The sequence below is a fragment of the Vidua macroura genome, chromosome 1, assembly GCF_024509145.1.
Source record: "Vidua macroura isolate BioBank_ID:100142 chromosome 1, ASM2450914v1, whole genome shotgun sequence".
NCBI lineage: Eukaryota > Metazoa > Chordata > Aves > Passeriformes > Viduidae > Vidua > Vidua macroura.
Genome location: NC_071571.1, coordinates 68051093 through 68123181, shown reverse-complemented (window position 1 = coordinate 68123181; position 72089 = coordinate 68051093). Strand labels below are relative to the sequence as shown.

The window sequence follows — 72089 nt, the reverse complement described above, 5'->3', positions numbered from 1 at the left end:
AAATACGATAACAGAGATATTAAATCTTTTGAAACTGGCAGCTAGTGTTTCTGCTTTAGCCAGCTAGCTCTCATTGTGACTAATGTCTTCCTTTATAAATAAGTTATTTTTCCCCTCATATTTTCCTACTGCTTGGCTTCTGCTAAGTCTAATTCCATTCACTATCTTATCTTGAAAAAAAAAAAAGTCTAGATAGCTAGAAAAAGAGATCATACACACATCCAATGCACATAACAAAACACAGTGTAATTCTGTGGATTGCTTGCAAACTGTATTGACAGTCTGGCCCCCTCATATTACAAGTGTAGAAGCCAAAATAAATCTAGGCAGTTGTTCTTCCATTTGCTCCATCTCCCAGCAAAACAGAGGATTAATCCTTCTTTTTTTAGCCCCTCTCCTTTTCAGAGTATCAACAATGACTATTTCTTATGTGTGGTATTTTTGTCAACTAAAGGCACTGGGAATCCATTTATATATTCTTACACACTCTCTCCGCTGTTCTTCAAGATCACACAGCACAGGCTAAATACCCGACTTTTTTCAGTGCAGCCTTTGATACACTTTAACAACATTATGCCAAGATCCATTTTATTTGCACCCAATACAGTAACATTTCCTGGCAAGATACACTAGTGCACACTAACAGTTTGATACACTACTTTGTATTCAACAGGTTTTGAAACATTGGTGTTTCAAACACTTATTGAGGTAATTACACATCACCTAACCAAGCCTGATGCTACATTCTGCCAAAATCTCATTATTTTTTCAGAACACATAATTTCAGAAAAGTAAGGAAAAGGTATTTCTCCTCAAGTGGCTGCACTACAATGACAACTTTTACCTTTATTTTTTAAAAATTTACCTACACGTTACTACTCCCATTTGGAAAGTTTCAAGCCAGAAAGTTGTACTATGAAAACTTTAAGAAATGCTACGAATCCTGGACACCTGTAACTACTCTTCCACTACATATTAAAAGAAAAAAAAGAGTGGAAACATACAGCTAATATTTTTTAAAAAGAACAGTCACCATTCTTACTGACTGTTCATTTTCTAAGTTATAAATTTCTTATTAAAGTTTTACTTCAAACAAACAGTAACAGAACTGTAAGAATTTCCTACCTCTCTATGAGTATCTACTCTAGTGTCAGACACAAGCAAATTCTGTCAGTGCTCAGACGTGTGTGTTGCCCAGTACCATATTCAATTGCAACTGCCCATCTTCATCAGTTGCAAAAAAGGAAAGAAAAACATGACTATCAGCTTACATCCATGAATGCACAGCCTGTTTTGCTTGATGGCCATGGAAATGTCTTTGGTTTTTCCTGAATTAAATTATAATCAACAGCATTTTGCAAGTAAAGAGATAACACAGGAATACAATAAAGAAGTAGTAATTGGAATACATGAAACTAATTTCTTGTATAATTTTCCAGGTTTTGGATTCAGAGCACATGTATTTCAAATAAGCAAAGTGTAGCCAACTGAAAAGGTTCCAATGATTCGCATGTTCCTATAATATACCTCTTCATTAAATAACCCATCCACAAGTGAAAAAAACACTTCCTTTTCAACAAGCAATATATATAATATGGTCAATGTTCTCAGCTAACTAGGAAAGATTTACATTTCCATTCTGGTAGGTTAGTAGATGTTTTTTGTTCCACAGAAAATAAGCATTTTTTATATTTAAGCTTTCCCTGTATGCGACAAATGTTATAGTCTGAGCTAGGAGGAAAAATAAACCAAAGGAAATAAAAAAAATAGTTTCCATATATCAGGAGATTGTAGAAAGAGTTAGCTAGATCCATTAACTTTGCAGTGAGCATTTTGTAAGTGCAGAAATCACCCCAAAAGAAGTTTTACTGCCAGTATAGAAAAATATGTTTTTAAGTTTTGCTATACTTAAGGCAGACAAACTTGCTGTGAAGCACAAGACTCTTGGATCACAAAAATCTATCCATCCATACTTTACCTTTCTTGCTTCACACTCCCTCTCTTGGAGTCTACGGACCATAGCATTGGCAGCTTGCACTGAAACAACAAATTGCAGTACATCAGCTGGAAATCAAAGGGATCGCATGAAAGGGATTTAGAAGATGCAAGGCTGTTGCAAGGTGAAGATTATATTCCACTGTGTCACTTAACTATGCCCAAGAGTCACCTGTACTTGCAGAAAATGCTTTACACTTACAACTTTAACACTTGTAAAAGTAAGCAGGCTTATTGCAGTGTTCAACCTTGGTATGTTTTAGAAGCCAAAAGCAGGAAGGCAGTGAGGTCCTCTTGTGCCCACACCCTTAGTGCTGCTGATGAGCTGGAGTGCAGTCCTCAGCACCTCAGAAGGACATCAAATACCACTCTCAAGTCAGTAAGTAGAAACAGGTGATCAAACTCTAACTCTTAAGTTAGCTGTTTTTTTTTTTTTTTCTTTATTTTTTCCCCATCAGCTGTGTATAGACTCCAAATATACAACATCTTTATGCTGGTAGTTGACACACCAAAAGGATTGCAGGAAAACATTGAAACTTAAAATTTAGTCATGCAAATAAGGCATCCTAATACCATCTAACTGGGGTGAACCTTCAATGCTGCTCCCTGACTTTCTCATGGCCAGCTGTGCAGTACATCTTCAGTAATAGAATCCTAGAATAGTTGAGGTGTTAAAGGACCTCTGGAGGTCATGTCCAACCTCCCTGTTCAAGCAGCAGCAGCTTGAGCCAGTTGTCCAGGACTGCATCCAGTTGCTGCTTGGGAAATTAGTGTGTTTAATTCTGCGTTAAAATTAAGTGTTAAATAAGTTATGGGGGGGGGGTGGAAAGTGTGTGGCAATACAGTTCCTATTTCCATTGACAGGTTTTCCCAGGCTTAGTCTGGGAGAGAAGAGATGGACTGAAATTTTGCCCATGGCTTTAGTCAATGTGGAGCACTATTTCCAAGTGAATAGGAAAAGAATGAGCTGAAACAGCTTCTACTTAAACAACAAAAAACTTTAATGTAACCTTAGCAAGAGCTGATTGGCTGGACTACTATGTATCAGAAAACATCCCTGTTGTTTTCCTTTTAAAGTTGTACAGAAGTGAGAACAATGCACATAAAGAATAGAAAATTACCCAAGTGTGGTAATTTTTTAACAAATCATACTTTAAATCCAAACTATCTAAATTTTGATGCCTCAAAATGATGCATCAAGAGCAATAAGAAGCAACCTTACATCTCTTGAAGGTTTCACTCAAATTGTCCTGCATTGCCTGCTCACACTTCGGAAGAACATGCTCATTTGTTTCAAAGATCGTATTTTTGAGATTTTCAAGTACTCGCAGTTCTCGGAGGCCACGTTTTTCCTGCCACAAAAATGAAAGAAAGTGAGTGGCTAGCAAGGAATTCCACTTCACAAATTAGAGATGGCTTCCTAGTTGATAAACCAATAGCTTTATCTCAAAAACTAGACCATTGTCTACTGAAGTGTTACTCTACTTACTTAACAACATAGATAAAATTGCCAAAAACAGAGAGCAATGTCCCATTCTTCACATTAAATTACAAAAATCCTTTGAATGACTCTTCTGGCCCTTGTGAGAAAAGACAGTATTAACTATTTACATACCATGGCGAAAAATGTCCTGTTTTTTATAGATAATTTACAGCATCTCTAAAACAACAGAGAGGAATACAGCATTTTAATTTTTATAATTCAAAAATGAAGTTACTGAGAAATAACATAGTAGTGATTCTACTTGCTTGATGTCTGACCTGCCACATTTAGTATGGCAGGAGGTGAAAACAATGCAAGTAAAATTGTTTTAACTGAAATAAAAGCAATGAAGTTGATTAAAAAATAATATAACACAATTGAATAAAGAGGCAGCTCTTCTAGATCACTACTGATCATGATTAATTACAAGTACACTAATTATAATCTTGTTTTATTGTCTAAATTTACAAAATAATCTATTTTTCTGAAGCCACAGCACTATCCCCACTCTGAATTTCACCAGCATTTTACTTTAGATAAAAACTCTACATAAACAAAAAATACTCTATCACATGAAGTGGGACAGGGATCACCACACCCATTTTAAAACTTCAGAAACAGAGACACAGACAAGCAAAACTCCTTAATTAAACAGGCTCCAGATTTCCAGAGTGCAAATCTCCATTCCTTGCACACTAGGTGCCAATCATTGAAAAAATAAGACCATATCTCAAATTAGAAACAAGTGGAATTTTTGGGTGCTGTTGGTCCTAAGCTCACTTAAAAGAAATTCTAAGTTGCAAAAATTCAAACAATTCTCTACTTTGCTATTTTCCCCCCATAAAAGTATAAACCAGTAACTAAATTTCAATAAAAGATCTAAGAATGTATTAAATTTGTCTAAGAAACAGAACAAGACTTCAAGTGAAATGAGACAAATACATGAATTATCAACCTAAAGATATAAATTCTAATTTTGTCCAGGAGTTTAATGCTTTCCTTCCTGTGGAATGACATTTAAAACTACTTACTGTATCCTACAGCTTAGTTAGGGAAAGCAGAGAAAAGAAGTAACTTCTCATGACTCTCGAGCCCATATGACACAGATCTGATGAGACTTTATTTCATCTCCATATTTTGCTACACCAGCAGAGACAAAATAGACCTGCTTGAAATATAAGCTGCAATCTAGGTTGTGAGGGGTGAGAGGGAAAGACATTTTAATGTCATTCAAATCAGGTCTGCATACTGGTATTTTGAGGTGTAGCTGCATTTTCAGTTAAATTTTTAAATTCCACATTCTGTAAGAAAGAAAATCCATACAGAAACAGCCTTTTGCTGGCATAGGATTAACATTTTCTAAACTTTTGCTGCCATCTTGTGGAAACCAAATTATACTTTCCAGGCAAATCTGTACATAAACACTTCTACACATTCAGTACTTAAGCCTTATTTGCAGCCAATCAAATAACAGCTATTCATTTTTTAATGATTTTATTACTTTGCACAAAGTGTTCCTCTTCTCTTCCAATAGTATAATCTTCCCTTGTGTAACGAAAATCAAAGAAAATAAAAATACAACTGTGCTAGCTGAATCCAGCTGAGGCATAAAGTAGCTTCTCAAAAAGATGTAAACCTACACTGGCCAATAATACTTTCCTTGAACCAACCAGACTTCTCTAAGATGTTAGGACAACATTTATTCTCCTACATCAAAATTCTTGCCAGTCTTCTGCAGGAAAAAAAAAAAACCCTCAAAAATCCACATTTATTTTCAAAAGTTTTAAAAGAAAAACACCTAAATTACTGCCTTGTTTGCTAAAGATGTAGATGTATACTACAGGTGTATTATTTTGGGGGAAAAAAAAATCCACGTCAAGCCCTTTTGAAGACAGTTCTGTACCTACTATGATATCTAAAAAGATGCTAAAGCTGTCAAAGTTTCAGACCCTGCCAGCATCCAATAAGATACAAATACTTACTTCAAATTCTTTAACAAAGTAACGTATTTCTCCCTGAATTACTGGTCGGTGATCCAGCAGTCTTGAGTACACTTCCCCAACATCTAGAAGATTAATGAAAGCCAGAATTTTAGTTTTTCTCTCACTCTCACACCAGGCGACACAACACAGGCAGCACACTATACCTCAGTGTGAGGAAGGACTATTACTCATCAAGCTCATACAAAACCAAAAGAGCACCAGAACAGAATTTGTAGGGTGACCTGTGTATCCAGCAAACTGCCAGCTTAGATAAAACACAATGAACCAGTATTCCAGATGCCAAAGACACCTTTCTGGAAAGGCAAATGCTCTCCTCTGCGGCTCAGCATCTTTTGTCTCAATCCTCTTCTCTTCAGTACAGCTTCCATATCCGATTGTTAATGCTGGTAAAAGACCTGAGCTAAATGCTGCAGCTTAACAGAGATCCACAGAGTAAGTGTGGGAGACTTCTGCAGCAAGAGACAGGAGGAATCCTCACTACAAAGGAAAACTGTCAGCATTTTCATGTATTCTAGGGCCAGACTTGAAATTTAGTCTTGGAAAAGAGTATTTACTATTTAAGTATATGTGGAGAAACAGGCTCGCCTGTCACAAAGAAAAAGGCTGCTAAGTTAAAAAGAACTGTGAGGGCATAGCAAATACTGTTTCAAGAAACAGAAAATGCAGTCCCAAAAAAAGACTTTCAGGTGGCACTGCCATCTAAAGGATGCGTTCTCCTGCCCCAGCTGATGGACCTGCTCTGTGGCTCTACTGTATCCACCTGTGTTTGTTCAACACCCTGAACCCCACCACGTTCAAAATGGTACAGAGCGATTATTTAGAAATTCGGGAAGGTCATGATTGCAATAAATAATGCATTGGCTAAGCAACTTCGCAGTCCAAAGGCTTCTGAGCACAGATTAACCACGACAAAACTTGGGTGAACAAGACCGAAAGTAAGAACTTCCCAGGAAACTCCATGCCCGTGGCAAGGTCCTCGGCGGCCGACTCGGCCCCCCGAGAAAACGCCACAGAGACACCCTGGTATCCAGTTCTGACAGACGAAAGCCAGTTAAGCCTCCCAGGCGTCCAGCTTTAAACCTCAGCACACGCCGCCGGACTGGGCGGAGAGCTGGAGGGCGCTGCAATCCCGGAGATCTGGCCCGGTCCTGGGGGGTCCCGGGACACTGCGGCTGCTCCCGGGGCCCCTGGGCCGTCTCTCCGCCGCTGCCGCGGGGTTACACAGCGGGCTCGGCACCTCTGGGCGCCCGCACCGCTCCCTCCTTACCCTTTATGATGGGCTGGATCGGGGACCCGGCGGCAGGAGAGTCCCGTCTCCTGTCGGCGGGCGGCGGGGCCGCCGCGCCGCCGCGGCCGGGGGACGCGGGGCCAGCCCCGCTCATGGCGCTCGGCGGCCCCCGGGCAGCGCAGCCCGGGCCGCGCCGGCCCTGCCCCGGCCTCCCTCCCGCAGAGCTTCCGCCGGGCCCGCTGCCGCGCCGTGAGGTCATCGCGGCGCGCCGGCCGCGGCTGCGGGAACCGCCCCCAGGAGGCGCGAGCCATCCCGAACCTGCGGGCGTGGGGACGGCTCTTGCCGGGGGAGAGACGCGCACGGGTCCGGAGAAGGGCGGCGGCGCTGGGGAAGGAGCTGGAGGGCATGTCCTGTGAGGAGCGGCTTGAGGGAGCTGCGGGTGTTTGGCCTGAGGCAGAGGAGGCTCAGGAGAGACCTTACTGCTCTCTACAAACGCCTTGAAAGGAGGCTCTAGCCAGGTGGGGTCGGTCTCTTCTCCCAGGTAACCAGCGACAGGACAGGAGGACATGGCCTCCAGGTGTGTCTGGCGATGTTCAGGTTAGACATCAGGAGGAATTTCTCCACAGAAAGGGTGACTAGACACTGCAATGGGCTGCCCAGGGACGTGGTGGAGTCACCATTCCTGGAGGTGTTTAAAGAAAGATTGGACGTGGTGGTCTAGTTGGCATGGTGGTGTTTAGTCATAGGCAGGATTTGCTGATCTCAGAGGTTTTTTCCAATCTAATTGATTCTCGGATTCAGTAATTATAGTAGGAGACATATATTAACACAGTTTGCTTCTAGGTGCAGCAAACGTGAATAACAACTGCTGGACACGCAGGCTACAAATAAACAAACAAAAACCAACAAAACAAATAAAAAAGAGTCTCTTTTTACAACTATTAAAAAAACCAAAAATGATGCAAAATCCCTGTACATTTCTTTTAAAACCATTTCAGAGCACAAGAGAGGCTCTCAGTATGAGAAAGACATGGAGCTCCTGGAGGGGCTCCAGTGGAGAGCTACAAAATTGATTAGGGGACTGGAGCATTTCTTGCAATGAAAGGCTGAGGGAACTGGGCTTGTGCAGCCCTAAGAAGAAACATTTGAGAGGGAACCTTATCAATGTTTATCTGAAGGGAGGGTAACAAGAGGATGGAGCCAGGCTTTTCTTGGTGGTCCCAAGCAATAGGACAAGAGGCAGCGGGCAGAAACTGATACACAGGAAATTCCACCTGAATATGAGGAAGAACTTCCTTACTGTACAGGTGACTGAGCACTGGAACAGATTGTCCAGAGAGGTTGTGGAGTCTCCCTCCCTGGAGATACTTAAGTTCCTTCTGGATGAAATCTTGTGCCAAGTGCTCTGGAATGACCCTGCTAGAGCAGGGAGGTTGGACCAGATGAGCCACTAGTGGTCCCTTCCAACCTGACCCCCCCTGTGATTCCGTGAGAGCATTAGGATATTTTCAGTATACTTCCCCTCCCTCTTGGCCACTTATAAATTACAGTATATTAACTTCTGTTTGTGACTTTTTTCTTCTTGCTACTCAAGAAACTCAATAATTTCTAGAACAGGTTGATTGTATTTAGGCCATTGCATCTAAATTTGTTTCCTTTTTTACATATTTTTTTTTAAATCTGCAATACATGCCACACTTCTCAGTGTCACTGTATGGTCAATGAAGAATAAACTGGACCAAAAATTTTGCTACAGGTACTGCAGCCTTCAGTGTCCTGAAGGCTTCCTTCCTACCTGGAATACCAGAAAGGGTGCCAGTTTAGCTGGAACAGTTACTAGTTTATTAGCAGAAAACAGAAGTAGTACGTATTCTTCATTAGAAATTAGTTCTGCCCATGTTCTACTCTGCATAGCTTTTATAAGTGGGAGCAGTGGTGTGGATCAGGAAAAAGGGGGACTTTTTTAAAGCTATTTGAACTGACACAAAAAATGATTATATTATTAAATCCTGTGCCACATTATAAAAGCTTGGAAACTGCTACTATACTTTTTTTTTTTTTTTTTTGGACAATATCTATAATCTTCTAAACTCAGGCTTAAAAATTAGTTAATTGGTTTTGTTGTAACAATCTCCTCCAAAATCAGGCAAAATATAGCTGGAACCTGTCTAAATAATAAAATGAATCTTACATTGGGAAGTGGTCAACACTTCAACTAACATTATTCTTAAATTTAGTGCAAGTATATAATGTAAAATAGTTTTCTACTCCTTCACTGTTACATAGTCTGTATTATATTAATTAAACAATAAGTAAATATAAGAATTACTTTAAAAATAGTTCCCTTCTACATGAACTATTTCCTGAAAGTGATCAGCTGTTACAACCTGTAAATTAGTATTTATATTTTTCCACTTGAACCCAAAACATGTAACCATTTGACAATCACCAGTAAATTACATTCATGCTCATATATTGATAATACCTGAAGAATATTTCAGCTGGCTTAATCATCACTACTAATTTGGGTAGAATTGTTCAAATCTTAATTTTACCCATTCCAGCTTAGCTGCCTTCCTTTCATAGCCTCTCAGACAAGTTATTTGCCCCTCTAAGCCCCATGCTCCAGCTTTTTATTTGTTAAGAAGCAAATCCTGTAGTTAAGGAGCCTTGTAACTACTGCATTTCTAGGAAAGAAATGACTAATTGCATCATGACTAATGTCAGGTTCAGAGTTATGGGACTGCAACAAGAGCAAATCCTGTGACAGATAGTTGCATTGGTTTCTAGGACTACTGTTCTGAAACCATTCCTCCTTTGTTTGAATAAAAATTTTTGTTCCTTTTTTTTTTCTTTACTTTTTTTTTTTTTTTTAAAGAATATGCTATTTGTTGTATTTATGCCTGGTTTTGTTTTTTGTTCCCCTGCTTACTCTCATTGCCCAGTCAAGCTTATTTTCAAAACATATTTTAAAGAAATTAAGGAGGACTTAAAAGGTGATGGCTATAAAAAGACAATACTTGTGGAGCCCCTAACCTGTCAGTTTGTAGAAAGTAGTCATCAAGTCACAAAAATATGGAAATAGCTATGGCTTGGAGCATGAAAATCAACATATGTAGTCATCATGTATTTTTCTGGAAGATAGGCTAAACAACCTCTGTCATTTTTGCTATGCAATGGAACCCGCTTTCTCTTTTAGGGATCACCCTGCCACTTCCCATTAGCATTAGCAGCACTCTGAATTGCAAAATCTTCAGATGAACGTGCCGAGTCCTGTCATTTCCCCCACAGGCTGTCTGGCGATGATAATCCACTAAAGGATTATTTCATCCAAGTGGCGGTGTCCGAGTCAAATGCCGGCAACAGGCAGGAAAGCCCAAACCTGTTGAGGCAGACATCTGCCCAGATGGGAGGAATCGGAGCGACGGCCCTTAAGAGGGCGAGGCGGGGGACATACTTTGTGCCAGCAGAATAAGTCCATGGGCTGCACCCGTGATGGGAGAGCAAGACCATGATGGTGATGGCTGGAAGTTTGCGGGCTGCGATGCCCATGCTGGCCAAAGCAGGCCCCGGGCTGCGCTCTTTGGAGGAGTGCCTTGTCACATTAGCTGGGCGGCCACTGTGTTTGATGCTCAACCTGGACAGACAGGCCTGCCAGGCAGAAACTGCTCAGGCAGATGATGCTGGGGAGGACAAAAATTATCCAGCGCAAGACTGAGAAGACAGATGACACCCAGCAGGAACAGCAAGCCAAATCTGCAGAATCCACAATGCAGCTGGCTAGCCCGGGGCTACCTGCCTCTTTGAAATGGAATAGACATCACCTACGAGCTGTCAAATTAGATCACCAGCCTGAAAATGCTGAAAGAGATTTAGTTCTTCCAACAGAGAAGGGAAAGTTTAATGGATGAAAATCTTCCTAAAGGGGCCAAGGTAGTGTGGGAGGGGAAAGGGGAATCCTTCAGATGCAGCAACAATGAAAAATTAATCACCTCCCACCTGCCTGCAGAGTGAGAGATGGGATGCACTGTAGTCACTACCAGCATGGAAAATAAAGGCCACGCCTGCAGGAACATGCACAGAGCAGCAACAAGTAATGCTTGTTACAATATCGACCCCCCTTTCCAAATCAGTGATATCGTTATGTTGCCCTGGAGCTGGGCTCTGAGGTATGATACATCTCACATTCAAGACATGCAGTGGTGGGATACAAAGGCCCAGTCTGAATCTGAAAACTTGGCAAAGCAAGAGGTGCATTATGGCATTTCCCCTTTAATTTATTTTGCAATAAAATTCCAAAACAAAGAAAATGTGTCTAATTGAAATCAATTTTGATACATAAATAGAAAAAAAATATTAAGATTACCAAGTGAGTAAACATGTGCTGAGGTGTATGGTGAATATGAAAACTGGCACTTCCATCAGGGACAGCAGCAGCATGATCCAATTATAGATGCAAAAAAGAAATACTGCTCTCAGGTGGAAAATATTAAAAGGAGCAATCCATTAAGCAGCTGTATCATTGCAATTACACTTTGAAGTTAAAGACTGTGAAACACACCAAGATTAAAAGAGGTGATAAGATTAGAAACCAAAAGGGGAAAAAAATCAAATAGGCCTACTGATCCCTCTTTCTAGAAAAAAAAATCAAAAAGGCAGAAAAAAATTACATACTAGGTTCTGTATATACATACAATTGTAAAATCAATTTATGGCCATACTAAGCAAATCTACTTGAAAAATCTATTCCCAACTTCAACATTCATGTAGCAGACAAACCATAAATCACCTGCAGAGATGCAAAGAAGATGCTAACAGATCAGAAAGAATATGAACCAGACTTCTGAATAGAAGAGCTTACACTGGATTTCTTAATAATGATTTTATTGGTCTATCTACTCCTTTATTTTCATCTCTCTCAGCTAATTGCTTTTAAAGTACATTGTCCTCTTCCAAACCAACATCTGTGTTTTGATCATCTGTTTTTTTAACCAAGCAGAAAATAAAGATAGCCAAGTTCTACTGCTCTTTCATCTGTATTGTTACTTGGGTGTATTTCACAGACAAAACCACTTCTAAGTCAGATTTTCATATAAAATAATTAATATAAATGAATGTCTTATTTGAATTGCAAAGTACATTTACATTAAACCTTACTTAGAGTCTCAGCTCCCTGCGAGTAACCCAGGATCCACACCCACACTGAAGGGTCCAGATTAATCTTCCATTAGCTATAATTGAAATTAGTGTGTGTGTATGTGTGAGAATGAAACAAAGTGAAGTTGTAGAATTATCAAGATACTCCAAAGCTTTAACAACTATTGGGAAGTCTAAGGTGCACCTCACAAAAAATCAGCTCCTCATTTATAGGCCTATGTGCTTCCAAAGATTCAGCCAGTAGCATGCAATTCCTGAGAGAAGGTCTACTTCAGTTTACAAATGTTTTGAAAAGAGCTGGATAGACGATAGAGAAGGAATACAAGATGAGAAAGATTAAAAATATGTGAAAATACCACCTCTTACAGGCAAACAGCTAAAGTGTTTGCTAGGAGATTGCATTGGTAAAAGGTACTTTCTACACAAAGAATCTTGGGAAATTCAATAGATGCAAACTTATTCACAGCAAGTACTTACTGTGGGTGGGGTGAAAAAAGGTAACGAAACTGTCTGGATTGGACTCTCAAGTGTGAACCAGAAGTAGTACCTTCTAACTCATTTTCTGTGTGAAACACTGGGATGCCAGCCTGGAAGGTAAATCACTCATGACCAGGAACACGACAGAAAACATGTTACACATTTAAGGTATCATAAATAATTTCTTTAGTTTTGCTGCTCAAAAGCCTTCACTTCGGTTCCATTTGAATGGACAGATCTTAGTCCCCAGGTCTAAACTGGAACTATTTTTTTTTTGTTCAGTGTAAGCATTCCAAATTTCTCATTCCTGCTCAATCTTTCCTAATCCCGTATTAAACCCAGACTTTTCTATAAATCACTGTTGCCCAGTTACAAGTCTCAGAGCAAGGAACACCCCTAGAGACTTTGGAAGTCAAACTGTATTCTCACTTAAGAGTGAAGTTACACACACAAAGACAACTAAAAATCATCAGCACATTTCTAACATATCTCATGCAGTACTTGAACAACTGTTTCAACCTGGTTGGTCTACAAGCAGTCATCTTGGCATCAAGAGGAAAAAGAAAAAGTGCTATGTGTAGGATTTCACTGAACACTGAAAATTATCATATTTATTTCACTGTTGAATTCTTTTGTTGCTGAAAGGTTGTCATGCAGCACTATCTCACCATATGGCAACACACTCAAGTCCCAGGGGCACATACTTATAAGACCATAACATGTCAGGCCCCTTGAATAAATTAGAACAATTATGCAAAATAATAATACTGCAATGATGAGATACATTAACAAATGAAAATGATGCTGTTCATGAAATGCTGTGAAAATAAATTCCACACATCACTGTGGTCATCATCATCAAAATGCAAAGCAACGAAAGTAAAACATCACAGTGCCCTTCAGCAACTGGAGTTTTAAGAACTGAGAAAGGGGTTGCAAGGGAGCAAAGTCTCTTTTACTAATGTTCAGTGAAACTACAACATGTTACAGAAAGAGGAAGTAGCTTTAAAAGCAGCTCAACATTCACCCATGCAAACCCTTTACACAGACCATCAATATTAATTTGAGAGCTCCCACTATGTATCTCATATTTTAAAACTGTGAAGTATAGTTGTAAAAAATGTACCTCATACAGTCTCAGACCAACTCAGAATTGTGTGATTTTTCAGAAGTTTTCTTACAGATTTATTTGTCCTTGATCAAAAGGCATGAGATAGAAAGGGGGAGAAGCGAGAAAAATCAATACCATCTGGTTTTCCCAGTCATCTCTCTAAAGGCAAAGTCTCAATTCATCCTTCTTTGCTTTTAACCCTCTATCCCCTAAAGTTTCTCCAAGCAGGGGAAAGAAAATTGAATTATGCTCAAGTTACTATACAATAATGACCAAAGGTCTTTTAGATAGTAGAGAGTTAAATGTTACTAATCCACTTCTAAACACTTCATCTTTCTACTAGGTGAACTTTTTTTTTTTTAACATTTCAGCAAGTAACACTTTTGTTGTACACCAGAGAAAATAAAACTGGCACAAGAGGCTAGGGGATACTGCAGCAGTAGCATGTAGCCAACCTGAGAAATCCCAATACTTGCAAACAGCAGCTGTTTGGGATTAAAAAAAAGATGACATTTTGTAGCATCATCTCTACAACAACCTAACTGAAAAGATGACAGTATTGTTCCCAGCAACATTTAGCTGTCTCAATTTCATTCTTCTCAGCTGTAATGTAAGCTATATTCATGGATGAGGGCTTGCATATTTGCTTTAAAGAACTTAATTTTCACTTAAAAAAGCATAGTTAAGAACAATAAATCCATAAGATGAACGTGAAACTTCCCTAAACCCTGACCAAATGCACTGATGACTCACACCCATGCTCCCTCCTCAGAAACAGAAAATGGTTCATTATAGCAGAATTTAGTAGAAATGCAGGTATTTTTCTAAGTCTTACCATCACTTACTTTCACACGTGAGGGAAAAAGCAAACTCACTTGAATACATACTATTAGGTAACAAATGTTTGAATAAATTGGATATTAAGAGTACAAGTAATAACAGTAAACACCTGAAGTGCTCAGGCAGTTGAAAATGAAAAGATTTGAGAATGAAGTTTCTAATGTACATTTGTACTAAAACCCACTCCACAACTCTTGAACAGATGTCAAGATTTCAGAGAGGTCTTTGTAAGTACATAAGGTGAGCTTCTAAACAGCAAGGAACAGTAGCTAGAAGTGGAGAATTAAGTCCCCAGGAAAATCTGACAAATTAAAGTTTTGCTTTTAAATAACTTGGTGTGCCTGTAAATAAATATTCAGTAAAAGAATTAAGAATAAAATGATGTATATCTACAGAAAACACCTATTATAGCCTGGAATTGTCCCAGTTATGCTTATCCTTCCAAGTTTCCTCTGTCTATTTATGTGTCAGGATATATTTTAATTACCTCATCTCATTATCTACTTTTTTTTTTTTTAGGGCCTTTTGACATTCAAAATGCTCAAACATCTGTCCAAGATAGCTTTTTTTATATTTACTGAGTGAGAGGCTTCTAAGTAGCACATAAAACAAAAGAATGTATTGGTGAAGTTGTCTGCTAAGCACTGCTGAAGAAACCAACATAGAAGTTCATTTATCAATTAAAATATCAAAGTATTTTTGTATTTCTTTTGTGTCTTAAAAGAAATGTTATCTGAATCGTCCAGAAGGTAATTAACCAATTCAAGTTAGCACTTTCATACTTGTTACAAATAAAAACCAGAGGACCACACTCTACAGTAAAATGACCCATCCAAATGTGTTACTCAACAACAGTGTAGCTGGTTTTAAAGCCCATTTTAAACAATGGTAGTAAACTTGACAGAGCAGCAAATTACCTTAAGTTTTGGTTAGTTTTGTTGGGTGGTGGAAAAAGTGCACTTGCACTTGTGTAAAAAATGAAGCGAGGCACATGCAAATCTTTAAGAACACTAACTTTGCTACCCAGTTTTAAAGAAAATATTTTTACAGTCAAAACAGTACACCACAAGATGAAGCAGGAAGTGAACTAACCCTTTAAAAATCTTCTTTACTGAAGAAAAACTAGAAGGTTTCACAGCCAAATTAAGACTACAGTTTTAAAATAATTTATTCAGTCACATAAATACTTTGTAACATTTGCATGTTCCCTTTTTCACATCCTTGGCACACAATATAGCTCTTAACTTGTACAAAACTAGTGTAAACATTCATGGAAAACAAAATGAAAGGAAAGCTGGTTGACATACATAAACATTCAATAAATAGCAAAAGGAGTGAATAATTGATGGTAAAGATAATGTAATTTCACTTGAATGTTTAATTAAAAGAACCTTAAAATTTAAAAAAAATAATGAATTAAAACTCAATTTTTCCATCTTTCTACCATTTTTGTGTTTAATCAGATACACAATAATAATTCTTTAGTTCAAATTCTTGAATGAACAACAGCAATTCAATGCAGTTGTATTATCTGAGGCATTGACAGTTTCGGTTCACATACAGAAGGTTACAAAACAGTATTTGCAGGTTAGTGGCTTTGGACAGTACAACTTCTGAACTCCCACACCTCATTCCAACACAACATTAAGATTTGTCTTAATGAGCATTAGTGTACAATCTGTTCTTGATAAAGACGACATCAGACAGATGCTGTCGGACACCTGGGTAATGCTGAATGTGGTTGAACCATCGAGACACATTAAGGTATTTCTCCTTTTCTTGCACTGTGAGGTCCACCTGCATGGGGAATAAATACAAGGCACCAGTAACACCAGGCACTGCATCATTAGAGTCATAACATGTGGTAAGGTGAAATAAAAGTGGATAGTTTTACAAATTATTTAAACTCAAGTAACTTGTTACAGTCCAGCAGTGTTCTATCCTAATTTCACATAGTAAAACTCAAACCCATAATATGTATGGGAATTTAACCTACTCAAAGGAACAGACCTGGAGGTGGAATATACATTTGCATGATAGAGAGGGGGGGAAAAGCCTGCATGAATTTAATGCATCTCTCTATTCATGGGGTCAGCATACAGTACAGGGCAGTGGAGGGAAGAGTTCCACAACATGCACAACCCTTTCATGTTCATTTAGCAGACAGTCTTGCCTCACAGGCAAAGTGACTACTTCATGTTTCAAGGTGCATTTTAAGCACAGGAGTAAGCTTTTTCCAGGCAATTTCAGACTGGATAGGATAATTGGAAATTGTTTCGTATGACTATTGCTCAAAATAGAATAGTTACTAAGAATCAGCATAACTTAACTATTCAGATCTGCTAGCTTACATTATTAAGATAGCAATGGCATTATTCAAATTACAACAGTAAAAGAAACTGGAAACCTGCCCATACTTCATCAAAATATTTGAAGTACTATCACACAGAACAGCTTCAGGATCAATCAGGAAGAAGTCTCTATCACACTATTGCAACAGCTCCTTGTCACAGGATATGTGGCTAAATTTAATGCAGAGCTTCAAGTCTATCCTTAATAAGAAGACTGGCTTAGGTTAAGTTATCTACAGTTACAGATCCAAATTCTACCTTTAAAAGTCTTTCAAATTTAGGTCAGCAGCACCCTCAAAGCTTTACTACAAAGTCTGTTATTATTTTGGAGTTTTTCAAGCCAGCTGTACAACTACTCCCATCTTGTATCACCTGTATTACTATTCTTGAGTAGCAATTTTATGTCTTCTTATTTCTCTGTAATCAAGTTGGCTTATCAGTTTAGACCATAATCTCTTTTCTCACATTGACATACAACAACTGAATTACAAATGGGGTAGTCCTCAAAACAGACTATAAAACCTGCATCAGGAACCAAATGTGATCCTCACATCAGCTCCCCTATCCTATCTCAACAAGAGTGAAACCAATCAGTGCAGGATTCACCCCACTTCATTTTCAGTTAGCCATCAATTCACCATCAAGCTTAACTTAAATCTTTACAATGCCAGCAGTCAATGAAGAAGGACACATCTGCAGAGGACAGTTTTACCAGATAAATAGTGATCTAGACATGCCTAATATTTTTCATATTTAGATTTTTAAAGCTAATCAAGGTTAATCTCCTCAAAAGCTAAACAAATGGCATATTCCTTTATTCCTTACACTTTGTTCTACAAACGCAAGATTTTATAGATGCTGCAGGTTCACTGAAAATTTGGTCTTGGGGACAGGACAGCTGGAAACAAATATGTTTCAACAAACTTTGGATCACAGAAAGAGATAAACATACTCATTTAGATATTCAGGTGTATGAATAAAAAGCTGCTCTTTAAAACCTCATCATGTATTACATTTCACCTTGTGGCATGCCCCCCTTTTGATTTCAGGAGTTTCCTATCAGATTTGCTGCTTCTCCTTGCTGTTCTCTCACATAGCGCAGCACTTGGCTTAGAACTGGGAAGCTTTAAACATGTAGCAGCAAAAAGAACGTAAGGATATATACTACAAGATGAACCAGTGGAAAAATACCAAGTGAGAAGAATTTCAAGGAGTTGCAGAAGGGAATTCTAAACCAATGGAACACAGCTTTAAAGCTCAATTAATGAGAAGTTAAGAGCATAGTTACTGTGGCAGTAACCAAAAGGCAGGGATCTTGCAGCTGCTCCTAAACCCAAGAAGCTGCTCTTCCTAGGGAACGTACCTGCCATAATACAAGCACAGCACTACAGATGTATTTCCTTCTGCAATTTTGTACTGTTATGAACCCCAGTTCAGGCAGTATGAGAAAATCTGCTCTTCTTGCTGCTGGCATGGAAATGTAAACATTGTTCCTACAGTTGTAGACTGATAGAAATGCGCAGAAAAACCATAAAAACCAGCCACGTATTTTTGCAGATCTAGAAATATAAGAGCCTTATTGGCAATTAAAGAAGTGAATAGCACTAACAAAGAGGGGGAAGAAAGTCTAGAATTTTTAAAGGCATTACAAATGAAAAGTGGAAGCTATAGTAATATAACACTGTTTCAGAAACTGCCGGAGTTTCTGCAAGTGCAGTATATTCAGGACCAAAAAAAAAAAAAAGCAGTACCATTTAGGGAAAGATGCTTTTCATCACCTGCAGTGTGCTATAATTAATGGTAGCTGGATGCTGATGCTTGATATGAAGCTGGAGGATCATTTACAAAGTAACACAGTGCGTGAAAACAACAATGTGTGTGCTCTAAAGCAATCTAAAACTACTGGAAGTGAAGAAAGGTATTTAAGTATGAGCAAATACTAAAATACTGAAACTTTAAGTTCCTTGAGTTCACAATAACCTCTTTCAAAGTCTTTAATAGATAAGCACCTGGTTATGGAAATGCTGAGCTAAATTTTAGATTTTGCAGCACATACAGTATTTCCTTCCCATAATCTTTTACTGCAAATTCTTGATCTTCATGTTTCTCCAATGTAAATAAAAAACAGAAGTCCGGAAAACTAGTCCTCTTTCATTCTGTTAGCACAGTGAAAAAACATCTGAAGGGCAAAACAGACAGCTATGCTAATAATAAGACCTCTTTTTGTACTCTAGGCACAACAAGCAAGATATTTTTACTTATTTACATAATGTACTCTATCAGTGAAATATATTAAAAAGCACTTTGTGGCATGCTCTACTTTTTACTCGGAACATAACTCTTAGGTTAATTGTTTAGAGATCACTTCCATGGCATTTTTTACAACATTTTGTTAGATGGGTATTTTCTATTCTTCCTCATTAAATTAGATAATTCCCCCAAGTTAAGAAAGGCTGCTGTTCTGCTGTTAAAATAATTATTTGCTATTAAAGCAATTATTTTAATAGCAAAGAAGCAGACACTTAATTTGACAGACTTTTTTTTTTCATGTCATGAAAAAAAAAAAAAGTCTTTTTCTTCCCCTAGAAAGCTCACTGAGGGGAACCAAGGTGGTTATCATACAATGCAACTCAAAGAGTTTCTGAAAGGGCTAAAAATACACAAGCTTTAATTATATTTTCTTTCTGTAGCATTGGGGATGCAGGCATAAAGCCCCATTCCCACAACCTGCAGGTCATGGAAAATCTAAAAATACCTGCCTACATATGAACCTCTTCAGCATGAGGAAAAGCATAGATACTATCTGACTTTTTAAACTTAGCCTTTAGGTATGGGAGAAAAAGAAAAAAACCAAACAGCTGGATGGTGTATTTCATGACATACATGTACTTTCACATAGTTTTTTCTAATTTTATGCTGTTAAAGGAATAAGCTTAAAATGACTTTTTATTTAGGTTAAAACTGCTTCTTTTGCACTTCAGTTGAAGAACCATTTTTAGTATCATTGCTTAGAAGAAAACCCTGTTACCTCAGTACTAAAATAAGCAACATGTCAGCAAATATTAACAAAAAGTCATGGCAATCTGTTTATTACAGGAAATATTCCTTATGAAAAAAATAACTCCAAAATAAACTACTGTTGTAGTCTCATTATGGTTCAATATTAGTGGTTCTGGCTCAAGGACAACTGCTTAGTTTGTTTTGTACTTGATCATATTCAGTTTGACACCAAAGTTTTGATTGAGGCGTCTTCCATGTGCAGATACAAACTTCACCCGTAAGTAATTTTCCAGACCTTATTAACGAAATTTTCAAGTCAGACAGATAGATTTGAGACCACTTCCTTGGTTCTGACAACATTTTTGAAGTATAAAAGCAGATCAATCATCATATTGATTACTTATCTTGAAATAAATCTGGACTTGAGCTGATCAAAAATATTTACAAATTAAGGTATCTGGAAACTTAAAAAAATTAAAAAATCCCCCAAATTAGAAAACAAGTTCATTACCACAGGGGGATTTTAATGCTCACTGATTGCCTAAGCTAACCTCAAGCAATGCTTTTAAGTTCACGTTTTCTCTGCAATCTATGCTTTAACCTAGTAGAGTTTTATTGTTCATATTTATCCACACATGTATATCTGGAATTGAAGTGTCTATAAGACAACAATATTAATGTTACATACACAGAGACATCAATTATATATGACAATGTAGATCACATTGATTGAAAATGCAGTATCAAGCATTACATTTTTTGGGTGTTTGTAATCTACATTATGATGCAGAACAGCATGTACTATTTAGTTCCTGCCTTATTACTATGAGTGTGTTTTCTAATTAAAAGACCCAAAACAGATTCTGTCTGCAAAATCCCTGAAACACTACCTGTGAATCTGATTCTCACTGATTGAAATAGTAATTAGTTTCCCACAATATGGATTTTTCAACACATTGCACTACTGTATTTATTAGGATAACTAGAAGAGACAGAGAGAATGAAAGGCAGGCACACAATTGCAGAACTAAGAGTTGCTGCTGCTCAGTAAACAAACTGTCAGTTCAAATGGATGAGCCTGAACAGTGAAGAAGCAGACTCCAGAACCCCTCCTGGATAATGGGAAGGGCAAAATGAAGATGGGAGGGAGGAATGAATACAAAGATGCATGATCTATACTCAGAGAAACCAAGATATCACAGGTGAAGAACTGAGTTATAGGAGTGGTTGGTCTTAAAAACTTTTTCAAAGAAATGTGAATCAGAAGGGTTTTAAAGTTTTACTACTTGGCTTATTCAGGATGACCATGGTATGTCAGTAGAATTTACAGTATCCTATCACTAATGTCTGTGTTAGCATGTAGTTTTTAGTCTACCAAGAGTCTATCAAGGCAGTACCTTTAAGGTACTACCAGTGATATTTTCAGATCAATTTTCTAGACAACTTGATGGACAGCAAGATCTGTGGGTGTGCCCTATGCCCCATGTCTCCCATTTCTACCTCCTTTCTTAAAGCATCATAGGAAACACGTATTGATATTTTGCACAAGGCTCAGCTGAAGCAATGGTGGATATGACAAACTGCTTCTCTGAACTACATCACATGAGATACAGCAGCTATCCCTGCCTCCCCCATAAAGCTTAGGGCAGAGCAGCAGCTCTGGACATACTCTCTTCCAATTACAAGAGAAATAAAAATAATTAAAAGACATTAGAAAACATAAAATCACAAGATTCTACAGTTGAAGATCATGCCTCTGTATGTTTATCAATTCTGAAACCTTCACAATACATGTAATTCCTAGTTAGTAGCTCCTAGATTTTCCTATTTATTTAGAACAGTCACCCTGTTGCTTGCCCTTTATACCTTTCCGATTCAGAAAATTACCTTTGATGAAATCAAACATTTCAGAAACAGATGCTGTACTATAAACTTGTCCCAAGTAGTGTCTGGATGTTTGCAGGCACCCAGGAGCACTAAGTCATTTGTTTTTACCATCTGTTCTATTTCCCAAAGCAATAACTTGTATCTTTTCATCTTGATTAGGTGGTCTACTCTAGAGCAAACTCTAAATTTAAAATGTTTGGATTTTCCCCTGCCAAGTTTTTTTTTAAAAAAAGTCTCATTTGAACTTGTACTCTCTTACAGAATATAAAATCTTATTTTTAGAAAATACTTATAGTCTTTTTTATGTCTGCATATCATATGTGAAAGGTAACCCATTCTGACACTGTAACCAACACATCTACTGCTTAAGATATTTTACAAGGTAAATAATTTAACAGAATTAATTCTATGTGACTTACTCTAGCATGTTTTCAAAAACCTTTTGAAATGAAGCTTCCCTCTCCTGTGCTTGATAATAATTTGAACTTTTACTCCTGGATAGTCAAGATACAGATACATAAGTTTTCTTTCATTTCTGGTAGAATTTCACTACTTGATTACCCCTCCCCTCTGCTTCCATTTTGAAATGTATTCTTCTACACTTCTCCCAGAGCTCTACTTTTAATTGTATAAAAGTAACCATTCACCCAGCTGATTGAATTCAATTCTCAGACACACATGCATTTGTCAGAGGCATCTCCTTCTAATTATCTTCACTCCCCCCTTCAATTTTCTAATGCAAAACTGACTGATTTCATCTTTTCCCAAGAATTTTTATGTGAGTCCTTTGGTTTCTTCCCACTCCAGAGAATGACAATGGCTCATTTACAAACACATTCCAGCCACCAAAATGCAAATAGCGTCTACTGGTTTATCTTTAAATTAGCACTTGGGGTTCAGAACTGAAGGTGCAATTCATAGTAGCCTGAGCTGACTACAAATAATCTCAGCATCTTCCTCACCCAGAACAAATTTATTTTTGGCATGGGGCTTTTTTTCCTTCTCTTCCTAAGCACCAACTCCTCATGTTATTTTCATATTATGTACCTTATCAAGCCTTATCACTTAAGTCTGGAAACACAAATGACAATTTGTTATGGCTCAAACTTTTTTATATGTATTAAGGAGCTTAATTTACATGCATTTGTATTTCTCTAATACTAATGAAGTTAATACTTTCAGTTCTGACACATCCTTTCAGCCTCATTTATCTATTTGCCCCCATGTACTTATGTGACTGTAGTTCAGTGAGGTTTCAGACTTGAAAAGGCAAGAGCCCTCAATCGTAGAAACACAGGGATTGGTATCATCCTTTCTATATTTTGCAGAGGAAACGGAAGCATTCTGACACTACAGGTCTTTTGGCAGATCCATAGCTAAATATTCAAGAATAAAATGGAAAACTTAAAAACAAGTTTTATTTTCCTCTGTTCTGTTCAGTAAGTTAACTTCTACGACAATAAAATGCCCTTTAGATAAGTAGCAATTATGATAGCTGTACATATAAAAATGATGCAAGTAATGCTTACCATGATATGATGCAATCCATAGTACATCAAAATGTCTGCTAAGGTAAAAATGTTTCCTGCAAGGTAGACTTTATCTTCAAGGTGCATGTTAAGATCCTAAAAAGGAAGAAATCATTATACTGCTGTAGTATGGACTTTGTGAAACGATATATTAATGCAGTTGTTAAAAATAATAGAAATTTCCTCTGGAGACCATGCATATAAAATAAACACCAGTTTTAAGTTATGCCAACTCTGCAAACAAAACAGATAATAAAAGAAAAAGTTCTAGAAAGCAAGTGACAAGATAATAAAATAAAATATCATTCTTTTGACAGTGAGAATTAGGTAAAAATTTAAATGCTGATCTGTAAACAAAGTGCTTTATATGTAGTGAAATTTTTGTAAATGCAAATTATTTTAAGCTGACTCCACAGAAATACTTTCAAGTCTGTCTTTTCTTGGCTTCTAATTACTCAGTTCAAAAATTAGAGCTGTGTATTTATTATGAGTGCAAATTCTAACGTTTAACATTTGATTAATGGAAAATGCAGTCCTATGATAAAAGGACAGCATAGTGTTCTTCCAGCAGCAGCTATGCCTGTTCTCCAGGACTCCGTGCAGCTGGCCAGCAAGGTTCTGGAACTCCAAATGTCTAAGGACCAGGGAAACACACCGGAATAGTGGGGTGGGAGACAAGGTGTTTCAAGCTTGATGCTGGTATCTTGATACCCATCAGTTGCTGTCACTTGACACCTGCTTTTATTAATGTAGAAGTTACTGCTAGCAATTCTTTGTGACTGATATTGTCAATTCAGCTGCCATCCAAGTCTTTAGGAAGAGAGAATTTCCAGCATTTTAAGATCATCTCAACTGTTCCAGATCAGAGGCTATGAGGGTGGGTAGTAGAAGGTTTCCATTCAGGTTCAGTAAATAATTATTTAAAATGCATATAAACAGAGACTCCTCTCCATGGCTTTTTGTATGCAGCCATTCTCTGCCAGAAAACAAGAAGCTGACAGGCTCATTGTTGCCCAAGTTTATCAGTTCTGAGGACAGAGGCATCACACATCAGCTCTACCTCTTTACCTGTCCTTCCTTTTCTCCAAATCCTACCTACTTGTAATCCGATTTATACACCTTTCTGCCCCCCCTCTTTTTTCTAAATAAATATAACAATAAAATTACCTACTTTAACCGTGACTCCAGCATAAGCCAGCTTTAGTTTTACAGTATTATTTTCAGATATCTACAAAAACAGTTTCCCAGCTTTCCCTTGGATTTGTAAACTCCCCTAATTTGAAGGAAAAAAAAGAAGCACACAATGCTTAAGTGGCTTAAGCCACTCCCTTCCCCTGCCCTAGAAACAGAGGTAAGCAGCTTAAACGTAACTAACATTTTCAAAAATTTTAATTTTTCAGTCTCAATTAGAGCACATTCCATTTTCAGACATTTTACTGAATAAACAAGTCTTGGGCAAGGAGAAGAGGGTTAATATTTAGTGAACAATTGAAAAATTATATTTGGCCTTCAGCATGTTGCACTTTTTGGGGTTACATAATTTTACTGATATCGGGATTTCCCATAATGCATATACAGAAAATAAACCAAGACCAAACCACCAAAGTAGAATGTTGAGACTTTAAGACATCTAACCTTGCATTTGCTTTTGACAAGTTCGACTCCATTAAGCCACCTTACTATTCTTTGAAAACCTCTTCATGACAGGACTCCCGTACTTCTGTAATATTTGAACATCCCCATGTCTGGTTTGATTTCTTTTATTAGAACAAATCAGGGAAACATATTAACCCCTGCATAGTTAAAATTCTGTAAGGTCAACTGCCCCTGGCTATATAGCTTCTTTTCTTTAGAATGGTTTACTGCTTTGTTCATGTTAGTGGGTGCTCAAATTACCTCAAACATGTAACTACAGTTCTGTGGAATTTTCTACATGCAACACAAAGGCAAATCCAATGTTAAGAAGAAAAAACCCCAAACCTAAAGATCTGCTTTATTAGAAAAAAAAATCCAAAGACTTGTCTGTTTTGAAACAAATTCTCTGACTAGCATTTTTCATTTCAATTAACCAGAAATTCCACATGCATTGTAATGAAAACTATCACCACAGAAATGATATCTTCTCCCCCTCCTCCCCCGCTCTTCTTGGCTTAGGCTATGGAATCAGGATTTTGTAAAGGAAAAAGCTCATTATCTCTGAAGGTAGCATCACCACAGTTATTTCCCTGCTGAAAATTTTGGATTTCTTCACCAGAGAAATTACAGCATTACTCAGCTAATTCTGAATTTTATATTGCATGTGTACACTCAATACACATAGTCATCAATAAAAAAATCCTAAAACTTTAAAGGCAAGGTAAGCCACCACAGCATGAACAATTATTTATTCTGGTTCATCAAATTTTATGAAGTCAGTTAACTGAGCAAATTAAATTTGACAAAAATAGTTTAGTCTTGTATAAATTAGCATTAGTTTACAATTCTGGTTTTGAACATGTACTTTCCTCCCCTAAAATACAGACATTCTGATTTCATTCTGCAAGTCACACAAATTCAGAAACACCATATTTTTTTCATGTGCATTAGGCACATTTACTTAATCTTGCCTCATGGGTTATGCTTCCCATGGATGATTATATTACTGGCTAATAGCCAAATGTGCTAAAATTCCCAAAAGTCAAGTTTGCTCAAGTGACCACAGTATTAAAGTGAAATAGTGTTCCAGTCCTGGAGAGATTAATGAAAATATGAACACAAAAGTCTACAGAATTTCTATCACACGCAGGAAATTCAGGTCTGCTGGCTGTCAACTGAATAATTTGTCTTTCATGTACTGGACACAGTTACTTAAATTAATTCCATATATACAAACCCAGGATTAAAGAAATCAAGATAGTCCCAGAAGTTGCTTGTAACTATATAAACTTACTGTTGCATTCCTTTGGGAAACTCTCGAATTTCAGACAGGTACTTAAGGCATAGCTGCATTACAATGCATTAAAACTGCATACACTGAACAACTGCAGTAATTCAAACACCATTTTTGGGTATGAGGGGGAGAACAGCAACAGAAAGAGTTGTTACATTATTTATGGACTAACTGATGGATTTCCATTTGCTTGTTCTATGTGGAAAAAAAATCCTATTTACAGCCTCTATCTAGCAACAGCTCAACACATCCCATTCAGAGCACGTGTCTCAGCACCCCCAGCACTGCTTACTGCCTGTTAAATATGCAATCCAATGGCCCCAAATCCATTTAATCTGCTCAGGCTGCTGAATCCATGCCAATCACTGCCAGTTGTGACAGTGGCTTGGATATGGAACTGTTGCTTCTTAGGACAACTCAGGAGCTTCCAACAGACCTAATCACACTCTGCTTTTGTTCTGGATGTTTTGCCCACAACACCCTGCTGGTGTATGTGCTTCCCTTACACACAGACGTCCTGTCCTTTCAGTCAGCAAGATTCTCGAGGTCATTTATGCCCTAAATGCTTTTATGTCACTCGCACCATGCAAAGACAAAAAGCTGAGCAGTCCCAAATGTTTCAAGAAAGCCCCTGACAATGCAGAACCCAAGAAAGGGTTTCTGCAGCCACATCCAAGAAAAGCAGAACTACAGTTTTGATACATAGATGTATTTTTAATTCTCATGCAAGACTCTTCTTTCTAACTGGCAAACTATGAGCTAAACCTGGTCTGGAAGAATATTATATTACTGAGTTTCCTGTAAAAGAAGAAAAATAATCAACAAATATTGCTGCAATAATAAAAAATCAACCTTTAAACCTGTAAGTGTGCAAAAAACCAGTGCACAGAGCTGTGGATTAATGGCATGAACAGAGCATGGATTAACCTGCTTTTGTACCTGCGGAAACAGTAATTTTTCAAGCAAGCACATTAAATAGATATTGAAGCTCTCTTATTCAGATTTCTATTTGGATTTAATGATTTCAGCCAGCCAGCACAGGAGATTGCGATAAAGCTAACTAAAATCATGGAACATTGTTGTCTATGAGACACTTAGTTATCATCCTTCAGAGACCAGAAGTTTCTACATTTATGTGGATGCTTTTACATGAATTTAACAAGCTACCAGTTATTTGTCAGAGGTTTCTGAAGATGGGGTATGAGGGGGGAAGAATCCTCAGGTTTAAAATACCTAAAATTGATAAAGCAGAGACATTAAAATCTCCTGAACAGAATTCACTAACACCTAAGTAGACATTTGATGGCACAGAGGAACAGAAAAGACACTGGTTATTGCACATGACAACTCAGAAATTTTCAGATTTTTTTTTCCTACGGAGCTTAAATTACCACTAACTAAACATCAAAGAAACAAAAGATTATACTCTTTTACCCTGTGGAAAAGAAAGTTAATATAAGGCATTGTATATTATGCTATCACTGCTATTGACATTCATCATTCCTACAGATCTGCTGAGGAACAGATTTGGAGCAAAAGTACTGCTCCCATTTATTTTGTCAAGTACAGAAGCACAAATCAAAATTAGACAAAACTCAACAAGCCCTTTATTGGTCCATTCTGAACATTGTGGCATTTGCTCTGGATGAATATGAAAACCCTGGTTGAGATGGTCTATTTCACCATAATTTTCCTGCCAAGTAACAGCTTTAGGCAACACATTAGTAAGAACAATTTAACAACCTATTTTCGTAAAGCAAACAGAAAATCCTTCCAATTCAAATTAACAAACATGAAACCAGTTATTTACTGACATTTTGTAGAACCAGAACATCAGTTAAGGGTTAAATAGAGGCAGCCTAAAGTTTATAGCAGAAGTTACTGAACTGTTTTTGGTGCAGCTTATTATAAATTGTGGCTCTAGGCTGCAACCGTCCCAAGACTGCCATTGTGTATTCCAGACACGTTGTAAAACTACAGCCTCAGACTTCCCTCCCTATTTTAGTTCTTCTTTTTTTTTCACTCATACTCCCTTTTGGCACAGTATACTTTAATGGTAGGCTGCCCCTTTTCTGATTAATCATGGTGGCAAGAGAACAAATTAAAAAAAAAAAAAAGCTCTTAATTGCTATACTATGAAATTGTTAGTGCTGAAACAATTCCACAGCAGCCTTGTGTTAAAATAAATTCTGGTTTTTCAACACTTGTTTAAAAAAATCCACAGAAAAACATTTAAATGCACTTAAAGGCAGAGATTCTCTCTAAAGTAACACCGTTTGATTCTCAGTAAGGAAATTTTGCTTTGCTTGGAAATGCTTGATATATCCACATATTTGTATTTCAGCATATTGTCTTTCCTACACAACCAGTGTCACTAAGGCCAAAGATGGAAAGGGATCCCAGCTCCAGCAGGAAACTACCATATCTCTGCATCTGGTTTTAATGCTCCAATGCAGTTCTGCAAATACTCACATGTATGTGCTGACACTGTAGGTATGGTCCCTAAAACTATCCTGAGCACATGAATTTTGTTACAACAAGACAGAAAACTTGCTTTTGTTTTTTATAAAAGGCAAGAGAGGTAAATGCAAGTTAGTTATTTGTTCTCATATGGTCTTCTCACAGTTTGGGAGAAAAAAAAGCATCACAAGTTTCAAGTTTGTTCAAAGAATGACTGAAACTCTGTGACCCTTGTCATAAAAGTTTAGACAACAGGGACCTCTATGGGCCACCTCATCATACCATAGCTAAACCTGAAGTTAAACCCTGATTAGGCAGTGCCTCCTTCAATCAAGTTCTAAAAATCCTAAAGGGTTGACAGTTTTCATGCTGTATCGGTAGAGTAACCATGACTATGACGGTTTTGATAGCATTTGCACACAGAAAGTATGAGCAGATGTGTTACAATGTAAACATAAGCAATATAAGCAATGTAAACAAACTCATTATTAACCAATGGAAGATATTCCCCAGATCCAATGAAACCAAGATAACTCAAGATTATTTGGGGCTCTAGTGAGAGAAATGGTTTGTCAGGGTTTTCACCAAGTTGGTAGGTAATGCAGGCACCATAGGCTTCAAGACCAAGGGGGCTATCAGCTCGAAGAGTAACAAAAAGTTGTTTTGTATCACTTTAAGATGCATTTTCCTTTAAGTAACAGTGTTAATACTGCTTCGGTTTGTCTTTGGGTTCTGCACACCTCGTCAGAGCCAGAATAATAATAGGACTCTGCCAGCTTCAAGAACAGTCAACCTTGCAGCTCACAAATTTCTAAACTCAGACTCACTGGCAGCACTGACCAATGTAACTCTCCATCTAAAACATACTTTTAAAACTAGAAAAAATAAACACTTGAAAAATTGATCGAATTTCACTGCCCTTTTATACATACTTTGTAAACAGTGCTTAACAGTGTAAAGCAAATTTTCTCTTCAAGTTGTTCCCACAAGACTGCAAAAATACTTATTACCAGTTGCAAGGAGTAAGGAAAATAGAGTAAGTTTTGCTATCTGCTCCTTGCCATCTGGCTGCTCAAACAACAAGGGGGACCCTCGATATTCTCTTTTCTGCTTCCACCTGTTTAAGATGAAGTAAGCTTCAGCCTACAATAAAAGTTTAATAACAGCAGACCAAGGACTCCACACAAAGTAGCTCAGTGTTAAGGACAGTTTTGTAGAGGCTCCTTTATGATTTCAGTTTTCATACACAATTCTGTCCAGTACCTCCTTTTAGCATCAATACCAATTACCACAGCATCAACTATGGCTTGTATCCCACAATTGCCATCATTAAGAATAGCTCTTAAAACAAACAGACGTGTTATCCTGGAACACAACACCAGCTTGCTTATAACCAAGGATTTATGAAGATAGTAAGAAACTGGCGCCTCACACAGGCAGCTGAACAGTCTCTAAACTGCGGGGAACACCCTTCACAATTTACAGCCATTGAGCACTGCAAGAGCTCTGCTTCATGAACGTTACAGTTTTAGCTGTTTTTCTGTTTCTGGTTGCTGGGTATTTTTGTCAATAAAAGTGAGAAGCAGGAAAAGCCAGTACTTAGTGATACTGTCAAGCCTTTAGAATTTGTTAAATTTTATTAATTGGATGCTCACACACACATTAGCAGTGTAATCTTCTTCAAAGTCCAGTCACTCCAAAATTCAGTGGCAAGGTAATTAAGCACTCCTTACCTTCAGAACTGTCCTAGTATCTTCCTTACTGCAGCCTCCATTTACCCGGGTCACTCTGTATTCCAGCCACTGCTGCACCACAGCCTTCTCCTCAGCAGTGCTCCCCAGCAGTTGGTCTTTCCCAGCCTGCCTGACCAGGTGGGCAGCGATGGTCATCAACCCGGTCAGCCCAGGGCCATTGTTGGTTTGGAGAACAGGAACCTGGAAGTGGAAACAGAAGGGGAATGAATGGCTATTGGTTTTTTGTGCTCCCTCAGAACATAGAACCATTCAGGTAAAGGTGGTGCCATCAAAACCAAGTCTGTGTTCACTTTTTGCTCTTTGGGGTGTTTTATTTTCAATTCTTACAGAAGAACATGAAAAAATCAGGACACCTTTAGCTCCAATTAAGCAAATTCTGTCAATATTAGGCAGAAATAGCATTGCTTGTTCTAACACTGGCAGAAATCTTATTATTAACTGATTTCTAACTCATTTCCAAATTCAGGACTCTGACTTAAGACTGTGAAGTCAGTAGCATCCAACTTCTCTCTGAGCAAGCAGGCTGCAGTAACCAAACCTCCTGAAAAGCTTATTCCTACATACTGTACCATTCCAAAACACCCTGAATAGCAGTCAGGAGCTCACTGACACCAGCAGGACAACACAACACACCTCCAGCTTTAGCCATGATGTCTTTATGAGTGACAGCAGCATGTGTTCAACCGTGGGAAAGGAACCTGGACCATCACCTCAAGAAATGAAGTGAGTGAACTGAACTCACTGCAACAGGCTGAAGCCCATTCAGGCATTTATGACATAAAATGAAAGAAACTGAATAAAATGCAACACTCTTAAAATATTTGACCACACAGAAAAGTCTATTTATGTCCAGATTTATTTAATCTACGGTGCAAGCTGGAAGCATAATATTATTTTTGTACTTGTATCAAGAATCTTTCACTACTATCACGTTTGTTTTTTTCCACTGAGCATCCAGCCAGAAAAACTACACAGAGACCTAGTTACTTGGAGTTTTCAGCATTATGCTTTATGGTAATAGCACTAAAATACCAGCTGGGCTGGAAAACAATTAAGGCAGTTTTTGCAACTGAAGAACACACATAGATATTTAGGACTCTAGTCTAAAACTGTCAATGAAAAAACCCAAAACATAAGACAACCGCAGAGCTTCATTTCTCAACCAACCTTCTCCAGGAGGGAGGCTCAAACAAAGGGCTCATAAATTTGTGACACTGCCAACTCTAAATTGCATTTTTCATGCCTTAGGTGCCTCTTAAACCATGGAACCTAATGTTTCCAGGTAAGCTTTGAAACACTAAGACATCTAGAACCATAGAATCATCAAAGTTGGAAAGGACCTTTAAGAGCATCCAGCCCAGCATCCACCCAGCACTGCCACTGCAACCCTAAATCACCACCCAGTGCCACATCCAGACAGCTCTTAAACGTCTCCAGAAATGGATACTCCACCCTAGGCAACCTAATCCAATGCCTGAGCACCACGAGAGAAAAACATTTGCTAATATCTAATCTGAGTCTCCCTTGTCTCAGCTTAGGCCATTCCCTCTGGCCCTCTCACTGCAGGCTCCCACCCCACTACAACCTCATGTCAGGTAGGAGTACTTTAAAAGAGTAAAATATTTAAGAGCAACACGTCCTCAATGCAGACATCTTCCTCTTATTAAAGCAGCACCTTTTTCTTCCCATGTAATTTACTCAAGATAGCACAGACGCGACTGGCAGAGGCATAGGGAAAGGAAAGTGCTGAAAGAACAAGTATAAATCAAGCCGAAATCCCGTCCATGACACATGATGACCCTTCCCACAAGCAGAGGGAAGGAGTTTCCAGAGCCTACAGGTTCGCAGGCAGCGAGGCCCTAAAAAACCCACAACATATGTGAGTTGGTGAGGGAAGGGCTAGAGGGAGCACAGGTGAGACGACTCAAGGAGACGTCGGCTGGTCTGGTATCTGGGGGGCCGCAGCCACCGTCACATCGGTGTCTGGGGGGGAATTGCCAGGGAGGCGGGAAGGGAAGCTCGGAAGGAAGGAGCCACTGGGGAAAGGAGACCATAGGACGCCCGCCCTCCCACGCGCGTCGCCACCGCCACCCGCTCCAGGCCCCTCCTCGCTCCCTTCACCTTCCGCTCCCCCTGGACGCCGTACTTGTTCCCGCCCGGCAGCCCCAGCAGCCGCTCCAGCAGCTCCAGCTCCTCGGCGCCCCGCACCGATGCCGCCATCTTGCGCGGCGGAACACGCGGGACAAGGAAGGAGGGCGGCAACAACCGCTCGCCCCATTGGCGGACAGCGCCACGGCGCCTCCGAAGGAAGCGTCACTGCCATTGGCCCGAAAGGGCCGGCCAGCCAATGAGAAGCCAAGGGAGGTTCGCGTCCAGCGTTCGGGGGGCAAGGGAGAAGCAGCGGGGTCACGGCCGGCGCATGCGCAGTTGCGCCTGCACGTCCCCGGCCGCATGGCGGGCCAGGCACGCGCGCGCCAAGCCGCGCCTCCGGGGCGGGGCCCTGCGGGGGGCGGGGCCCTGCGGGGGCGGGGCAGCCGTGAGGGGCGGAGGAGGCGGAGCCGCCCCTTTGCCCACCCCTGGCGGGGCGGGGGCAGCGGATGAGGTGTCCCGGCACTGGGGTTTCACGGGATCGGTTTGGTCGGAAAAGACCTTAGCGATCGCGGAGTCCCGTCTATGACCCAACACCACCATGTCAGTTGGACCATGGCACTGACTGCCACGTCCAGTCTGTTCTTCAACACCTCCAGAGATGGTGGCTCCATCACCTCGCTGGGCAGCCGATTCCGATGCTAATTCCACCTTTTCTTGGGAAAATTTCCTCCTGATGGCCAGCCTGAACATCCCCTGGTGCAGCTTTAGGCCGTTTCCTCTTGCCCTGTTGCTGCTTGCCTGGCAGAAGAGTCCGATGCCCACGTGGCTACAGCCTCCTTGCAGGCAGCTGTGGAGAGTGATAAGGTCACCCCTGAGCCTCCTCTTCTCCAGGCTCAACACTCCCAGCTCGCTCAGCCACTCCTCACAGCACTTCTGCTCCAGACCTTTCCCAGCTTCACTGCCCTTCTCTGGACAGCTCCGGTGTCCCAGCCTGCCGGCCCCTCACTGCTCGGTTCCATGGATGGCTCAGTGCTACACAAGGAGCTGCCCCCAGGTTGTCCACAGAGACGGTCCTTCCCTTCTCCTGAGCTTCTCAGGAACCATTGCACCACTTGTTCACCTGTCCTGCCTTCCTCCATCTAGCAAATCTTGAACTTGTCCAAGTGCAGCCAAATTTAGTAGGGGAGGCTGAAGTTTTGTGGAGAGCTACATCTCTAGGGATCTAGTGAAAATATCAGCCAGAACCAAGGTGCTACTCAAAGGCATAAAAGAAGGAGGAGGAGGAGGGATAAAAGTAGGGTTAAGAAAATCATCCTAATCACCACTGTTAATGGTAGCAGTGGAGCTAAGAGATAAACCCCACAAAATCTCAGCTGGCCATAAAATAGCCTTACTTAACTGCACTTTAGTGTATTTGAGATTTGATGAAGACATGATTTAATGACCTTTTCAATGGAAGATACTCTGCTTCAGATGTCATACTTTTACATCTGATCATAAATGTTATGAACCTGGAAGTTTTAGACTTCCAGGTTTATTTGTGCAGAGTATCAAAGTGCAATTCTTGATAGAAGACTACTAAACACCAAATTAACATTTTTTACTAGAAAGAATGAGCTACTCTTGTCCTACTGCTGACACTTTCACAATACAGACTCAGGGCTATCACTGCGTTAGTCATCTCAGATAAGATGATCCTGACAAGTGTCCTGTTTCTGCAGTGAAACACTTTATCTTGATTCAAGGTGACATTTAGATTTGTACCTTCTGTTGTAGAAAAAGTCTGAAAGTGGACACTGAGCCTTCTTTTGGCTGGGGAGCAAATCTGAAATTGTGAGTGGATTTTTAAGCTTTATAGGGTCTTTTATATTAACATCTGCACAGCACTTAATTAAAAAAAAAAACAGCCTTGAAAATGGCCTTGCTCTTTGCAGAGCTTTTTAAAATTAATCAGCTCCTTTCTTTAAGCAGTATTTTGAAATTATATTGTTCCAGTAATGTTCCAGCTCTGTGATATCAATGAATGATCTAAAATTATACAGAAGCCTTCCTCTTCAGTGGGAAAATTGAAAGAAATGCTTTGCCCCCTTTTTGAAAGCTAGTTGATAGTTTCATTATTGAGCAATTTTACTTCTGTTAATGAACCATCTATCAGTAAATACTTACAGGTTATTTTATATATTTATACTTTTTAGAAGCTTTAGAACCTAGAAGATGTGATCTACCTGTGTAAAATATTAGTACTGATGTGTTGAAATATCTATCAGTTAAAATAAAAAGGTCACAATTTCAGTCAGCTTTGGTTTTTTTTTTTTTTTTTTTTGTTGTTATGACTTTCTACCCTCAAACCTCAAAGTTTTAAAGACTTTGGTAAAGGAGACTTTATAAATTAGGTGGAGGAGATTAACTGCTTGCAGTTGTGTCGTAGTTTTCCCTTGATAGCAGTGTTTAGCAAAGTCTCTCTCCCTTTCTTCTTCTGGGCACAGTTCTCCCTTCATTCCATTAGGTGGAGCTTTGTGATTAAGGCTGCAGAAGAAACTTGCTTCCGAGTGCAAAATAATTCACCACGAAATGGCTGGGGGAGGAGGTGAACGATGCCTTCTTTGCTTAGAGGTATCGTTGTCCTGTATGCAAGCTTGAGACACAAAAATCTGAATCAGGACCCTCACATACAAGGAAAATAAATTGAAAAATCGATTCTGTCAAACAGGGCCCTGCTCTAATCTGCTGTTGTCATAGTCAAGTTCCGAATCTAAAATACCTTAGGTTATAAATTAAATGTCAAATATAATTAATTTGCCACTTGAAACATGAAGTGGATGACTGTCCTTTGGAGAAAGCCTGACAGCTTTATGTATGTCACATTGGTATCTGTTAAAACAAGCTTCACATGCCAGATGATCCTTGTGTGAATCATATTGCTGTTAGCTGTACCAGAATTTTGTCGATGGAATAAGTCTCAGAACAGTTTTCTCCTTAATTGTCTGAAGCTTTTGCAAGACAATATAAATCAAGTGTCATCTGCATCATCTGTGCAGAATAGTGGTTTTATCATACATCAAATAAGCAATTTATTTCTTATTCATTACTACAGAAGCTATTGTTGAATATTTACATACAAATCTATATTTTATACAAATGGAGAATGTTTTCTGCCCTGTGCTTTGAACCTGCTGCAGTTACAATTTGAATCCAGTTTTCCTTCCATCTTCTTAACTTCAGCAACACCTGCTGTAGCCCTGCCATCCTCTTCCACAGGGAGGCCGAGGTTATAATTGAGTACCACTCCTTCCTCAGCCCACTTCCCTGGGGTGTGGAGATCCAGTTTGCATGGCCTCTTCCCCTTGCCCAAAACCAGAAGCAAAGAGGCCTTTTCACATTTTGTGTTTTGTGTCCTTGCTTTGCACAATGAACTGTGTTCACCTTAAGGCTTGTTTATTCACAGGTACCCCCAGGGAGGTAGAGGAGGCAGGTTTGCCCAATGGACACTTTTACATAGTTGTTGAAATAAAAATGTCAGTATATAAAATTTTATGTCAATAAAATGTTATTTCCCACTAACAGGACCAGTAGGACCTTCCTAATCCAAACCTCATAAAAATTTCCCAAGCAGGATGCTGCAGCAAGTTTTCACCATTAATTTTTTAAATGTGGCTAATGAACTGGCTAAATGTTTGTGGGTGATACCCTTTGCACTGCCTGTGTGATCAGGATATTCATTTAGCTTAAGAGGAAAAAAAAAAGAAGAGATTGAGACCATGCTGCTCATTGAAAGGAGGGGAACTTGTGCAGAGAAACTGAAAGATCCAGACTTGTTCCTGGTTCCTGCAGTGGCTGAATGAAGCAGAGAGGAAATTGACCTTTTTTTTTTTTTTTTCCCCAAGTGCTCTTTGAAAATCGAGCACACGAAAAGAATGGTTCTTGTAACAGCCAACTCTCCTCTGCTTCAGCTTCTCTTTTTTCCTGCTCAACCCCATGCTGTATAAGAGAAACATGAGCCCTAGGTCTGTGTTAAAATTTAGCCATTCTTGTATGTATCAGGCAGAAAACAGCTCCCAAACAATATTTTAAACCTAAGAGGCACAACAATTTTTTCTTTTTGTCTCATTTTCACTAGGTTACGCTGACAAAAGGACTGCAACTTAGAAGCCTTTCTGCAGGCAGGCACTCAGAGAGGTTACTGTCCCAGCAGCTGATTTTAGCCCAAGTGCATATTGAAGGAAAGAGGGAAAGGAACATTGTTGTGTGATTACTGCTTTGGCAGTCCACCACTAAAAGCAGGGAAAGGAAGACTTGTCATACTTCTGAGAATACTGACCTCAAGCACATGTATGCCTTAATTTAGCCAGGGATGCATATATTTATATTCATTTTAGTCAGATCAACAACAGGATTGGTGATTGACCATTATAAAATTCACTGATTTCTTTTTCACTTCTGTTCCATGGAAGACAATTGCAAGTCATGGTGCTGCCCAGGTGCTGCAGTGAGTTAAGGTCATCATCTTAGCTGCAAGACAGGGCCAGATCCGCAGGCGGGATAGCTGCATTACTGCACTGCTGCATAGAAGCTAATTAACCCAAGTAAGAAGAAATCAGCTCCACACCACCATGCCTAAAATGTTCCCAGACCTGACTCACTTGTGCATAGCTCAGAGCACCCTGAAGTTTGTCTCTTATAAGCATATCTACATTTGGGTCTCAAAAACCTTGTGACTCAATTTTGAAATTAAACAACTGTTGAACATAGGTGACAGTTTGGGTTTGATAATTCCAAAACAACTTTGACTGTTTTCCATGGATTTGGAGACCAATCAACAGAGTGTGTATGTATTCATAAACACATATATTAATCTATAGAAATTGTCTCATTGATGTTCCTTTGGAGTATTTTTTTACAGAAAGCCCAGGAAATTTTATTCTTCAATAAGGAAAGAGTCAACTCTTAAGCACTGATTGTTATGAGGTTTATTTCCCCAAGACAAGAAAATATGGACCTACACAGAAAATTTACTGAGAGTTCTGTAGAGACATATTCTGCTCTCAGCTTCATCCTCTTAAGTCAAATTTACTATCCTTTATTTCTCACTTGCCTTCCAAATTTGAAGATATCATTAAAGATAAACAAGCGTTATTGCTGGGTGTATGGAAATTCGGGCTTACAAAAAATGGCACAGAAGAGAACAAACTGGCATCTGACATACTAACCTGAATGCTTAAGTTTGTTGCAGCAGTGGACCACTGTTTTTTTCAGCAGTTGTGTGTATCTGGCACAAGCAGTTCTGTCCCTGACAGCCAAATAGATGAAGCAGATGACAGATTTTAAAGGTGCTATACCTAGAAAACTGCACCTGGTTTATCATGTTTAAATGTGGTACATTTGGTTGTTGAAATATAATCTGCAGCTTCTTTTAAGTATGTGCTGGGTTTAGTCTGTTTAGTCTGGGTTTAGTTGTGTTTTTGAGAACATGATCATTGTAAGTGAATTGCTGCTGTCAAGAAGCTGTTTTTAGGGGGGTTGCCCTAATTACATAATGCAGAGTCCTGGAATGAAAAGGTTAAGCTCTTTCAGTGTACCATATCAGTAACGTGCCACGTTTGTCCAGACTAATTCTGTTCTTTGTTCTCCAGCAATGGCTGTGCTGAGCTGGAAATATGTCCTGAATATACACTAGATGGCAGGCGGGTCAGGGGGCTGGAAGTGAGCCTTGCCCATTCATCACACAGCCCTCTCTCGTGCCTCCAAAAGATCAATTGGTCTTCCCCAGGCCTCTACAAAGCACATTTGGCTGGCTGTACTAGATATGAGTATGCAGTCAGCAGACTAGAAGCTGATGTAGCCCTCTGCCCACAGGATGCTAGGCCATGTTGTTTCTGACAGATTTGCTTTTGCCTTTTAGCCGACAAGGAGAAGCTGCCCGATCAGTAACAGCTCGATCAGTAGCAGCTGTTGTTGAGAATAAGGCTTGTGTTAGAGAAGTGGATGTGTTAAAGAAGTGCTGTCAGCACCTGAGGCAGGCTCTGATGGCTTGTCTTCAACAGTAGACTCCTGTATTTGCCCTGCAGGAGACGATGGCAGCTTGTCGCAAATTTTTTGCAGCAGAACATCTTTCCAATGCTCTGTGATGCCCCAGGATGAAAGATGCCCTCAACGTTGCCCTTAAAGTGGTGATCTCATTGCAATGCCAGTATGTACAGTCTTGAATACATTATTGCTTACTGGAGGATCCTTTGGGAGCTGTTGTGACACAAGGTCAAATTCAGCCCTCATGTAAACTTGTGGTGCTCGCTTGACCCACAGCTCTGTCACTGTAACAGAAATGCTGTCAGCTTTCACCTCTTCTGATGTCCTTGAGGAAAGGGTGGATTTGAAAGGAGATGTCACATCACTATCAGATTATACTAATGTCATAGGTGAATCTCACAGGGCTCTAAGAATGAACCACATTTTAAAATAGTCTTTCCTGTAGTTATGTGTTTTCCCCTTAGTAGTAGTTGTAGGAAAGCCATGAGTGGCCATCAATTGCTTTTCCTGTCTCAGACAAAAAGTTTCCTCAGTGTTGAGTTGCAGTCAGATGCATTAAGGATTCCTGCTCTGGTGTGAGAATTTCTGAACTGGTGCACCTCTTCTGATTTTAATGATCAAGTATTCTTCAGATTTTAAGGACACAGCTACTCCACAGACTCATGCTAATATAGTTATTGGTACAGATAAAACAAGTTTCTACTGAGGATCTTAGGTAGTTTCTTATATCTGTTTCAGGGCTCAAGTACTTCCATAGAAGCAAGGCAGTTTTTATTGCCAGTTTATCTAAACCTAATCAGCACATCTCTGGATAACAAAAGGTGGAAAACATGGGTTTTTTTCTACACTCCTCTAAACCTACTGCTGCTTGTGGCTCTGTAACAGTTGAGAATTATGAAAAAGCAAATGCTTCTGTAGTTTCAATTGCCTTACTGAGTAGTGAAATAGTTGAGACTCTTGAGTGTAGCAATGGGAAAATCTCACTTCGAATAAACTTGTATATTTTAGTATTTAGAGAATGCAGTAGTTAAAAGAGTGACCAAAAAAAATGGGAATCAGGATTAGATAGTTCCTAATCCAACCATATGACACTTCCTAGAATAAAGTACCTGCACATTTTCTCTAACAGGACATGAATGAGCAAATACTACACACAAACACATTTGTCTTTTCTTCTTTTTGAGTCACTGAGGAACCACTCACTAAAATGAGGAAACATTTCAGAACAGGAAAATAAGAAAAGAGCAATAGAGACTTAGCAGACTGAATAGGCAGGTGTGTTTATCCAGACATGAACACCGAGAGGATCCTTCCCTGAGCAGCAGCCAGCCCCAAAGGAAAGCTAAGAAACCCTTCCTCCTGTGAATGTGGTTTGAGACAAGTTGCATGAAGACAACAGAAGGAAACATCAGGTCACAACCAGACAAATAAAAATATGGAGATAATGACTGACCATAGTTTGAGATCTCCTTCATATACATGCAGTCGCAGGGTTTATTTGCAGCAAAGCCCCCTGAAGCTGGTATTGCTAGTGAAAGTAAATGAGAAGTAAAAATGAAGGTTCCTACATTTGTTCTTTGCTTCTCTTTACTTGGTCTCTTTTAATTGCTGGAGACAGAGATCTACAAAGTAAGATAGCAAATTAAAAATATCAAATTGAAATTTGGCAGTACATTATATAACTTTTTAATGCATATTTTTCCAGGAAAGCAACTTTCTTAAAGGTAAAATATGTTTGGAATATTATTTAGACACCCAGGCCAACACCAACTCTGTCTGTGGGAGGCTGCCTTTGTGAGAGGAAATTTAGATTTAGCTTTTGGCAAGTGTGTTAGTTTGACATTAGCACATACCTCTCCTAAAGACAAATCTGTATTACTATGGAGACATCAGATGAAGCTCTGCTACTGCGATTCATGGCACTTTACCCAGGATTACAGGAAGGAGTTACACACAAACCTTATGAGTTTAAGAATTTCAGATTATGTTGACCATAACCCATGAGTTTGATAATGGACCTACCAGAAGAAAACAGGGTGACAAATAGAAGATTATCTTGTTGTCCAGTGCCTCTGCAAAATCACACAATTCCTCCTGTTCCTAGGTGTTAGGGTGGTTTTTTGTTTTGGTTTGATCTTCTTTTTTAAATTTTGATTTTTGTACTGATCTCTCTTCCTTTTCCCTGTTCCTCCCTGCAGTAATCCTCAGTCTTGCTTCTACTCTCCATCCAAAACTTGTCAAAACCATATATGGTGAGACAGACATTTTTTTAAATTGAGTGTTTATTTATAGCTGTTTTGGAAAGCATTTTGTGAAGGTGAGGAGCAAGGATTATGTGATGATGAGTATTTGAACTGATTACAGCAAGGTAGTATAATGCAAAGGAAGCAGGTTATGGTTATAAGCTGTTGGGTGTTGTTCAACACATCAGTGACATTTTGAAATATCTGGTTTAGAATTATTTGAGCCTATAGTCTGGGGGCCTGTAATTGAGTTTTACTTCTTGGGAGCTCACAGAGGTTCAGATAGTGGTTTACAAAATATACACAGAGATCAAGAGGTTTGAAATTCAGACTGATTTTCGGGTTTTTTTTGTTTTTGTTTTTTTTTTTTTTTTTTTTTTTTGTTTTTTTTGGGTTTTTTTTGGTTTTGTTTTTGTTTTGTTTTGTTTTGTTTTGGTGTGGCAAAAAGGAATAAACCCTCAAAACACTTTCATCCAAGGCCAGTTCCTGCCAGCAAGGGAAATTTAATCCACTTGAACCACCAAATCATTGAGTACATTTATTCATTAAAGTAATCAATCAGGGGAAATAGGTTTTTCTTTTTATCTATTAAATGGCAAAACTGATGAGTTCATAAAAATGTCAAGAAATTTTCATCTCTGCTATCTCTTTTCTAAGGTCAGCTGTCTTCAAACATATTATCCCATTTGTGGGAATCTTACTTATTCTGTCTTTCCTGTAGAAAGCTGAGCATTGAGTATTACACAGAGATTAAAATTGAGTAGAAACAATAGAAAGTGTCAAACATAGCAGAAATCATGACACTTGCTCTTTTGACTAGGCACAAAAGCATCAACAGCTGTTAATTTTTGAAGCTAGTACTCTGGCAGTGTTACATTAATACATCAGTCACAGCAACTTCTTGTTTCCATTTTTGCTATCATCTACAAGTTTGTCAAGATCTATCGTCTCTTTCCCTTATGCAGTTGGCTTCTTTTATTTTGACAAATGGATCCTTGCCAAGAAGTTATGTATGTGCCTTGCACATCATCATTTAGAAGCAAGAGACAGTGTTGGGATTATCATTTTTCTCTACCATTTATAATGCAGTCTGCTTCTTTGAGATCTTTCAGTGGAAAAGACCGGGTGACTAAAATCATCAACTGCCCATTTGCCATGGGAAGTAAAATTAGATGCACTGTTTGCCTGACTCTCTCTAAATCTAGAAATTAAGCTCCTTTTATTTTGGAAAAGATTAAGTGCCTCCCAGGTTTGTCTTTGAGCTCTTGTTCATTTAGGAAAGGAGGAATATAAAGCAACCAACTGCATCATGAAATCATTGTCTTACATCTGTAAACAGTCCTTTAAAACAGACTAACCCAAATTTATGAAACACTCTTTAAGACTTCTGAGTGAGAGACCTTACAATTGTTATAATGATTCTAAACCTAAAAAATGTTGCTACAGGTAAGGAAGAGATGAAATAAAAGGCATTGCCAATATTTTGGGTGAAGTAGCAATTTCAAAGGTGGCATTTTCAGATCTTCCCAGGAAGATACAGGACCGTGGGCCATGCCCCAACCTCCAGAGGAGGAAGGATATTCCCAGGTAATTTCCTGAAGTAAAATTCTGTCTTGAAATGTGTTGGTGCCAAACCATTATCTTGTTACTATTGAATTTGGTGATGGGTTTAACGGTGTGAATGTGAAAAAGGCATGCTAATCTTCCTCAGTAGTGTCAGGAATATCTACTACCTCCCCCAGCAACGCAGCTTCATCTGTGGCCAATTGACAGAGGAAATTGATTGACAGCAGCCCTGAAGTATGGACTAATTAAATATATCATAAGTAGGTTGCAGTGAACACAAATCAGCTTGACCCAAAAAATTTTGGTTCCCAGATGTCAGCAAGATTTTCTGTTTAGCTTTGTAATATGGTCAGGGTCCAGAAGCAGTCTCTAAATAACAGGGGCATTTTTGATGCCAATTCTTAGTCCTCACAGTTTTAAAGTTGACTAACAAGTATCTGTGGAGCAAGCAGACTCTAAAGGGCAGCCAAAGGCCTGTTTGTGTGGAGAAATCAGCATGGGGTAAGGTAAGATGAAAACTGAGGGTACAGAAACTGTCTGCACTCATTCTTCACAGGGAGAGTGGTGAGCCCTCGGGGTGTGCTCAGATGGCCCCTGCCAGTGCTCACTGAGGTAGTTTAAGGGGTCACAGTCCCTGAGTGTCTGCTTTGGCCTTTTGCTGGAGATTACAGCCCTTATTCCAGTGGAGATGGAAAGGAGCTCATGGCCACCCTTCCACTGTCCTCTTTCAAAGACTGCTGTGTTCATTGAAATTAGCCATGAAGACTGATTGGTGTTTATGAGCTGAGTGCTGTTGATGGAGGCTGAAGAACTGAACCACACATGGGTTTGCTGCCCCAGCTAAGGGAAGAGGACTGCTCTCAGAAGCATGGGGCATGTGCCATAATGACATAAAAGTTTTAAGAGCAACCCTTTGTGAATGTAGATATCATGTATTTAATAATTAAAAGGCTCTACACAGTGGATCAGGGCAGAATAGCTGGTGCCTTGTATGTTTCCAGATTATGGTCTTGCGCTAACTTCTTGGGAATATCAAAACATAACTCTGCAAATTTCAGGTATTCAAAGACACAGTAAACCTGTTTCTTTTGGGGCAGAGGAATGCCATGTTATTTAGTTATTTCACTAGAATTTGTCAGTCCTCATATACTGGATGACATTAAACAGATCAGAACTTTGCCTGAGTAAGGAAGTGCAGCTACAATGCTAATTATCCCTAATTAGAATGACAAAACCTGTTCAGATCCTGCTGAGCATTTCCTTATATGTCTACTGCATGCACTGCAAATCAATTTTTCTTGAGGTTTTGATGTGTTGTACACACATGTTGGTTCTGTCAAATGCTCTCTGCCCTGGAACAGCAAGTGCTGCTGGTCGAAAGGCTCTTATTTTGTGGTTCTGGCAAAGGGGGAATGCAAGTGGAAAGCAGGTGGAAGAAAATTATCAGTGCTACTCAAAAATGCTACTCATATCAAACTGAAAATACTTAGTAATGCATTCAGAATCTTAAGGAAAGGGAAATCCTATGAAAACACACCATTCCAGGCCCAAATGAACTTCCACTCTTTACAAGGGAAGTTTTGCCACCAGTTAAAATGAGAGCACTCGGGGTAAGCCTTCTGCAGCCACTGATTCTTCCTTTGTTCATTCATATGATGACAAAACCACACTAAAACAGAAGAGAAGTACTTAGAGCTCTGAGGAAACACAGGGCAGATCCTCAGGTAATTAAATTAGCCCAGTTCCCTTGCAGCCAGTGATGTATTTTCACTGAAGTTACCTGTCCAAGGCTCAGGCTGACAGTGTTTGAACATATCATTGTTCCATAGGTTGCTGCTCTCTCTGTACCTCTGGGTGGGGTAGAAATCAGAGGGCAAATGCAGTCTTCGGGCAACATTTCCGAAGTGTTACATTTTGTATTAAAAAATGTAAATCATTTTCAGACTGACTTTAGTTCATTTCTCAGAGGCTAGTTTTACAGAGGTGTGTAACTGCAGCAGGACACTGCTTGTAGGAGTTAAACTTCATGGTTGTTGTGAGGGTCCAGTCACTTGGAGGGCTTGCAAGTGCAGCTGCTTGGTCTTTGCAGCCACACCTGAGTCATGCTGCTTTCACTCACCTGCTTAACCTCACAGATGAGAGGCAGAAACTTTTCACCTGGCCTGATCTCTCACATAGGCACAAATATGCTCATGTTTATAGCTGCAAATAATTAGCATATTTTAAAACCAAACAAAATAGAAGGAAACATTAAATGGAGACATAGGATGTGAAGCATGCTGGGGGTAAGGCCCAGTTTCCAGAGGCTGCTGACAATTGCCTCGTGCCATAGGGAGAGATGCTGCTTTCCATAATGCGTGGAGCCAATTATATAAGTGTCTTGACAGAGGGCAAGGGGGAGAAATCTTTTCACTGACCCTGACAGACAACAAACTTCTACCCTGAAGCCTGATGTCTGATTAGTTTTTCAGATTTTTTACTGGAAGGTTGTTAAGTAATAAAATAGTTTATTCCTAAGACCAATACTATTTCATTTACCAATATACCATTTGATGTATTCTTCCTTGTTTTTTCTGACATCAACTTAAATACCTGTTTTCCCCCTCCTGGAGATGTGGAATTGCTAACTGACAAGTCCAGTTAGTGGGAGCTGAGTCAGTAATACCTCCAGAGATTAAGGGGGCAGAATACTTATAAGCAATTTAATGTTTTAGAGTAATTTTCATAAAGAAAAAGAAATCTAACAATTAGGTACTAATATAAAATGAAAAAAAAAAGTATACTACTAAAAGGTGAGGTTTCTGTAATATGTTTTGCACACTAACCACACACACACAAAAAAAAGTTAAGTATTTGATTTCACTCTGAACTTTATGCCTTTGATAAATTTAAGATTATTATTGTATTTAAGCCATTTTATGTCCTCAGTGGGAGTTAAGGCACTTAGCACTTGCAGAATTGAAGTAAGGATGTGAGCAGTAATTTGACCACTCTTGAATTGTATTGCCTAACATCTAAGAAGGATCAGGAAGACAATCCTTAGCCCTGAGCATTATATACAAATGAAATAGGGGTTATCTGGGGGCAGCATAATTCATTAAATGTTCCTTCTAAATGTAAAACACCAAATTCCCTCGATACAGTCAGCCTTTCTATCTGCAGTCTAGTTGTGACATAAAAAAAGATATTACAGTAAGAGTAAACTGAAATTCAGAAAAGCCCAGAAGTTCACTGTTAAAGCTCATTCTATTTTCTCATTGCATATTTTAACAAACAGACAGAAAAAACAGTATAAGAATCACAGTCCTCTGCAAAAAAAGTCTGATTTTAGAAGATGGGACTAGATTCTTAGGTGGTATTAATCAGGAGATTTACGTTAATTGTAATCCAATTACCCTGTAGCTCTATCGACTGAGAATCTGATCCAGGAGCTGTAACAGAAAAGCATCCATTTGTAGTTTCATCTTCCCCTCATACATCTCTCTCTTTTACTTCAGGCCAGTCTGAGAAAAATTTCAAACAAATACTCTGATCAGATTTTTATGAAGATTTGCATAGAATTACACTGGGGCAAAAACCCCAGTTTATTTCAAGGAAAGATGTAAGCTAACCAGACCAAAGTTAAAAAAAAAATCTCATAACTGTAATTGTACTATAAGACATGTACATCACCCCATTACACAGACTGTATTTATTCTTACACCAAACCCTCTCATGGAACAAGGAAGGGTTAGTTGTCCAGTTTGGCCAAATAGGACACAACAGGGTAAGTAAGTAGTTTGCTCAAGGCTACCCAGGAAAACATATCAGAAAAGCATGACTCTTCCTCATGCTGGGCTAATGCCACGGTCCCCAGACCACTTCTCCTACATCTGCTTCTGTTATTTAATTAATACAGAGGCTATCGATAATCTTTGGAAAGTCAGTTATTTATGCTCCAGTTTAACCAACACAGAAAAGTGAAAACGTCTGTCTTGTGAGCTGACAAATGGAGAATGTTATATAAAGGCAATTGATTTTAAATTTGCTGCTGCCACGCCATTAACAGGAGAGCAGCCCAAAGACCGGGACGATTCAAAGGTCCCCTTGGCTCTACCAGCACTGCCCAGTGCCCTGCTCGTACTTGGTGTCATGTGAGAGGCAGACAAGTAACCAGGCTGGTCCCCCTTCATTGTACAGCCCCATCTGTGCTCACAAAGCTGGCACGAAGTCTCAGGCTCTGAACGAAGGTACTGCTGACCCCACTGGATATTCAGTTATGCCAAGTGACACTCGCTTTCAGTTTAAATTGACAACAAATAGGAAGGAAAGTGCAAGAAGTCTTGGACAACAGTTTTGTAGGATTTACCCTAAATTAGACAATAAAAATATATAAAAATTTGTGGAGAAAAGGGAATGGAAAAACCTTAAAAAGAAGCATTTATATTTCCTTTTCCAGAATTATGTTTTAAAATTTCCTCATGGAAATGTTGCTGATTCATGTATTTTAAAAATACTCTCTTCCTATTCAGCCTCTCCCACAGTAGGTCAGTCCTGATTCACTGTCAGCTGAAGTAGATATTTGTATTGCCTTATGTTCACATTAATCTTAATACATCTAGGGTCCCTCTAGAACTTTAGAATACTTTTCTTTTAAAGTCCTTTAAGAGAGCATATACTAAAAATGATGTTACAAGCGGGTAGTAGAAGGATTTTGTTCCTTATTATCTGTGACCATGCAGAATTGCAAAGGAGACAGTGAAAGAAATAGGTGAATCTGGCAACTTACTGGCTTTTTATTACCTTACTACAGTTAGATAGGGAACAGGCAAAAGCATGCCTTTTTCTGAGTGATTCCTGTTTTATTCAAAATCCATGAGGGCTTACCTTAAAAATATATGATGCTATTGAGTTCAGCAAGCTGCATGATTTATTCAACTGGGCTCACCATTTCTTCCTGTCAGTTATATGTGATCAGTTATTGAAAGTGTCTATGACTCATTATATATTTATTTTTTGGAGTTCAGAGACAGTCTTTAAAAGATTTCACACAGAGATACTAGGGCCCAATACTCAAGAGCTGACTATTAGTTAGTCAGGTTAGTCAGTGAAATAAGTGTTTTGGGACACATTATCAATTGATACAAGTCCTTGTAAACTTCATGCTTCCAAATTACCTCAGCCCTGAGAATCTGTCCTATTATCACTGACCTTGTACCTGGCCATTTTTGGTGCAGTTTTGCTTTGGCATGGTGCAGTGTGGCTGAGACTTTTTCCCAGAAAAAAATGCAAAATGTTATACACGATCTCATGTCAGCTATTTTGTACCTCAAACTGATGGAACAAAGCATGTTATTTCCACTTAGTGGGAAGAAACCAACATTGTTATTTCTACTGCTCTAGTGTCAGGGCTTTTTATTTCCACTGCAGTGATTGTACAGGCTCTCATAACCAATAAGCCAACATCCACCCTGCCAAAAAAACCCAACAAAAAACCACCTTGGTTGGTCAGAAGCAAATTAGAGCACACAAAAGAAAACTGACTTAGGCTGCAGATAGAAAGGAAATGTCTATTCTCCTGATAGTAGGGTGGAATCTGACTAAAAAAAATACATGTTTCTGACAGATGGACAACCTCTGGATCATTTCCTGTTCTTCAGATGATGCAAATACAAAAACCAAAACAACAAGCTGAGGGCATGTATAGATTCCTAAATTCAAAAAGGGGAAAGGAAACATGCACTACTTGCTTGTGATTTTATAAAATAAATGCAGTTCAGGTTTAAAGCTTCTGGACACAAGTGATCAGATCTAAAGGGCCCAGATACACCATATCAGACAAAAAAATGTCATATCTATCTACAGCAGTGTAAGTTCTTAGAGAATTTCCTCTGAATAAGGGACACAGAATCACTTCTCAAAATTTTCTGCAATGAGAAACAGCTTCAGGGTGAAACTGTGGCTCCCTGGAAACTTTGTCACAGAGTTGATGTGAACTAGTTCTCTGTGAATGCTGGTTGTGCCCCATTCCCAGATTGCTCTTCCCAGTTTTCAACCTCAACTGCCCTCAGTCTTCAGCCCTCTGAGTGACCTTTTCTTACAGCACAGCATGGTACTCTGACCTACTCCAGCTCCCAACAACAGGCTTTCTGTTGAACAGCATGTGAACCTGGGCCAGGAAAAGATGGCGTAGATTTTATGAGGATTGTGGACTACAGAGACATTGCCCCTGAACACACAGGAAGCTGGATTCTTGGGTTGGTGGAAATCTACAATAGCTCACGAATGTAAATAGAACAAGATGCATTTGTCTTAGATGAGTGTAGATTCTTGGTCTACCCACAATTTATTTGCTGTGTTGAGAAACAAAATATCTTGGTTTTATTCCTTATAAGTAGAAAAAATATATTTTTATTATCCACAAAACTAAGACTGACTCACATTTATATGGCTTCAGTAACATGATGTGTTTTTAAATGATGAAAACTTCACAGGCAAAACTTAGAAGATGCTTTTAGGTGAAAATGATGATTCTGTTATATGCAAACATAATGATCTCAGTTCAAAAAATTAGCACAAAATGTGTGCAGAAATATGAAAATGAGTGCGTGAACAGAAATGATCACCGTTCACCTTGGAATGTGTATGTTAGGGCTCTTAACAGCATTGTTTTTTTCATGAAGATGTACTGAATAATTATGGACTGTGACTTGAGACTTGACTTCTTATATTCACAATATAAGAATATCAGATATATAATTTCGAAAAGTGTAGAAATTTTTATGAAATTGATTTACTTCATAGAGAATTTTACTGAGAATTTTTTTCATGTCACCACAGCCTTTAAATTTGAGGCTGACATCAGCATAAGATACGTGCTGTTTATTACTATATGTTGGGGGAAAAGTTTCAAAAAGTCTGCTACAAGTGCCTGCAAAAATTAGTCATATTAATTTTAACCCATAATAAACGGTTCTCACTGGTACCAGCCAACCTCCGCTTAGTTGCTGCTATACATCCTTACCCAGTTGGAGGTGTGGCCATCCTGAAGCTTGTTTCTCAGAGTGTCTGAGGATGGGGAGTTGGAGAAGATTTCAGCCCAGACTGAGATCTCAGATCCTGCACCTGGATCTTTATCAGGGAGCAAGAGCAGTAGTAGAGGACGGGAAAATGCTGGGCACGCTCCCGCTGGAAGCACAACACGGCAGAGCTGTGGATGCGGTCCCCGCCGGGGCGCCGGTGCCGCACCGCCGGTCCCTGCAGCGCCGGCTGAGGTCACTGTGGCTCCGCACCTCCCGTTGCTTTTGGAGCAGCTTTTTGCTGCTGGAAGAAAGGATACGGCAACAGATTTTTCTACTTTTTTTTCTCTCTCAGCACATATAGTTCCTAAAAATGGGGACTAACTGATGGTTGTAATTTTGATGGAGATTTACCTGTAGGCAAGACGGCAATCAAACCCACACTATTAACAGAAAGCTGATTGAGTTAATGAATATAATTGTCAACTCTGCAAACTGATTCAGTCTGTCTAACAATCTATCAGTTTGTCTTTCCTCTTGCAGTTGTCCCCATTTATATCTTGCTCTATGGTGGCTGTAGGTGAATACCTAAAATCCCCATAAATATAATATTGTTTGAGGGAGGACTGATGGATGCTTGGGAAAGAAAAGGGGATCTGCTATACCGGGTAGCTGAATTTATCACTGTTCAATTAAATACAATAAATTTGGACTAGGCAGCTGAAATAGTAGGTAATATTAACTTTTTATTTTATCATACATGATAAAATCAAAATGAAATTCAGGTCCTTTATTCATTTGATGAAGTATGCAAAGGACTCATCCTGAACTTAAATGACTTATGGTCTGATGAATTAAACAGTGTACAGGAAGCATTGCATATAGATATCATAGACTGCTGCTTTAAAGTAAGAACAAAATGTTCTGTGGAGCAGGAATGAGATAAGGAGATGTGAGAAACCATAGAAAATGCTTTCTGTGAGTCTGAATTTCAGGCTTGGCAAGCCTGCAGCCCACCAACCTAAAATGAACCACAAAGCCCACCACTGGATCTGCAGGAGATTTCCTTCCATACAAGGAACCCCATGGGCCTGTAAAGAAAGGCTTTCCATCCTCCCCATCAGATCAGAGAGAAAAGAGTGATATGTTAGAAGATGAAGACTAAACTACTGAATAGTCAGAAAAGCTTAATTCACAACTCAAGCCAGGGACAAATCCAAATCTGAAGAGCCCTGTAAAGATCACACAGCCTTTCTAGAAGCAGTTCCTTAAATGACCTTTTTCAGATGTATCGGAAGGAGTGTACATTCAACTTCTGATAGAAGAAGCATATTCTGCTTCTTCAGAGCTTGAACCAGTCCTCAGAGCTACCATCACTGAATAGGTGAGGGCCAGACTACAACAAGAGAGTTTCCTGCCTTTCCCCTGGGGTCATTCATAAGAGAACAACAAAAATGAGACGGCACTCCACGTCTGTGATGAACATTGTAAAGCAGTGTCACATTGGAATAATAATACCTACCTTTTACACTGGAAAAAAAAAAAACCCTGTATTTGCACAGGAGCCACTTTTGAACTGTGCTAGTGAAAGTAAGGAGCAAGAACCCACAGGGAGAGATCAGAATTACTCCCCAAGGCCAGAACCTCTCTCTTTGGAGCAAAATAAGAGACGTCCTTCATGTGCTCCAAAGGAAAGGTGAGGTGGAATCAGATTGCCCTAGCTCTACTTGTCTGTCTGTAAGTGAGGCTTTCGTGCTTCTAAGGGCAGGGACAGTCAGGCCTAGGTAGTCCACAGGGGTTTTAATAGAGGACATGAGGCTGTGGCATGGGCCTGATCTATCTTAACTTATGGAAAGAAACACAAATTGCCTAAGTGAGGGGCAAAGGGCCACATAATTATGTAATTTTTAAAAAGAAGTTGTCAGACTTAGGTAAGTCTCCTAATAAAGAGGTGATCAACTTTTCTGAAATCCATCTCATATACCTGTGTGTAGGTAATGCTGTGTTTTGCAGTCTTCCTTTCATCTGCAAGACTTTTTCTACACAAGCATAATACAATACCTGTCTGTCTTCTGACATGAATCTGTGTTCCTGAAGCCTTGCATGTTAGCAGACTGAGAAAGATTTATAAACCATTTGCCCATTTGTCAGCTATTCCTTCATTAGGTCTCACATATGACTAATTTTATTTAATAGAAGAGTATTTTGTGTGTTCTGTCATGCAAAATTGCAAGCCTCTTTCCAACATAAAGAATCCTTCCCCTCCCAAATTTTCTTATGCTGTATCACTGGTGTGTCACAGCTAACAGCTGCTGAATACACATCATTTGTATAACTGTGAGTTTATCCTCAAGTTAGTTGGATTAGACAGTAGGCTTCAGAGACCACACTGCCATTGAATATGCTTACTTCAAATTTTACATGAAGTTTAATCAATAAAAATAACAACAGTAATTTTTTCTCATTCTGCCTTTCTTATGCTGTAGAAATGCCTGAGTATAGATGGCTTTCTTTTGTTCGTAAAGATATACCTTTGTCATTTATTGAGCATTTTATGCTTCACAAGAATTCCTATTACAATGTCACAACTTAAATTTGCCTTGCCTCAATGCTCTTGAAATGCCTTGCCAGCTGATGGAGAAGGGAGTATCATTTGGTGCTTGCATGTAGCTGCCATCTAAATCAACTGTGTCTATGTTCTATATGCATAGGCAAACACTAAAATCCCCTGAAAATAGAAAGAAATATGATTTAAGAAAAGTGAAAAACCTCTATTTCAAAGAATAGGGTAGAACTGCTTGTTAGGAACTTCAGTGAATGAATCAATATCTTTTGCTCAAAAATGAAACGTTAGCTAAAAGTTGAATTAACTGAGTAAGCCAACCAATTGGAGTCTTAATTGTGACCCATAAAAATAATAGATTTGTTTGCTTTTTAAAATGTATCTTTATGTATATAAAGACTGTCTGATAGGCATTTTTCAAAAGGAGGCAAGAAGAAAGCAAGGATTTTATGTTCGCTGTTCAGATCCTGCCTTGCCTGCCTGCCTGTAAGAACCAAAAATGTGTTTAAAGTATAACACATTCAGGAGATTCAGGAGCTAAAAATGCCAAGTCTTTAGGAGAGAAAGGGTTTTTAGCCATGACTGTTTTGATTTTTTAATTTTGTTTAATTTTAGTGTCTAAAAAGCATTTGGAAAGAGGATGTTTTTATTTGAAATTCAACATCCACAATACTTACATTATGGTGTGAAAGCTGCATTAAATGACTGATATCTTGTCAGATCTCCCAGGGGCTTGAGCTGTGCAAGATTTTACCCATTATTTTTAAAGCAAACAAGTATAGGGGAAAAAAACAAACAGAATAAAAAATATTCACCATTTCATTGTAATAAAGAAATAATAATAATTTAAAAATCTTTGGCATATATGGCTTTCACAGAAGAGGTTTTGATTGACCACTGGGTCAGGTTTGTTATCTGAAAATATCTGCCCTAAATATAATTCAGAAATAAAAGGGGGTTTTGTGTGGTGGTGGTAATTTTTTTTTTTTTACTTAGTACTTTGACAGAGACTTACCCTCCATTTTACCTGAAGAACTTACTAAAATTCGCAATCTGAAATACCAGCTCAAATTCAGACACATGGATGAACACATGGCAGACTGTTTCTCATTGGAAATGGCAAGAAACCTTTCCACTTACTTTTAATACTTATTTAGCAATTTTTATGCAGCACCAGTAACACCATTATCTCAGCACTCACAGAATGACATAAACTGTAAAATATCTTCTTTAAGACATTTAAACCTTTGTTGGATAAAATGCTAGTAAATGTGATATTAATTAAGAAATAATCCTGCACAATAGTAAAAGACATTAGATCCTTATGAGTAAAAGGAGTTCCTCCATTTTTAATATTTTTAAATCTGTGGTAGGCATAAGATAATGTTCTTAATTTGTTACTTTTTAGTAGAAGATCAAAGCGCATTATAAATTTAACCTTGATTTAAACAATACATTTCCTTCATATTCTCTAGGCCTGGGGTTTTTTGAAATCATCAACTTTGGGGTGGGTGTGTAAGGCAATATGTGCTCCCTCTGTGCCCAAAAAGTAATGTAAGGAAATTTCCATGGTTGAAAACTTAAGTGTAACCATTTTTAATCTTAGAATCTAGTGTAAAATGGTTGCCTTAACTTTCCAAATGTGCTCAGGTACTATGGTGATGGGCAAAGCACAACAATTAAACTCATGAGAAACTAAACTCATGAGTTTAGTTGTTCTCTAGAGAGAAGATTGTTCAGTACACAGGTGGCTGCTTTAATTTGCAGTACCCTACTGTTCAGCAGCTCTGGGATCAGCTCTATGAAGACTTCCCATTTCTCTGCCATGCTAAGGTATGTATTCAGGGAGATTTATATTCACATACTTATTTCATGTCCCTGGAGTTGAGCTTATTGATTACTCACATACTTAAACATTCTTAACTTTAACAGCTTTTTTAAAATGGGGACTAATTAACTTACAGTCAGTCCCTATTTTGTGCAACAGGGATATACATTTTTAGAAGAGAAAAAAGGAACAAGCCAAAAAGTTTATATGACCTTAAAACAGGCTTTAGACAGATTTGAGGTGTTCCAATACATGACTGAATCTAGCCCATAATGTTAAAACTGCTTTTCTTCCAAAACATGGGCAAACCCATTAATCACTGAGGGCAATAGTAACAGTGGCAGCATGTGGCAGACATTGGTAGTGAGAGAAAAATAGTCTGAGTAAATGCAATACTTTCTTAACACTGCACACGACTTTAGCATAACTTATTTTGAAAGGTTAAAAGAAGCAATTTTGAAACAGCTAGTAAGTATGGTTTAAAATGACTTCTGATCCATATTTTGCCATTTTCTCTCAGTTTTAAAAATTTTTAAAAATAAATAATTTGACTGAACAAAGGTGAATTTCATCATACTATTCCCACACATCTATTTTTTCAACTTTATAATGGTTCACAGGTTAGCATTATATGAAATCACCAATACTCTTCACAGAAATATTTCAGTCCAGTAATAAAGAGAAAAACCCATTTGAAAACAGAAAAAGGAACAGATGGATAAAACCGCAAATATTATTTCACTTTGATCTAATTAATTACAGAAGCAGAAAGATTTTTTTCAGTATTAGAATTTGCCAATGCTGAGGTTGATTTCTTGATCCAGAATACAGCCCTCAGAAAGGGCTATTTTGGACTAATTGCATCAAGTGGATGGACAGATAGACAATTTATTTCTCTGAGAGTTGTTTTCTGGATAAAAATAAAGCCCATTATTTTTTTATGATTGCAATTTGTTTGCAAACACGCATTCTAACCAAGCAGAATTTACTTACATCCTGCATTGGGACAGTAAGCCCCCAAGAGATATGGGTTTACAGGAACCTCTTATGTCCCACTTTCCAGCTGTGGGAAAATGATTTTCAGGAAAGGGAAAATGACTTGTCTAAAATCACACAGTGAGATTAATGATACAGCCAAGCATTGAACGTTTAGGCTGTGGTCAGATGATCGCTAAGATTGGATTTATGCATTACTGGATCACCTGGCCATACAAATTTGGTGCAAGCAGGCATGCACTCCTGTTGATTATTCACAGCCCATCAGATAGTGCTTATGTCAGCTGGTGCCCTGAGATAGCCCCGAGTGCAGCATATCCCACATGCCATTTGTTCTCATCTCTCAGGTGTAGTTTGGGATGATGGCCTGGTGCACTGTGCAGGAAAGTTAGCTTCTGCTTATGAGGCTGCTATTACTACAGGAAAAACCCTAGAAAGTGACCATGTCACAAGCAAGGCACTGCTTTAATGTCACAACATGTCAGGGCATCACAGTTCCAGGCTGCAGTAGGTGGCAACATGGATCCTGTTGTTGGCTCTGCCCCTGGTAGTGCCCATTTCCTTCTACAAGCTGGTGATGGAGGAGTGCAGATGTGATGCCCAGAGTATGGTGTTTCACACTGGGCTGCATGAGCAGAGAACAGAGGACAGAACTAATTGTTTTGCCAAACCTTTTCTCATTGCTGATTCAATGGAGTGCAGTAAGGCCAAGAAATGACAGGTTCCTGTTTGCTGAGGCATCTGGGTTGTGAGAAGAGCTATAACCACAACAGGTTACACTTAAAATAGGGGGAGATCCAGAATATGAGGAGAGCTTCTGAAAGGAAGTGTTTCCAAACATGACCTTGTTTCTCAGGAACCAGTGAACACTGAGGAGAAAGAAGGGACTTCAACTTTCTGAGAGGTGGCAGCTCTTGACTCTTAGCATTTGGATTTGAATCAATTTGGGCAAGATTGATTGAAACTTCAGCAAGACAATGCTGAACTTCAGAATGCTCTTTGGAAGGGTCCCAGCTCATGATCTGAGTGAGCCATGCAGGAATTCAGGGTGAAAGTTGTTCAACTGAGTGTGTATCCTCTCTCTCTGTCCTGTGACCAGTCCTGATTGTTTATCAACATTTTGGGTCACTGCAATATTGTGCTGGAGTCATCTTCACCTGGTTTCAGAGATCTCATGAAGCTTGTGTTCTCTGTATTCCTCAGCTGATGCCCTGGAGACAGGACAATATGCTGTCATGGTCATGTTATTTTGTGCTTTCAAAAATATTCCATGCCACACTTATTTCAGTTAATCCAGCTCAACCTAAACCAGAGATAAGACAGTAGAACTATAGATTAGTTTGGGTTAGAAGGGTCCATTAAAAATGATATAGCCCCCCCCCGCCCCAATGCAGCATCTTCAACTAGATCAGGTTGCTCAGAGTCCTGTCCTGCTTGGCCTTCAATATTTCCAGAGATGGGGCATCCATCACCTCTCTGGGCAAACAGTTCTAGGGTTTCACCAACTACATCATAAAAGAGTTCTTCCTTATATCTAATGGAAATTGACCCTCTTTTAATTTAAAACTGTTACTCCTTGTCCTATTGGAACAGGCCCTACTGAAAAGTCTGTCTCCATGTTTCTCATAGGCTGCCTTTATGTACTGAAGGTCCAGAATAAGGTGTCTCTGGAACCTTCTTTCCTCCTGGCGGAACAAACTCAACTCCCTCAGCTTTTCCTCATAGGAGATGAAGGTGACTTAAGAAGACCTGTCTGATTAGGCTTTGAATCTTTAGGATTTACATAATCTGTTCTGGTGGCTCAACTGTGAGTTGGTAACCACCCGCTGAAAGATGGTAAATGACAACTGAGGACAGTAATGAATTGTTAGAGGTTGTAATATCTTGAAGGCTCCAATTACTGCCATTGCTACTCTGTGACTGTGCCTGAAGACAGAGTGTGGGAGTGACTCGACTCTGCCAGTGACTAAGCAATTAGCCCCAAAGGCAACATGGCACATTTCTCTGGGCCTCCATTTCCCATCTGTGGAAGCAGAGCAGTGCTGTGCATTCACTTTCACTTAGCACATTCTGCTTTGACACTAAGTGTGAGGATTACACTTTAAACTGGGATTTCTGAAATGCATCATGAGGGAACTAGGCATCTACTCAAATATAACTAAAACAGTAGTTAGAAATTACTGGAAATGAGCCCATGTCCTTGCAGTAACACCAGTTACACTTCATCTCCTTCATATTCTCTTTTTCATATAGAGAGAGCAGAAAGACCTTATTTCCCCGTATTAAGATCACATGGCAAATGTTTTCTTGGAGCAAAATGCCTGCTAAAACATTTTGGTTTATGTAAAGGCACAAAGTGGTATTACCTATGGGGCTTCGGGCTGCAGGGGCCTCCAGGCAAAATACTCTACATGCTGAAGAGGAAATGCAGTTACTGAAGTCAAGTTTATGTTTTTTAACCTATTTTTCTTGAGATAACTTTGTCAGATTGTCAAACAAACTCTCCAAAGGGATTTGAGTCACAACCACATTAAACTGGAATCCAATCTTGTTATGCTGGCCTCAGCGAGTGGATATTCCCTCTGAGCAAGCCTGCACTGTATTAAGCTGCCTTCTGTTTCTTCAACCTAAGCTGTGAATGTATAATCATATTTCCTTTTGAAAATGACTTGTTTTTCTTCATTACAGAAACAGGATTGATTTTCCTACAGAGTGTTACACTTGTCAAAGCAACTATAATCAAATTTCAGTGTAATGTCCCTACACAAGTAATTCCCACAATTAAAACTGTAACCATTCTGGATACCTGTTGGGTTAGATTCTAACCTTCATGTGTATCTGGAATTGGTCCACTGAGAACATGGGCCAAATCCACAGCTTTGCAAATCAAAGTCACTGGAGCTGTATCTGTGGGCACCAATTGTGGATATAACTGACTACCTTCAATGAAGTAAACAGAATCACTTATTAATACTGGTATGACAAGAGGAAAAATATAGGACCAATAAGTCAAAATAAATTACCTTTTACATCAATTAATGACAGAAGCTGCATAGTTTTTGTAATTTTCTGATATTCCAAACCTTCCCTCATATAACCCTTGAATAAAATTAAGTGGATCTGGATACAAGGATAGCAATGTTTCAAAAGTTGGCTCAGGAGAGCCTTCAGTGGCCCAAGAACTCCAATGACAAGCCATGTTAAGAGTTCACTACCTCAATAGGCTACATTTTGGGTGATCAATGTTTAATTTAAGATTAATTTAATGAAGATATTTATGTCAGCCTTGAAGAAAGCATGGGCTAAAACTGCATCCCTTTATATGTGTGACAGTCAAGTGCTGCCTATGCTGTGATATTACTAAAATGATCCTGCAGGTCATTCTCCAGACTTCCAGTCATCATTTATAGCTCTAGTCAGGGTGGGTCAATCTGTTCAAATTCACCTTTCACATTCTAAGAGAAGGCAAATGTGGTTACCTTCCCAAACACACCATGCCTTTCCTGTGCACTGGTCACCAAGGAGGAAGCCACAACTCTTGTTAAATGGCATGATGCTCAGTCACACTCCAAGTCTTCCTCTTTTCTCCCATACACACACACACTATCACATGTACATCCACATACTCCTGCAAAATGCTGACAACCTAAGTTAAAAACAAAAAATTAAGACAAAAATGCATTTTAAATATAAAGGTGAATCACAGCTCCCAGTAGCTGGCAGCAGCTAGGTGATATAAACTATAAACTTGTCCTAAGGGTCAGCACTGGAATTCCTCCGTTACAGGGGAATTAATGCTTAAGGCAGTGCAAACAACTGTGCTGCTGAATTTGCAGCACCACCTATTTTCTGAAGGTCAAGCAGCCTGAACTCCCTACAGACACACACTGCTGCATGTGTGCATGCACACACAGAATTAAGTAAAAACAAAGTATTTACCAGCATGCCTTTCACTTACATCCACTTAGTATTATCTATTGTAGTCATTCCATTGGAGAACAACATGTTATTAAGGGAGGCCAGCTCTGCCAAGTGTTAGTCCCCCAGAGGGGACTCACCCATGTGTTAAACATTCTAGCTCTTGTAATGGAAGGCTATGCTGTATATTTCAATGACAATTCACTTAGTACTTACAGATGAGATACTTGGGAGTGCATCCTGGCAAGCAGTGTTTGCTTTTGATACTGAGAGAGTGGGCATTAAAATCATGTAGTGCATACTGTTTGTGAGGCAGATGCTCTTCTGGCAGCCAGCAAACTAGATACTCAAGTTCATCTTGGGTGCTCAGTGTGTGCATCAGACTTGCTCTGAACAAGGAGAGCCCTGAACACACGTGGCTTCAAGAGGCAGGAAATGATTTGGAGAGTGGAGTGGCTGAAGAGCTTAAGAAATGTAGCATTTCTTTATAATCAGGCAAACAGAGACTGCTTCTTTCTACACAGCAATCATTCTTAAGACATCCTGTAACAAGGAAGATGAAGATATCTCAGGCTGCTTCATCCGCTTTAGAAGGGAGATGAGATTTCACAAAACTTTGTTACCATAAGCAGAGACTTATTTAACATGAAGGAAGAAAAAACAGGAATTGCAGGAAGGAACTAGAGATTCCTCATGGAGTCTTTCACGCAATACGCTTCTCAAAGAGTCTGGCGTCCTAAAGTGGCTTGCACTACAGAAGAATGTTCCAGTCCTGGTTTCCTTTAAGTAGATTTGACTTTGTCTCATTTAAAGAAAATGTGTTGCTTTGTTGATGTGAAAGTTTTGATGACACACCACCCTAATTGCTGCTCTTGAGAAACACAAACCTGCAGCCAATGCTCTATGACATGCTTTTCTGCTTCTCGTTGTTATAGCTTTCCACCAACTGATCATCACAGCAAGTCAACCTGCAAATAAGTACTCCTGAGCACTTTAATGAGGCCCTTATTTCTGGCCAACTTAGGAATACTCATTGGGCTTTCCCCCTGTTGAACAGCAGCAACTCCAAATAATCCTCCCATTAAAACAAATGCGCTGCTGTCAGAGATGTCAGGTTGAAGGGCCAGCAGGCTTCTGAAGCTGCTGTTGCATCATCCTTTTGTTGGGCCAAGGTACAATGCCTACTGGAGTGATTAGAGCAATTACTCAGCACTGTTTGTCACAGTCAATCAGATCTGACCAGCATGAATGCAGCCGTGACCTAGACCTGCCTCTCCAGCAAAGCATTATTATTGGTTGTCATCTCTGTCTTCGGTAGCTCCATGCATGTGTCTAAGTTGGAAATGCACTAAGAAAACTTCCTAGCAATTATTTCTCTTTCATTTCTCTCCTTGATGGGCCTCTCCAATCATCTGATGCATGCTTTCTTCCCTTTTGTCTTACTGCCTGTGTTCCTGCTGATATGTACTGTGACTTTCTGCCAATGAGTTCAGTAGCAAAAGCCACTTGAGAGTCTCTAAAGTTACCCCTTCTCTGTTTTTTGTCTAGCACAAACCAGAGAATGCTGGTTGGGAGCTAGATGGGAGCTAACGGAAGAAAGGAGAGAGAACTCAGTAAGTCCAGTCCTCTGTGCATCTCCTTTACAACATTTTCTATGGCAAATGCAACCTAGTATGGGTGTTTTGTAGTAAAGTGCTTATCAAGATTAAAATACACAGATTAAAAAATCTGTTGCTCAAATTCATGTAAACAAGTTCTGTGAGTTATTTTTTTTTTTATGCCAGGAATTAGGATATTGAAGAAGGGTAACACTTGAACCTGGTGGCTGAAGTGTCCTGACCCCTGTGTACTGCTACTCATTCTCACTCTTGCTTTTCATCTTAAGCTTTGCTTGAGATCTGCAGGAAAGCAAGCACAAGCACTTCTCTGCTCTCTGCCTTCTGTACAAGAACAAAAGTATCCAAATGGGCTACACCTTTGAACTGCCACATTCTCTCCTCTTTTTCATTTTTTATTCCAATGCACATACAAGAAAGATACTTTGTCAGCATTATCAAAGAAAGAAGCAAAAGGCATAGAGACATACGTTTCAGGAGGCTGAGATGTCACATTGATGCAGCTTCAGACAGATGAATGGATGAAGAGCTGCCTACTGCCATTCTGCAGCACATTGATACAAATGTCCTCCATACGGGTGTGTGAGGGAGACTAAAGGACATAACTTCATGCAGGCCATGTCAGCAGAGGTTCTTACACTGGTCCTAACTGTGGTTAGTGAGGAAAGGAAGAGCTCGTGACAAGATGTGAAAAATACTTTGAATTTCAATAAGAGGAAAATCTTAAATGTACGTTATTGTGATTATTGTTAATAGGAAAAATGCTTGTGTTGGTACTTGCAGCTGTTGCTAATAATGGAGGAATAAAGGGCCCTCTGATGACAAAAAATCCCACCAGCAACTTTGTCATATTAGTATAGTAATTTCAGTATTGCTTTTAAAACTATTCAAAGCGATCAGTAAACAGTAGATTATTAAACACAAATGCTTTGTAATAGTATTTCCAGGAAGTAGCTACATACTACTGAAATTATAACATATACTATATTCTATGATGCCATAAGGACCCTGAAGTTTAGACAGTTTCCAAAATAGTTTGCGAGAATGAGGAAACATTTACCATACACAGGTCACCGGTGAGGTTTCTTTCCCTCACCCTTAAAACTATAATTTCTCAGCTAGGCAAAATTAGAAGTTCAGCACTGATACTCTTTGGAAAATATGGATAAAGGTATTGAGATATGGGGTGCAACAAAGAGTATTTCAGTTGTCTGACTTCAGGGATAAAGAACTGGCATGCTTTGTAGTTTGTCAGATCCTTAAATCCTTTGAAAAGATTTAAGGATAAAAAACCTACAGTTAGCTAGGATGTAATGCACATTAGAAATAATATAATAAAATTACAAATAGATGAAGTAAGAAAATGTATTACTAAGATTATACTTAATAAGTATCCTTCTTAGCTGATTTAACATCTCAGCTTCCTGTCAGACTGGCTGATTAGTCTTTACAATGTACCCCAAGGCTGGTATTCCCTGCCAAAATCCAAAAGGTATATATTTTACTCACTAGTAAAGGTGGTTGCCAGAGCCATCCAGTGCAACTGCTGTGCACAATCTGTTTCTTTGGTAGTTCAGAAAAGAGTAATTGTCTCTTCCTGTTCACTCTTCTTCATTGTCAGTAAGGAGGTGATGCAGGGGATCAATTGTTTTACCTTTCCTTTAAGGCTACCAATTGCTTATCTTAATTAGAAAATTCCTGTCTTCAGCTCTAATCTGTCTATTATTTCAATGTAGGACACTATAACAAAGCTTTATAAATCTTACAGCAATTCAGTAGATGCAGATCATTAAATTTTTATTTAATCAGACTTTTAACACTAACCTATGTGTTCTAATTAAAAATGAGGGATGGAACTCTGTTTTGGATTGGATTGGCTTGGTAACATCCACATATTTACTGTTAAATAAGGTAGGGTCCTTTCATACTTTGCTTAGAAGGTAAAGCTGAATAATCTGGGTGAAACCAGAACCACTCCAAAACTCTGTCATTGACTCAGTCTCATGTTGACCATTTGCATCAACTCTTTGGACATTTCTTTAGTCTGAGTCACGGTAAAAGAAAATATTGGTACACTTTTACTTATATATTCTTATAATTTATTACTAGGAAATGCATGGTCATGAACTCAATGTGGCATGCAAAATAAGTAATTCAAAACTTCAAAGGCTTGGAGATATGTTTTCTACAATCTAAGAAATGAGTTTACTTAAATTGTTGCAAAATGGGTTTTAATCAACAAATTTTTTCTCTGCTAAGTAGCTGACAGGTTGTGATAGGAACATTGCCAGTTCTGGTGCAACTTTTCCTCCTGTTCAAAATGGTTTCAGAGCAAGTGCTGATATCCATAGAGAGCACACTGGATTCAATAATTCTCCATGTGGTGAGTGCACTGCAGAACCAGAGCCTTAACATGGCTTAAGAACAGGAAAATTCTGTTTCTCACTGTTTGACTATCCTAAAGTTGGAAAATGTAGAGGTGGACATGCTTCTCTTGTTGGTGAAAGACTTCATAGTATAGACACTATTTGTGAAACTCAGGGGAACAGAAGAAACTGGGTGAAGTCTGTGAAAGGGTTAAGTGTCCATGGAATGGCACAGCCATGCCATTATCTTGGTAGATTTTTCAAAATTGTGAACTCTATAAGATTCACTTATCCATATAAACTAGCAACTAAGCAGTAATCCCTCATGTGTTCAAATATTTTCCTTAAATGTTCTGTATTCCTACATGATTTGCATCTCACACTGGCAGTTTTCCTGCTGTGAGATGGCTATCAAGTTCAATAAAAGAGGACTTTTACAAATGAAATTCCCTAAGGAAATTAGGTTAATACCTCTTAAATGAAACAATTTTCCTAGTGCTATGTGTTTATTACTTGACTGAACTAATGATATAGTTCTGCTCTTAAATTGTTAGTAAAGCTATGATTAATTTAAACTTTGCCCACATTGGGCTGGGGAAGATGGCAGGTATTAGTGACTCTGAAAAGTTAGGCTAATGTTGAGGAGAAGGCAAAGAAAAAGAAAAGTCAGGTTGTTGGGTCTGTTTTCCCTGCAGCTGATTGCATCTGGCAGTCTGTCTCCATCTGACTTGCTAGCTGAGTACAGTACAGGGCTGCATCTTTTTGCATCCAGTAAATCTGAGTGGAATTAACAAATCCAAATATTATCAGCTTTCTTTTCCCTACTTTCCTGTCTTTTCTCTGGAAGGAACAGACTTCTCCCCATACCGCTGAGTCATTATTATTCTTATCACCTGTTATTTAATCACAGACAATACACCTGGTGTTGTACAAGACTAAATCTCTTTTACAATGAATTTATCAAAATTAGAGAGGTTTCATCTACAGCATACTCACTCTTTAGAGAGTGGCTATACTTTAGCTATCTGGAAGAAAGATTTTCAAAAACAGACTACTAGCAGCAGCATGATGAACTTCTGCCAAGCCTCATGGAAAGCTTCATTTTCTAACTGGTTTTTCTAACTTTATAAAGCCTTGGGGAACTTTAGTGCTAGAGTCAAGTGCATGGGCTTATTGAGGTTAGTTTCAAATGTTCTATGGAGCTAGCTGTTAGCCTAATCAGGTGCCCCATCTGAATTAGTCACACCTGAGATTCAGCAAAACCCTATGATAAGCTGAGACAAATGAAAGGCTCGTTTCAAAAAACAAAAACCCATGAGAATCACTGCTTGCCTTAGAGTAGATACCTCAGTGTATGTAGATGTGCTGAGGTGGTGGTCACTCTCCAGCTCTACATTGAGCCAGCAGCCCAGAGAAGAAAATATATTAGCTGAATAAATTTGTGGCCACAGTAAATCTAACAATAGGGCACTAATTCTACATCAAAAACTTTTTGGCTATAGGATTTAAAGCACTGAGCTGGGATAATCTCACTCCAGCAATTTAAATGAGGTAAAAGTATTTGGATGTATTAATTTCATACTGCTGGGGTTTCTGCCAAATTACATACTGTCTGCCTGCTTCATTCAAACTTTTGCTCTAAACCAGCAGCTGATCTCTCTCAGCCTAATACAATATTCACAAGAAATAAAGCTTGCATAAACCCTGTATAATGTAGCCAGGCTAATTCAACAGAAAAGCAGTCATGTATGTGTGCATATCTAGATAGGATCTACAGCACTCTGTGCTTCAGAGGGCAGACTGTTTGATGTGATGAGTGCAGAACCTTTCATTTAGCATGGGAAATAAATGCAAGGAAATGTTTCCCCTTGGCCAGAAACCAGCCTTATGAATTTTCACCTTGATCTAAGCTATGTATAATATTAATTGCATAGGAATAATCTGTTCCCATGGTTATGGGAAGTGGGTTCCTTTGCCTCTGCTGGGTTCTTATTCCCCAATTCACCTGTAGTGTAGCTGTAGCCAATCCAGACCTATGAAGTCTGCTCCTGTTATTGTTCTTGCTGTTAAATTAAGCTTTTAAACCCATGTATATCAAGTGCACAATATCTGTATAGGAAGCCTAAAATAAAAGGAGAATGATAAAGTTTGGTCTGGTATTTGTATCAAGAAAATAATTTTTTCTTTATGTTGGATGGAGAAGATCTTTCCCTTTTGCTTTACTTAAGGTGCTTTAGATAGAACAAGACAGGGAAAAAAGAACAATATAACCAAGTGCAGCAAGGAACTAGATCCAGGTGGATTGAAATATGCAACTCAAGATTTTTACAGCGCACATCTACTTCCTTTGTAACTTTTCTCTTTAAATTTTCTCAGTTGATTATTTGTACTATATGTGCAAAACTTGTCAAAGCTGTAGCTAAATAAGTGAATATTTTTAGTTTAGGCTTCTTGTTTTAGGCTGGGCTATTATGTTTAAATATTTCCTTCTGCATTCACATTGAATTTCTGGCACATAATTCTGCTATTCCTTACCACAAAAATTGAGATGTTGGCTCTGGGTGCTTCAGGTCTTTCAGACAGGTGTTATTTGCCCAATAGCTTAATTACACTCTTCCATGGAGTGTGTACACAGCAGGCACTCTGCATTTATAATTTAACTCTTCAAAGACAAGAAATAGGAAATGACACGACACACACACAGAGCACAAAATCTTAAACCCAGTTATACTGTCCCTATATAAATGAAAAATTCAAATCTGACCACAGCAATAAACTCTATACATGCCTTAATTTTTTCATTAATTCCAAAGGTTTTTTGAGTCAGGCCAGTCCTGAATCCCTTTTTCAACACAGCATTTTTGGGACCATTAAGTCTCTGTCTTAATCTCTCTGTTCTAAGTAAACTTGCTCTGCACTAGCTGCTACCTGATTTTAAAAGTCTTGCCCTGTAACAAGGATATATTCCTCTCATCCTCTTACTTGGCATGGGCTTCCAGTCTTGCTACATGAGCTTCACACCCAATACTTGTGTTTCCTACAAGAAATTTTGTAGACTATAATTCTTTCCCTCACAGAAAAATAGGATGGATTATGCTCCTCACTTCAACCAGTTATTGTTACACTGAGTGTGCATTTCAATGGGAGATAACTGATATTCAAAATGCCATATTTTTGAAGGCAGATCAATATATGATACAGCACAGATAGTGTATGGTAGATCCCACTTACACTGATATGTTTGATGATAGAGTAATTTCACAGTAAAATTAGAATTCATAAGATGCAGATAGACAGATTTACCGTTGTGTCACAATTTTGTTTTACAATGGAAAGACTTGCTCGAGAGGCAATGCTCATGGGTTCTAATATATATAACATCATCTTGGTGATGAAGCTAAACATCAGTTTGAATTAACAGTGTGAAGATGGTAAGAAAGAGCTTATATGGCTTGCCTGAAGTCACCAAGATAGAGTGCAAAAACGCTGGGGTAGAATTGTCTTCTGAGCCCCATTCTTCTGTCTCAGCTACCTTATGGCTCACTTATCTGTTACTCCAGGAGCAGTTTAGCAAATTTAGGTCAGGGTGTTTTTCAGTTAAACACAGTCACCCATTAGTGGAATTAATATATCATTCCAGCTTGCATTTTAACAAGATTTCTGTTGGAAACATGGAGCTAGTTGAACACAATAAAGTTACTGCAGCAGTGGATGAGACTGGGTGATTTTTAAAATAATACTTTAGAATTTGCTTCTTTATTTCAAGAACAGCATAACAAAAAGAGCTGCTCATGTCTTATGCAAGAGCAGGTTATATGCAGAAAGTATTTTCTTGCATTACTATATAACTAAAAGACTGAAAAGCTAAAAATAAATAAAAGACTGAAAATAGTGGATAATAGGCTTTTCAAAAAAATGACAAGAAGAAAATTGTACCAAAGTGAATACACGGAAAACCTGCCCCTTAAAAATCACTCTGTCATTACAATTTACCTGTTGACTTGTTGTGCAGGACCTGAAGGGCACTTGCTATACAATGTTAAATAGGTTTTCAAGTAACTTTGTTGTTTTACCAGAGGCTGTTCACAAAAATAAGGTGATTTTGCTCAGAATTTTATTTCAGAGACTTCTAAAATAAAGAAGGGCATGCAAAACCACTGAAGATTCAGACCTTTGATGATGGTTTAAGACTTACACTTTAGCTGGTGATTACTTGCTTTTCAGCTCAGCTGGTTCTGTGGCAAAGTGTAAGAGTCATTTTTCCAAACAAAATGGAGTTCTCTCTAATATATTTATTTTTGCACCTGAGGTGACAGATAGGAGATTCCTTGCTAATGCTTAACCTACAGCTGTGCTCAGTATCCAGTATTTCTTCTCATCAATTTCTTAATGAAATTATTGATATAATTTTACCAGAGTTCAAACTCCCTTATTTTATGATCTTATAGGCTACATCTACAGTCTGTTTACCATCCACATAGGACAAAGGCTTGTGGCAAGGCAGTGTGTTCAAATTCTGATTTGTCAAATTCTGAGAGTCTGCCCTCTTCTTCTTGCCTGGGTTTCCCAAAGCTTGGGTGTGATCTAGTGTGCATGCAGTTCTTACAGTCAGGAGATGAAGGCCTTGGTGACAAAAACAGTGCCAACCACTTGACAGTACACTGTTTTTATAGATATTTTTGGCTTTAAATTCATGGTAGCTTGGATGGTTGGGGAAAGAGAATTCTCCATTTCCACTTAAGGCATAGTTAATTAAAATTGGCATTTTTTGGGCATATATTGACTATGTGCAATTCACTCATATTTCTTCCTGGCAAGCAAGTCCTTCTTCTTTTACCTGTCTTGTTGCTATTACCATTCTTACCATCATCATTAGGTTTCTTCTTTTGAAATGATGCTTATATGGATTAATGGATCATTTGTAACTAAATTATGGAAGCCTTGTCTGTGTGATGGTTCATTCAGTGACCGAAAAAGGCTATGGAGTCTAATTACCTGAATTTGACAGTATCTTACCTGTCAGTACAGAGTAAGCTTCACTATTACCAAGGTGTTATTATGCTGTTGTTGCTGTTTTAACTTCAACCATTATTAAGGGTCAGTGTGAAGCATAGACAAACCCATGGCGTCTGAGTAGAAAATCAGCGCTGCATCTAAAAAAACTTTGCTTGACAGAAATTTAAATCAAATTTCCACAGGAGCTTCACCTGCACATTTTTAAATGCCAAGAGGCTTAAAATATCTTAGTACATGAAGTTTCACAGCATCTTAGTCAGAGAGCTCCTCCAAAATGGGTGACTGAAAATACCTACCTCTGCAAATGGCAATATTCCTGTTTTACAGAAGGACAAATAAGCATTCAAACAGTGACTCACTCAAATATGGTGACAGAAGATATCTGCACCAGAGGTACTAACAGAATTCAGATCTCCTGCATTCAATTCTGTATTTTATCTCTCTAAAGATTTCCTAATTTCTGTGGAGGCAGCATTATGGAAATATTTACTATTGTATTGTCCTGCTTTGGTAACATAGAATACCATGACACTTGTTGGCAATAACTCCATAACAGGTTTCATTCAGTACTTGTTATGAAGTAGATAACAAACATGTTTATGTGGGGAAAGGAGAATGAAAATACTTGGTCTTGATGAATTTGGTGCTCTTTTCCCAGTTCTACAAATCTATAGTCAAATAGTAATAAAAGTGACAGCACTGGCGCAGGGCATTAGTTGCTGATGAGAAAATACAGTTAGTATTACCCTCAGTATGTGAGAGAGTTTGTGGTGATAACTTTTTGTAGAAGATGACTGAGCAGTGGGACTAACTGAAGTGCTCCTGTGATGCTGCAGTTGATAATCAGAACATTTGGAACATGCATGATGTGCTTGAAACAAACATGTAATTAGATTACTTGTATCTCATTAAAATATGGTCACATGATGCAAATCCATGAAACAAATTATAGGGGACATTTTAAGGGACATATCCTGATGGGAAAAGCTATAGATATTAATTTATTTTAAGATAAATAAATAAGGTCTCCAACATGTTAGTGTGGCTTATTTAGCTCAGCACTTCAACTGGTTGTTTGCTATGTCATGATGATCTAGGACTGCTCTCTTATCAATTTTAAAGCTTTTGACATTCTGCATTCAAGATCACTTCAGATTAGTAGGAATTCCAGACCGTAAACTTTTGGTTACTTGTGACATCTTTGTTCATTTGGTCTAAAAGCATGTACCAATGGATCATTTTATTTAAATTACAAAAATCACTGCTTCTCCATAATCTTTAGTTTTCATCTCCCATACCCATACTAGAAATGCACCCATAAGCACACATGTAGCCAGTAGGACTTACAGACACACATCCACAGTAACACGATCTGATATCACAAACTATAACAGGAGCAGAGCAGTAATGCTCAGGTCCCTAAGTGGATGTGGCATTGTTTAAGCCTCAGGCACACAAATTAAAGCACCTACTAGCTGGCATAATTTGCTTGGTCAAATATCAAGACAATTCTTCCACTAGCTCCATCCTAAGGAAAAAAAAAAAATCAAAACTTTAAAACCTGCCTCTGCTTTCCTCTATTCCATGTATCCTGGAACAGATTCGAGTACTGAGGAATACATGTTGTTGTTGGAAAATAAACAACACCAACAAGTCGTAGAGACCATGGTAAAACTGAGGCAGAGGGTTTCTCCTTCACTGCTCAGAAAAGAAGGTCCTTGGGGATAAAAAAGGGGAAAAAAAAATCCCAAGTAAACTTTGTCAGAAGTTACTGGTGTAAAAAAATGCTGTAGGGCCTTTAAAGCAGCTTTCTTATTGCAGTACAATTAGATAACTAACATGGCAGTTGAAATTCAATGAAATGTGGTACTTAACTCCCTTAGCTTGGCATTTCCTCAAGCATCTGCTATTTCCACTACCCAGGAATTACAGTCTTTCTAATCACAAACCTAATTTATCACAGCATGATTATTCTGGTTTCCCCTTATTCAGTTATTTTTTCGAACTGCAAAGCATGGTACTATTGCTGGCCAGAATCATCCACTGGTGTGATACAAATATTTACTCATGTTGGCTGACATATTTGCTACTTGGCTACATTGCTTATTCTTTCAGCTACAGACAGAACTAGTGACCCTGGCAAATAACTCCTGATATTTGTAAGAGTAAGGATCCTGTCTTCATTAACCATTACCTCTAATTCCTATCATGTCAATATTATTGGTATTTGACCTCTCAGACAAGAAGAGTGTGATCAGTTATGCAGCTGTGCTCCTTGTTCCAGCTGCTGTGGGCCTTCATGTACAGTTAGTGAAATCCATGATAGGACCCTTCAAACATCTCTTTGTAATGTTGGGTAAGACATCTATTTTCCCTATCCAGTAAAGGCTGGGAGGGTGCTTCAGCAAGACACCAGTTTTATGATTGATTGTTTCTCAGGGAAGAAATGTATTAAAATGAAGTTGAGCTGAATCCTAAATTTTTTACCAACAAGTTTCTCCTCTGTGTTTTTCCAGTTAAGTTGTGACTGAACTCCATAGGAGTTTTCTTTGTAAACAACCAAGGCAGGACTTTTAAATGTATTTGAACAACCAAAACAGAAGTCAGACTACAGATGCACAGAGCATAAATAATCTAGAAAAACTGACAGAAAAGCTGCTGAAATGACTCAGCAATTGTGCTGCTATGGACAATGCCTTTTTTTTTTTTTGTGGATTTGTCCATGCTGATAGTTTTGTTCTCAGGCATATTTTTTCCAATGTGACCACAGCTGAGCAATTGAGACACTTGGCAAAGTTTTCTTGTAATTTTGTTGCAATGTATTATCAGATGATGGGGAGACTGCTTCAAGAGGCTGTTTTGCCACATTTGAAATTCTAAATTGTATTCTAGAAAAATTCAGGTGATGTGACAAGGGCTGAAACTAGGTGAAGGGATTTTCTTGGCTCATCTGGCAGGTAAGAAGTGGAAGTAGGAGTTTCACTCCTGGTCTCTGGCCCCATCCACAAGCAAGCTTGTCATCCCATCCCATCACTCAGCACACAGACTAGAAAGAAGGAGATGAAGGTTTCACGAGGAGCCTGAAAGACACAGGACCAATCAGTGGGAACTGTTTGCAATTTGCTAGCTCTCAAAATCCAAGGCCCCTGTGTCTCCTCATGTGGCTTCTGTGCATTCTGAGGGAAGGCCTGTTTCCCAGCTCAGACACGTTTCCTTAGTACTGAAACAATGCAATCTCTCAGCAAATAAAAGTTTTGTCCTCTCCCTCACAGAAGTCAGCAAAGTGCCCTTCTGTGGGACACACCTAAGAGTCCACTGGGAAATTATGAAGGCCTGAGTACATCTATTTCAAATGTGCATAATCAGGCTGGCATGAATTCAGACCAACTTTCACCTCCAGTCTCCTCACAGACATATACTAAAATAAAATAGACATTATGTATAGCATCCTAAACATACTTCACTGTGATCTTACTATCAAATTAACTGGAAAAAAGGTATATGGCTCTGGCCTACTTACAATAACAATTTGAGAGGCTTATCTTGAACTAATTTTTCAAAATTAATTTCAGAGACACCCGTCACACACAGCTGTAAGCCAACGAGAGCAGCTTTTCAATGAAATGATGGCCTTCAGTTTGTGAAGACGTGATCTGGAAGCTCTGAGTCACAGAGAAGCCACCACTCCACAAGTCAATGTTTCAAGCTTTGAAATGACATCAGAAGAGTTTGTGTTGTAATGTTATTTTTGTGAAAGTAGAGAAATTATGTTCAAAATGCTAATACATTTCAAAAATAGGTAGAGGAAATAAAAGGAAGAAATTAATGGAATACAGTTAAGAAAATGTTACATTTCATGAAAACAGAACATGATAAAATATAAATTCCAGCATATGATTCCTCTATTCTGTTATTGCTACTATTCCTCTCATATATAAACAAAAGGGTCATAATCCAGAGCTCTCCATACTGTACAGAAATGATGGCCCAAGATTCAAATATGTTTGAATTTCTGTCATCAAGGCCAGGACAGATTGAAATACATTGTTAAAATTTCACTGCACCACTTTGAGACGTTGAGGAAACTGCTGATATTTATCAACCTATTTCTAAATATCTTCTAAAAGGTGAACTGTGCTATATAGGAGCAGAGCCTGCCTTCTTTTTCTCCTCTTTATGTAGAGATTAGCAGAATATACCCCTCATTCTTCAAAACTGGATGTTTGGAAGTTTTGCTAATATAAAAGTTCTAATATATGTAACTTTTAGTATTAAAACACACTGTATATTCATGGTAACTCTTTTGCCTTCTTCCTAAACAACACGGTTTAGTCCTGAAATGTGAAAAGAAATCCAAGTAATCTAACCTAAAGCTGTTCATTCCAGATTCTCTTGAAATTCAAAAATATCTAAAACACATATTGGGGTCCAAATAATCTCCCTTTGTGACCAACTTTGGGTTAATTTTTAATCTTTTTTCTCTTTTCTAACCTTGACTGTTGTTTACAAACATATAGTTGACATAACATTATGGATGGAGGATGCACTGGATAAATTAATCAATATTTAATCTGTCTCTCTTCTTTTGGGTTTATCTTCATTAAAGTAATATCTCTTTTATGTGTAGTCATGGAATTCTTTAATGAAAGCCTATTTGATA

At 38.8% G+C, this 72089-nt stretch overlaps 2 protein-coding genes across 4 annotated transcripts in view; both read right to left on the bottom strand.

The window, feature by feature from the left end:
* BLOC1S5 (biogenesis of lysosomal organelles complex 1 subunit 5) overlaps nt 1-6868 on the bottom strand; it is a 9187-nt gene extending 2319 nt beyond the window's left edge. Inside the window, exons 1-4 of one of the 2 annotated variants that reach the window (XM_053995368.1) lie at nt 6749-6868; nt 5461-5543; nt 3218-3347; nt 1979-2064 (exon numbers count right to left, since the gene is read on the bottom strand). In XM_053995368.1, coding sequence (XP_053851343.1) covers nt 1979-2064; nt 3218-3347; nt 5461-5543; nt 6749-6863 — 414 coding nt within the window. In that variant the 5' untranslated portion in view covers nt 6864-6868. The remainder of the gene's footprint in view (nt 1-1978; nt 2065-3217; nt 3348-5460; nt 5544-6748) is intronic. The other variant, XM_053995378.1, reaches the window with a different exon arrangement.
* An 8569-nt stretch (nt 6869-15437) lies between these two features.
* EEF1E1 (eukaryotic translation elongation factor 1 epsilon 1) lies at nt 15438-32568 on the bottom strand. Of its 2 annotated transcripts, none has more exons than XM_053988896.1 (4): nt 32351-32568; nt 30184-30384; nt 23062-23157; nt 15438-16091 (listed from the first exon to the last, which is right to left on the bottom strand). In XM_053988896.1, exons 1-4 carry the CDS (start codon nt 32525-32527, stop codon nt 15951-15953), a joined length of 615 nt encoding a protein of 204 aa, XP_053844871.1. In that variant the 5' UTR covers nt 32528-32568; the 3' UTR covers nt 15438-15950. The 2 variants fall into 2 exon arrangements, with proteins under 2 accessions (XP_053844871.1, XP_053844879.1); XM_053988904.1 differs by having other exon boundaries at nt 32326-32474.
* Between the last annotated feature and the right edge of the window lie 39521 nt (nt 32569-72089).

Coding starts and splice junctions, on each gene's coding strand:
- EEF1E1 (XM_053988896.1), bottom strand. CDS start 32,527: ATGGCAGTGACGCTTCCTTCGGAGGCGCCGTGGCGCTGTCCGCCAATG. Junction 30,385..32,350: donor GGGCTGCCGGGCGGGAACAA/GTACGGCGTCCA, acceptor TTCCACTTCCAG/GTTCCTGTTCTCCAAACCAA. Junction 16,092..23,061: donor ATGGATTGCATCATATCATG/GTAAGCATTACT, acceptor TTCCCCATGCAG/GTGGACCTCACAGTGCAAGA.